The sequence below is a fragment of the Dreissena polymorpha genome, chromosome 6, assembly GCF_020536995.1.
Source record: "Dreissena polymorpha isolate Duluth1 chromosome 6, UMN_Dpol_1.0, whole genome shotgun sequence".
Lineage (NCBI taxonomy): Eukaryota > Metazoa > Mollusca > Bivalvia > Myida > Dreissenidae > Dreissena > Dreissena polymorpha.
The window spans coordinates 4,455,923-4,528,011 of NC_068360.1; the positions used below are offsets into that span (position 1 = coordinate 4,455,923).

Here is a 72,089-nt window from a genome sequence, read left to right on the forward strand (position 1 = left end):
TTTTCTTGTGAGCAGTTTTAACACTATTGGGTATGGTTTTCTTATTGAATTGTTCACTTTTGGTGGGAATTGTGAAGAGAAAGGTTGACATTTTCTTCATTACGTTTATCAGTTTTAATCAGGATTTCCACTGGCTGGTATGTTGTATTCGGTTGATATGAACTGTATTCAATCCAGTGTTATTATTGCATTTGTATTTAAAGAATAATTTGACATGTTTGTAATGTCAAATCTTGTATTTTCGCGATTGATGAAATGGTTGCACAATGGATTCGATTCTTTCTTTTAATACTTTAGTATCTGAAATCGTTTTAATTCTTTACTAATCAATGCACCTAATAATGTTTGTGCATGCTTAATTTACAGCAATCACGTGAGCTAGGAGGGTAGAATTTGGAAGTGAGAGGAATCATTCAATACCACCAATTGGTAATTAAACTGTGTACTATGTGATATGTAATGTTCTTGTCATGTGATTAACATGTTTGTTGTCATGTTATATATGTTTTTTGCTTTGTATGTTTGTTACTATTTTATTGCATAATAATGTTTAATGTTCAGGTGTTAATGGCCACTAGAACAAGACATTTCTTATTTATATTATAAATAAGTATGATATATATTAATAATGATATTACCAGTATTATAATGCATCGTACTTAATATGTAATTGTTTATTTTACAGGATGGAACGTTTTGTAGATTAACTACATCCTGAGCAACTATTTGTGACTCACGTTATATGTATTTCTAAGAATACATTGAACCTAGAAAAACTGAACAGTAATGAGTTATATTGTCCTGTGTGAGTTAATACCCCCAAGGAAACCCAGAGTTATAATGGCGTCCAACGTGGCGCCACATACCAACGCCTAATGGAAGAATGCCTGAAAGGACTCAACATGCGCATATGTGTAGTTTTCCTTGATGACTTGATAATTTTTAGCGACACATTTGAACAACACTTAGAGAGACTTAATACTGTTTTAAATAGATTGAAATCTTGCAATTTGAAATTGGCGCCTGAAAAATGTTTTTTCTTTCAACCCAAAGTCACTTTTCTTGGACATGCTGTTAGCAGTGAAGGGATTGAAACAGATCCAGCTAAAATTGAAAAAGTAAAAAATTGGCCAGTACCAGAAAATTCAGATGAATTGAGATCTTTCTTAGCCTTCGCAGGATATTATCGACGCTTTTTTAAAGATTTCAGTAAATTAACAAGGCCATTGAATGAACTTTTACCTCCTACAGTAAACAAAAATAAACATAAAAATTCTAAAGATTGGAAATGGACTGAAGTTGAACAAGCTACAGTTGATAAATTAAAAGAAATACTTTGCTAACCAAAGTTCTTGCCTATCCAGACTTTGAGAGTTCTTTTGAACTACACACAGATGCTTCTAATAAAGCATTAGGCGCTGTGTTGTATCAGCAGCAAGGCGATCAAAAGCGAGTCATAGCTTACGCCAGTCGTGCTCTTACTAAGTCTGAGCGTAACTATAGCGCATTCAAATTAGAATTTCTAGCGCTGAAGTGGGCTGTAATTGAGAAGTTCTCCGATTATTTAGCCATAAAAACATTTTCTGTTGTTACAGATAACAATCCTCTGACTTATATATTAACTTCAGCCAAGTTAGATGCAACAGGACAAAGATGGGTTGCAGCATTAGGGCAATACAACTTCAGTATAACATACAGAGCAGGAACCAATAATGCTGATGCAGATGGGATGAGTCGTTACCCATACGAGAAACTACATCAACAAAATGTCATTCAAATAGATGACCAAACAGTCAAAGCTATTTGTAATAGCGACTCAGATACTGTGAGGTCAATAATAGAAACTCTGCCAATGGCTAGTATCCACATTGTTGAGGCAACAGAAGAATTGGGTCAAGGATTGGCACAGAAGGAGTTGAGAGAAATCCGACAGAAACAAAGACATGATCCTTTAATTGATAGATGTAGAAAAGCCGTCATTGACCAGACAATACCAACAAAGTTTAATTCTAAACTAGACTCTATTATGAGGAAACAATTTAAACATTTTAAAATAAAGAGAGGCATTCTTTTTAGAAACATTAAAGAAGAAGATAGATTAATTGAACAGCTTGTCATACCTGACTGTTACAAAGAAGAAATATTAACAGGATTGCACAACAATGTAGGTCATCCTGGAAAGGAGAGAACAACCAAATTAACGAAAGAGAGATTTTATTGGCCAGGTGTAGCAGCAGATATAGAACAGTGGATTAATGGTTGCGAACGGTGTTTGAGAAGAAAGAACAATACTAATGAGAGAGCTCCACTAGTTAACATTAATACCACATATCCACTCGAGTTAGTGTGATTTGATTATTTGACACTTGAACCAGCTAAAGGAGACATTGACAATGTACTTGTCATAACAGACCATTACACCAAATATGCTTTAGCCATACCAACTAGAAATCAGACAGCCAAAACAACAGCAGAAGCATTCTACAATAATTGTATAATACATTATGGAATACCGACACGCCTACATTCAGATCAAGGGGCCAATTTCGAAAGTGAAATCATTAAAGAACTATGTAATTTGACCAATATAAAAAAGAGCCATACAACTCCATACCATCCCCAAGGGAATGCCGGACCAGAGAGATTTTATAGGACACTTTTAGATATGTTAGGAACACTTGAAAAAGAACAGAAAACAGATTGGAAACACTATATTAACTCATTAGTTTATGCATATAATTGCATTTCTAGTAAGAAAAGTGTCATTTGATGGGAAGCATAAAATTGCTGATAGATTTGAAGAACAAGAATATGTTGTGGTTGAGCAACCACAAACAAATATTCCAGTGTACCGAGTAAAAGAAATGGGTTCAGGTAGAGAAAAAGTTCTCCACAGAAACTTATTGATTCTGATTAAAAGTAAGAATGAAGTTTTTGATAGTGGGGGAACAGAGAATATTGGACTTGAGAAAAGTTCAAATGGGTCAGAAGTGAGTTCTGATAAAGAAGCCAAAGATGAGACAGTTGTATGTGACGTCACTTATGAAGAAGATGAAGATGGACTAGATTTTGTAGTTACTACAAAACAAATTGGGGACGCCCAAAATCCATGCATAGAAGTGAAGGAAGCAGATTTAGATATACACATTGAAGAGAGTCAAGAAGAAGAACATGAAGATAGTCTGAGAGACTTAGAAGAAATTGTTTCTGCTGAGCGGACAGAAGAAACCATAGACGAACCTGAAGAAAGAACTGATGAAGCAGGTGAAAAAGCTGCTGATATGACTGGTCAAGGAGCTGAGATACTCCAAGGCAACAGTATAGAAGCAGCTGAAGAACCCTTAGGACATGACACTGAAAAAGACATTCAGCATACAGACACAGATCAGGATGTTAGAATAGAAGAGAGGACACAGAGAAGCCATTCTGTTGCAACTGAAACAACTAGAGAACCTCCAGTCCCAGTACCGAGAAGATCTACCAGAGACAGACATCCACCAAATAGACTTAAAGATATTTATCTTAATTGCATGGTTGAAACTTCTCATGATTGTAAAATTGAAGCATTATCTGTATTGTTTAATGCTGGTATTTTAGATCAAATTGATACTAATATAGCTCACCAGATAATTGGAGCTGTTATGAAATGAATTGTATGTATTCTATATAATAAAATGTGAATTGTTTTAATAAGTGTTTTTATCATTCTCATTTACTATTGAGGAATATTTTGTAAGTTATACTTTTGAAATTGTGCGGTCACAACTGTTGTGGGGGAGTTGACAAAGAGTAGATTACTTTAATAATATAAAGTGTATAAGGAAAACTTTGTATGAACTGCAAAGTATACTACAAAGCTGAGTGATAAAGTTTGATTTCATGTTAAACTTTCAGAAGTGTTACAGATATAAATAGTACTATGTAGTGGTAAATAGAGAGTAGTGTATATAGTTAATAATATTTAATAGTGAATAGCAAGTAGTGTATATAGGAGATAAATTTGTGTGTAACATGACATGGACGTACACAGACGTATACTATATGACGAGGCGTCATTTAGGAAAGCGGGGGAGTATGTACCCGAGTGGTTTTTAACCTGTTTATTCGTGTAACCTGTTTTCTTGTGAGCAGTTTTAACACTATTGGGTATGGTTTTCTTCTTGTTCACTTTTGGTGGGAATTGTGAAGAGAAAGGTTGACATTTTCTTCATTACGTTTATCAGTTTTAATCAGGATTTCCACTGGCTGATATGTTGTATTCGGTTGATATGAACTGTATTCAATCCAGTGTTATTATTGCATTTGTATTTAAAGAATAATTTGACATGTTTGTAATGTCAAATCTTGTATTTTCGCGATTGTTGAAATGGTTGCACAATGGATTCGATTCTTTCTTTTAATACTTTAGTATCTGAAATCGTTTTAATTCTTTACTAATCAATGCACCTAATAATGTTTGTGCATGCTTAATTTACAGCAATCACGTGAGCTAGGAGGGTAGAATTTGGAAGTGAGAGGAATCATTCAATACCACCAATTGGTTATTAAACTGTGTACTATGTGATATGTAATGTTCTTGTCATGTGATTAACATGTTTGTTGTCATGTTATATATGTTTTTTGCTTTGTATGTTTGTTACTATTTTATTGCATAATAATGTTTAATGTTCAGGTGTTAATGGCCACTAGAACAAGACATTTCTTATTTATAGTATAAATAAGTATGATATATATTAATAATGATATTACCAGTATTATAATGCATCGTACTTAATATGTAATTGTTTATTTTACAGGATGGAACGTTTTGTAGATTAACTACATCTTGAGCAACTATTTGTGACTCACGTTATATGTATTTCTAAGAATACATTAAACCTAGAAAAACTGAACAGTATTGAGTTATATTGTCCTGAGTTAATAACCCCAAGGAAACCCAGAGATATACATACACTGGTGCATATGAATAATATAATGAATATGAAAGAAAGATTTTAATCTGCATGTAATTTTTTCACTATACAGGATTACCTACTGTTGCCTTTTTGACATGGTTGTTTTAATGGATTTTTCCAGCTGCATTCTGTCCCAAAACTTTAACATTTCATTAATGTTATGCAATAACTTTTGAACTATTGAACATAGCAACTTGATATTTGGCATGCATGTGTATCTCATGGAGCTGCATATTTTGAGTGGTGAAACGTCAAGGTCATCCTTCAAGGTCAAAGGTAAAAAAAAGCGGCGCATTAGGGGGCATTGTGTTTCTGACAAACACATCTCTTGTTTGTTTTTGATCTTCCCCCATAGACACAAACTTATGGTTCTATTCCCCGGAAACAGACTCGAGAGCGTTTCAAAGAAGCCTTAGGCTTTCGATGCAATCGAGCGTAAATAAATAAGTTTGAACAAAATGTGCCCTTTTTCATTGAAAGGTGAATCTCTTAGCACTCCTATCTATATATTAGGTTTGTATACTTCTGAGGGATGCTGCTCTGTAAAAAAAATGCTCATAATCCACATATTATGTATGTAGTTAAGCAAGGCAAGGTTGGAGGTTACACAAAACTGATAGAATTGTTGTAATCTGGTGCAATAAGTACCTGCATTTTAAAGGAATAATTCCTGAAAGAATTTTAAAAGTTTTCATTCTTCTAAAGGCTCTTTCTACATGAATTCTTACAGATGCTATTGACCGGGACCTCTTAACAGCTTTGCTGCTTAAGCACTTACCATGGGTAAAGGCAGGGATATGGAGGGTAGCTCGTTTAGGCAAAAGCAAATGTCTTATATTGAAACCTCTGTCTGCCATTATATCATCCCCTTCTTGTACATATTGTAAAAACTCACTATTCTGTACAATTTTTGCATCGGTAACTGAGCCTGTATATATTTTTGAATGGAAAATTATTGTACCAGATGGATAAATAGCTATAAGCTTTTTAAAAGTATTTGAATGTTTGTAGCTGGACCAAGTTACTTTCTGTGCAGCAGGTCTAATCGGTTTTTGTATAAAATACTCTGTACAATCAATAATGGCTCTTGTTCGTGGGTATCTAGAAAAGGGCAGAGGGAGGTTTACTTTAACAATATCACGGTGGGGCCACACAATTAAGGGTTTCAAACATTGGTGAAGCAGATTTGTCCAAGAAATAAAAATCCTGCTAATGTGACTTTTTGACAAACCAAAAAGATATGATAAATGATCATAACCAAACCCCGTTCTTATTTTAACAAGGCACACTAATAATTCAACAAACAACACATCTTTGTTTCTTTTCCTCCCTTGAGTTTTCATTTTTCTGGGTATGTTCTTATATTTTCCATCCTAAAGCTTTATGCGTTGTGCAACTGGAAAAATCCATTCAAAAAACTATGTCAAAAGGGCTACAGTAGGTAATCCTGTGTAGTGAAAACATTTAGAATCTTTCTTTAAAATGTTGTTAATGAAATCATTAGCTATAGTATTATCAGTTTGGCTTCACTGGTGGGTAACAGAAGTTGCCACTGTCTTGATAAGTGAATGGTCTTGATCAGAAGCAACCAGATCATGGAAAAATGGCAGATTTTCCAGTTGGTTCAGATCATTACTGTCAGTCAAAGGTGCTGATGGTGAGTGCTGAGCAAAATTTAATTTTGTATTCTTGGTGGTCCCGCGCTTGATTATTGGAGATGCTCTTTCAACTGGGCGTTTGCCCGAAGATGATGTTGAATTAGATGAATACATGGCTGGAACAGGGTCAGTAGCACCAGGGGGAAAATGCTGAAACATAAATTAAATGAGTGGTTATAACAAGATCTACCAAATTATATTTTCTTTTTATGCTTATAGCATGTGCCAATGTTAAGATAGGGCCAGGAAAACAACTAGCATTACTTGCCACTTAAGTACAGTTTAAGTTCAGTCTACAGTACAGTACAGGTTGCAGTTGATGTGTTCAACAATTGATAATTGTGACATAAAACGATAAAGGTTAAGATCAAGAACCATACATGTCAGTTAATGCCATGTTAGTAATTATTCATTTAAAATAAATGTAAATATATTTTAAAAATCCTTTTTACTTCTGGTATTCAAAATTGCGTTGTTGTTTTTTTCTACCCAAATCATAACTTTACTCTTCACAACAATAGGGTTTACAAATATCTAGGTTCGAAAGCGCTTGGTACAAATAAAACATACAGAAGGCTATAATATTTTATTTAAAATTCCGCTTAAATTCACATGACACAAATAAAATTAATTAAACTATCACCTTCGAACATACGAAGTGATGCGGACGAATCATGTCCACTGATAAATCTTCGTGTGGTCTGCCGCAGTTCTTGACCCACAGTTTGCATCGTTCGATGGACGTTTTTGGTTTGGGAAATGGATGGAAAAATACATCTTTCATATGTGGCCGGTCTTTGTACCTAGTGTCACTTGTGCATTTTCCCCAGCTACACCGTTTGGTTACCATATTAAAATTGATAAGTCAGCGATTTGAAAAAGTTAGGTGTATAAAACACTCAAATATTCGCGCCTCGCGTAGGTTTGTTTGTACCGGGATCACGTGAGCTATATATTGGAAAAATCCAAATGTGGATTTCCGGGACTGACGTATTGCGCCGCTTTATCGCTCTTATTGACAATTATCGGCAACACTTTCATGCTTCAGTGCACGTTAACCTCGATGTTTGCTGTTAACACAGATAAGCAGATTATGCTTCGTTATTACTCTGGTCGTTTTAATAAAATTTTAATAATTATGACGGTAATTCTTCCCCGAAAATTTGAAATCCACGAAATTAAGTATCAACGAATAAGTTGTTTTTTTATTTGAAATCCACGAAATTACGTGCCAACGAATTAGTTGTTTTTTCATTAAACCACAAAATTTCATACCGACGAATTTCTATACGTTTACAGTATGTTGTTTTAATCTTAAACAAGTTTATGAAGCTATGCTTTATGTATAGTAATCCCTTGTACTGTTTTCAAACTCGTAAACATGTATTTCATTTTTTGTTTACTTTTAAAAACAATGTTAGAATTAAAAAAATATATATAAAAAAAATTCGCAAAACTGTGTTTTATTGATGTTTTCCATATGCAGGGATGCCAATTATGTTTTAGGGCGAGATTTTTTATAAAACGATTTTATTTAACTTAAGCATAAAAAAGAAAGGGGCCGTACTTCATTATTTTGGTCCCATGTCTAAATCATCAACATCGTAAATGTATCTCCTGCATATGTAAATGAAAAACTTTTTGTACTTTTCCGAATCCTCTGGAATTAACAGTTGGTAACAAGAGTGCCAAACTGTCACAAGATACGCCCGTTCGGAGGTTTTGGACACCATGCTTAATGCTTGAAATGCACTAAGTGACCTCGAGACCTAGTTATTGACCCGGCATGACCCATATTTGAACTTGACCTAGATATCATTTAGATGTAACATCTGACTAAATTTGGTGAAGATCAAATGAAAACTACTTCAATTAGAGAGCGGGCACCATGCTAAATGCTTGAAATTCATTATGTGTCCGATCGTGACCTCGTTTTTGACCCGGCATGACCCATATTCGAATTTGATCTACATATCATCTAGACTCAACTTCTGACCAAATTAGGTGATGATCAGATGCAAACTACTTCAATTAGAGAGCGGACACCATGCTAAATGCTTGAAATGCACTAAGTAACCTTGTGACCTAGTTTTTGACCCGGCATGACCCATATTCGAACTTGACCTAGATATCAACTAGATGCAACTACTGACCAAGTTTGGTGAAGATCGGATGAATACAATTTGAATTAGAGTCCGGACAAAGTGGCGCCGTTGAAAATGCACTAATTGACCCTATGACCTAGTTTTTGACCCGGCATGACCCATATTCGAACTTGGCCTATATATCAACTAGATGCAACTGCTGACCAAGTTTGGTGAAGATCGGATGAATACAATTTGAAATAGAGTCCGGACAAAGTGGCCCCTTTGAAAATGCACTTATTGACCCTATGACCTAGTTTTTGACCCGGCATGACCCATATTCGAACTTGGCCTAGATATCAACTAGATGCAACTGCTGACCAAGTTTGGTGAAGATCGGATGAATACAATTTGAATTAGAGTCCGGACAAAGTGATGCCTTCCGCCCGCCGCCCGCCGCCCGCCGCCCGCCGCCAAGGGGTTTCACATAATACGTCCCGTATTTTATACGGGCGTATAAAAACCATCGCTTATGGCATACACAGATTGAACATTACTAGGTTGGTGCTTAGGAGAAAATACTAGAAGCAAAATTTAGATTTATGATGAAGACCCACATCATAAGCTTAACGCTTAATATATGAATGTACCTGTCACTTTATGTGTGAGACAAAAAATACACAACAACATACTTATTATCACGAATTTACTGTTACCAACATGAATTGTTTTACCAGTAAATAATTTACCAAACCATATTTAAATAAAAAATATAATCAAATATTGTTCACCTGGATTTAATTACATTATTTCGTTTATTTTAATTTCATTTAATTCATTTTCATGTTTTGAAAGTAAAGCATGTGAATGAGGCAGTTTCCACATGAATATGATTATAAAATAACAACCTGATTATTAAACTGCATGTACATCCCAATTGATTAAAGTCAAGTTTTTGTATGTTCAAGCTTATAAACAAAATAACACATTCAGTATGTTCATTTATACCCTTAACTTCTCGCCATTGTTTCTGTGAACTCAACAAATGTAGTATTAGACACACTGTTATGAGTTTGCATATATTCGGATAAGTTTCTACCACGCGTTTGTTAGTTAAAAAACACGCTCAGTCATGGCACTAAATGTCCATGAATTGACTTCATCAAAGGTGTAGAACCAAAAAAACATACTCCACTCATCCAGTACGCCTTCTATGAAGAAATAATAACAAGCAGTCATCAAATAAAATGAATACCGTATGATCATAACACTTTCGCTTCTTATATGGTCTTCAAAAAATTAATCAGAGACAGTTGACAAGACTAAACTTCTGCTTTTCGCTTATTTGCCATTTTTTTCAAAGTGTCAGCATAATGTGCAAAATAATAATGGTAATACACAACATGGTCTCAGGTGTGTCAAATGAATTTTTAGGCAAGGATTATTAATTATAGGTATAAGTTCAAGTGTACAACACACTCTTTTGTAATAAAAATATTGCAAAGTGTGCTACTGGCACTGCATTATGCACATTTATATTTAAGCAAAAATTAACATTCATTTATATAATAAACAAGAAATCTGATATTTAAAAACAACTTAGTAGATATTGTTTAATGTACAATGTATTACTCAAATTCATCATCACACAATGAGACAACACAATGGTCTCTAAACAGAGTGTGCTTTTTAATTGTGGCATACATTTTATGAATTAATACTAGTAATAGAAATACAGAAAAAAACGTCCAGAGCTGTCTGGGAACTATCATTTTAATATCAACAATTCATTTGACATGCCTGATTGCAAATTGTTAATTTCACTTTTCTTTGACATTGTTATCACACCTGATATTTGTTATGCTGTATATTCTTTTTGCTTACATACATACATAGTCTCTTCACAATAATTGCAGTTTCTTTACAGTCCACTAACGTTGAACATTACAGAGTCACAATTGCTAATGTTCCATTCCAGGTCAAGCTTTATAGGTCCAGAATTGCTTAGTTGTTGAGTACAAAGCACGCAGTCAGTTTTGCTCAGCAGAATGCTGCATGGAATGTGTGAAGTCCAGCATTTGACAGAGCAACTTCTAAAAGAAAATCAAAGAGAATCCATGAAATGTGCATATGAATTAGTCTATTTCCAATGTGTATGTATGCACAGTTTGATTTTTTACAGTTTGAAACAGTTTGGTACGAAAATTATCGAGTATGAGTCGGAGATGCAATATTGTTTACAATCACAATGTAACTTAATACATCACAAAAGAAAGGGTCTTTAGAATAATCACGTAGAATATACTCAAGAATAACTCCAAAACTTAATAAAATGATAACTTTTATGTTCCATTAGTTTGACTGAATAATAATGACCTTAACTTTAAAATCGGCGAAATTTTGTATGTGCCGAAAACAGTTCCCATGTTATCAAAGGTAATCTTTAGCAATATAATTATAGATTGATGTTTTATGTAACCAAACGAAATATTTTAATTGAATAATTACTTACCAATCGCATGCATTCCATTAATTTATTAAATTTCAAAAATGTAAACATCCACCAGAGTATGTCAGTTTCAATTTTCACTTCTTAATGACGTATTGATGAAAGCAGTGACGTCACACAGACATGTATAGTTGTCGACGAAAGAAACGCGGCCGTTCATGTTGTGAACAAATTAAACTTTTAAACAATTGTTTATTTATGTAAAGGGATAATATTAACTATAGAATATTGGGTTCATTAAAGAAGTTAATTCGAAACTAATCTTATTCGATATTGTAAACCGGAAGTACGCAAATAATGTAGACGAGTTATCTGTTTTAAGATTTTGTTAACAACATCTAGAACAATTTTCAATTTACAATGCATTATGGGAAACAGGAAGTGTCACACAGGGAGGCAAACAGACGTATTTTGATCGTAGAAAATCATATAATGCAAGGAGAAAGAGTACCATTACCTACAAAATAATTAATTTCTTGTCGTATTTTTTATTGAGGTATGCAAATACATGCGATATGGCGTTTGTCGAGGTGTCTGTGTTGCTACAAGTAAACTGCCTATGCATCGCGAAAACAGACGACGCGGGCAGGAAATATTTGACTTCAATACCCTATCAGATAAGTAAATTTGTATTTCAGAAAAGTGATACAATTAAACGGTCAACGCCCTTCGGGCTTTTGCCCGTATTACAAAGAAACTGATTCTAAACAATATCTTAATTTTACCTCGTCTCATAATAAACACACAAAGATAAATATTCCTTTCAATTTAGTTAAACGGATTTGTACCTTAGTTTCGAATGATACACTTAAACTAAAACTTTTAAACGAACTTAAGCATTCACTTATACAAAGAAAATATCCGAAATCTATTTTAAATACAGGTATTAAAAATGCACTTTCCATCCCTTAACATGGATTACTTTCAAAATCAACACAAAAAGACAATAGTAATATAATTCCATTTTTTCAACACAAAATTCAAAAAATAAAGAACTGTTGCGTATTAAAAATCAACATTGACATTTTAAAAACGGACACGGTTATGAATAAAATAATTTCAGATCAGAAAATAATAAAATGTAAGCGATAGCCACATAATTAAAAACGACTGTTAACCAAATCTTACTTTTCATCTCAAGAACCAAGAGTATCCAATTGTAATGACCATAATGCGCCCTTTGTGGTTATATTATTGAAGGGAATTCTTTTTGAAAAAAATTAATGGCAAAGTGTTCAAAATAAAAACCAATTTGTCATATGATATACACAATGTGATTTATGTATTAGTATGCAATGGATTCAAAAAATATTATGTAGACCAAACTGGCGATAAACTTAGAAATAGACGATCTGTCCATGAACAACAAATGCCAGACCCCACTACAAGATAGATGCATTTAAGTAAACATTTAGATGAATGTTCACATTATGAACCAAAATTTAAAATATTTCCATTTTATGAGCCATTTTCGAACAACATTTCAGCAATAGTATATATATAGTAATGGTGACGTTATTTTATTTACAAGTGTATGCATTAAAGACAATATACATAGGCATACGTCTTAATACACTTCTGTTCTGTTCTTTGTGACATTGATAATTTTATTTTCCAAAACAGCAGACATATAATCACTAATCTGGTGTTGAAACATTTGTAATATATTAGGTAAACACGACACTATTTAGACTTTCTTGTTAGCTCTCTTTAAATAAAATACATAGCATTTTTAACAATCACACGTACGACTTATTATGGTTTATGGTTGATTTTAATGTATCATTTTATAGTATAACCCATGTTAAATAAACAATTTTAAATATTTTATAATAATTTTACCATAATTTACCAAAAATCTCCTTGCTGTGGTTGGTACATTCGCTTCTCACCTAGGTGACCCGGGTTCAGTTCCCGTTCCTGACAGCATATGAGTTTGGTTGGTGGTCACCATACCCGACAGTTAGGGTTTACTCCGGGTTCTCCGGCTTTCCCAAACAACACAAGACCAAACCAAAATTGAAATATCTGTCAGTAAGAACGAAATAGCTAGACATTGCAGCTTGAATTCAAAATTCGTCCTAACTTTCGTTAGTCTAGGAAGCTCGGAAAAGACCTCTTAAACTTCGAAATACACACACACCAATAATCTCCTTCATAATGATGGGGTCAGTTCCCGTTGCAACAAATCTTTAATGGAGATAGCTGGAAGTAGTATTTTATTGTAAAATTTGGTTATGGTTCAAAATTTCCCGCGAAGATATACAAACATTTACGAGCTCTCGCGTAGTTCACACGAGCTTCCCGGAGCCAATCTGACGTTCGCTCGTAAATGTTCGGATATCGTGGCGGGAAATTCACATGGAATGAATTGTCATACAAAAAATAAAAAACGAGCATTTTGTATCTCGTTAAATCTATGTTACCAGACCACATCTAGCATTGAAATGTTGGCTATTGCTATTAAAGGGGCACGAATTTTTTATGGCTTATTTTTATTGTACGAAATAGTTTACGAAATATTCCTTGTGAGCATTTATTTGGCTTTAAAGGCATATTCCATAGATAAAATGTTACAGTAAATTATGAAATGGTGTTGAATTCGTCGTCAGACGTTTCACTGTCAAAGTAACTCAAATTTGTTTATTGAAATATGTATCCAATTTTTAGTTTATAATACAACATATATTTAACGATCGCAACATTACTACTTTTGATACCGTTACGCTGATAGACGTCATAATATTGTTATCTAAAATAGAATCATTGTAGCTCATAACTGTATTATCGTCTAAGTAAGTTGATCGTGTATTATTGCGTTGAAATTTAAATAATTTATAAACAAACGCAATTAGAATGGAAACTAGGTACTCACGGGTCGGGTAAGTGTTGGCAATAAACATAACGTTTATGCCATTAATTGTTATGATGTCAGTTTAATAGTTAGTGTGACAGACACCCCTGGATTACTGCACAAATTGGTTGATGAAGTCACTGCCGCGTGGCATCTTCAGATAAGGACCAAGCTTTACATAATCTTACCACAAAGTGGTCACGTGTTCATACTAGATTATGGTTGTATTATTATGTATTATATACATGATCTAACAGCAATACGTTAACATGGCATAACTCCGTCTATGATATGCTATCGAGAGAACGTATGTTTGTCTCCCCTGGGAAAATTGTATAAACAAAAAATATACTGATGATTGTAACATATACGTTATTTCCGTGCGGCATGCGTGCATATATTTCTAAAACATAAGCTGATATCTCTTCCCCGCGTTAGGGAATCGCGTTTTTTTCTGACATTTCCGTCTGCGATTCCCTAAATGCAGGCGTTGTTACAAGCATACACCCGATACATGTGTTTGTTTAAGATCGTATTATTAACATGTATAAATGTATATTATCAAACAATATAAATTGAAAACAATCAAGAAACAATGATATCTGTTTTCGTGGTATACAACAATTATTTGTCATACAATAGCCAGTGAGTCTCACTAAATAATAAATAACAAACCATTCATTTGGTGGTTTTGATGTCGGTCGGCATGGCGAATTACTAAACGAAGACTGACTGAATGAATGATTAAACGAGTAACTAAATCGGTGAAATTAGAATGACCGTAGTTAGAATGCCCAGATATCAAGTCACTTAACGCCCCCACACCCTCATGCCGACTTATGCGGACCCCCCCCCCCCCCCCCCCTCAATCCAGGACATGTTAGGACATGTTCATCTGGATCCGTCTCTATGTGCTATAAACCGGTAAACGTGTATTTCGGTTAATTCAGCTCATATTTTTGCTCTATTTGCCATCAGTTCGTATAATCGTTAATTATACTCGTTCACTGTACTTTGAAGCATTCACTTCTACAACGAACTATGTCTGTTGAGCACGTAGAGTGCTGATACGACAGTATAGCAATGGTCAAAGTGTGCATATACGTGTACATGTATATACAACTGTACGCATTCTGTCGTTAAAGTTTCCAGCATTTATTGCAATTGTTAAACCATATTTCTCTCCTGCGGTGTTTATCTGTTGCTACCATATTAACTAAGCTCTTGGTGTCGGATCCTCGTTATTTGCGCCGATTTGGTTAATTTAAGAAATAATGTAAGAATAACCGTTGTTTATCGGTCTGATGCATTGGGAAAAAACATTTTGGCTGAAACATAGCCACGCATCAGAACACCAGAGTTGTTCATCGACCGATACAAAACGGTAATGCAAAAATTATTACGATTCTTACATGATTTAATAAATAAGTGCAGATATTAAATGAAAAATTAATATCACTATGCTGTTTCTGGTCAGGAATATCTGTGAGCATTGTTGGTGAGTTTTTACAACGCTTATTGCTTTATTTGTCGATTTGAAAAATCAGAGAGCATTATGTCAGCAAAGTAGCCGCTTGTGTGTTACAGCAGCGATGTAATTGGTGTTTATTGTGTAATATGTCAATCAATTGCTCTCGCACGGTCCAACATTAGCGTCATAAGCGCTGTGATATTCTCTTTAGAGCTGTTTTATTGTTTTTAGCGCTGCGTTATTGTTGGTCATTAGCGCTTGGTTAATGTCCTCAGCGCTTTGATATTGTTATTAGCGCAAAGATAATGGATTGTACCTTTGATTATGTCATAAGCGCTGTGATATTGTCATTAGCGAAGTAATCATCCTAGGCGCGGTGTATTTGGCATTAGCGATGTGATTTTGTCATAAGCGCTGTGATATTGTCATTAGCGAAGTGATATTTTCATTAGCTCGGTGATATTGTCATAAGCACGATTTTATTGAAGTCAGTGTTTCAATATTGTCCTAAGCGCTTTGATATTGGCATGTCATGTAACAGCTTATAACATATCGTTTATTCTTATGAGTTTATTCTTATGATGGAAATTAATAAGGGGATATTTCCATAATATGTATATGCAGTGTTAGGACGAAGTTTGAGAATTTAATAATACATTTTTGTGAGATATTTGTCATTTACAAATAATTTAAGAGTACACATAAACCAAGCCCTGGTTTAAGATTTATTTCAAGTAAGAACACAAATACGTTTACACACAGGGTGGGGTATAATTGGGATCAATAAAATGAAAAGTCATATAGATAAAAGAATCGGAGGACATATACTTAACAATGAGTTCAGGGTCAGCATATAGACACGAGATTAAAAGTACCCACACATGGTCATCAAACAGCACAGATGAAAGGGTCAACTATTTGCATAGGATACACAAGTTATGGTACTGACGAATATAACGGGATTACTCTGTACCAATATAAATTGATTAGATTTTAGTATATTTGCCAAGCAAGTAAATACATGAAAAATTGTTCCTTCTAGAATATTCTGACGAATCAACCAATAAATAATACGCCCGGACCTTGGTGACAAATGGGAATTACAAGTAAATTTTATGTAAATTAACCTGGGGATAAAATGCAGTGTTTTTAGTTAGTAGAAGAGAATCTGCGGTTAGATTTGAAAAGAACTTGGAGAGTTGTAACGTCTTCTTGACGTGGCGGCCATATTGGCTGACGCGCTGTAAAATTGTATTTCGTGTACATTAGCAACCGTTGTGTTAAAAGAAATATTCAACATAAATTAATCGCGATGAAATCAGAAATGAACTTTGGTTGTTACTGTGTGTTCACAATGTGTTACTACGTGACAGGCATTAGCGATGTGATATTGTCCTAAGCGCTGTGATATTAGCGCTGTCATATTCTCATTACCACTGTATGATTGTATTCAGCGCTTTAATAATGTTATTATCGCTGTGTTATTGTCATGAGCGCTGTGATATTGTAATCAGCCATGTGTTATTGTCATAAGCGCTCTGCTATTGTCATAATCGCTTTGATATTGTAATAAGCTTTGATATTGTCATCTTTTTAAAAATTAGCGCTGTGTTATAGTCATTGGCGCTGTGATTTGTCATGAGCGCTCTGATTTGTCATCAGCGCTGTGTTATTGTCATTATCGCTGTGATATTGTCATAAGTACTATCATATTGTCATGAGCGCTACGATATTGTCATGAGCGTCGTGATATCGTCAACAGCGTTGTGTTATTGTCATTATTAGTGTGTTATTGTCATCAAATTACAATATCAAAGCGCTTATGACACTATCTTACTTACTGTCTTACTGAAACTTGGACAAATAAAGACTCTACCCTAGACCTAAAAGGCTATTCACTCATACAGACGATTGCAACACCGTAGAGCGAAGCGCTCGAGTGCTGGTATTGTGATTTACATTAAAGACTATATTCGTAAAGGTGTTACATTAGTAAAAAATGACATTGATTGCATTGTTTGGCTTAAATTAGATAAAATGTTTTTTAATATTGAATCAGATGTATATTTATGTGTTGTATATATTGCACCTGAAAATTCCCCTGTCCACTCTTTGTATACTTATGATATTTTTCAAACTATTGAATTAGATATTAATTTTTATCAAACCAAAGGAAAGGTATTTTTTACTAGAGACACAAACTCGCGAACGGGAAATAAAGCTGATTACATCAAAAATGATAGGTATATAAGCGATACCGATTTTGATACTGTCCCAGATATTGAAACCTTAATCCCACGCTCAACTTGTGACCTTACTTCGAATCGATTTGGAGACAACCTGTTAGATATTTGTAAAGCGACTAATATTCGTATCGTGAACGGACGTTTACATAACGATCAAAATATTGGTAAAATAACGTGCTATACACATAATGGTGAAAGCTTAGTTGATTATTTATTAACTGCGCACTCCAATTTTACGGACATTTTAGATTTTACCGTTAACGATTTCACGGAATTCTCGAACCATGCGCCGCTGACATTTGCTCTCCGCACGAATAACGCTGTTTCGACTAGTAATATTAATCCGATTGTTTATTTTAAATGGAAACCCGAGAACAAATGCGACTTTCTTCGTGATGTTTCGTGCGATGTACATAATCTGGAACACATGTTATTATCACAAATTGATTCAAACTCTGATCCGGATATCCTAGTGGGATAATTTTCGAATAACTTAAATTCTAAAGGAGAAAAGTATTTTAATCGCATTATAAATCTTGAAAGTAAAGGGTTTATAGATAATGATACAAATAAACAAAGGTGGTTTAACGAAGAATGTAAAACCAAACAATCTCAATGTACCAGAGCTACATACGAGTATAATCTTAACAAAAACGAGCGTACACGAGAACAAATGATTGCATCGAAAAAGGATTATAAGTATACTTGTAGAAAAACTAAATTAAAGTACAACACTGATCAAAGCAAGCATATGAACACTATGAGAAGGAAATCACCCCGTGAGTTTTGGAAATTATTTAAACGTAAAACTACATCACAAAACTCAAATACGATACCGTTAATCGAATTCCACGATTATTTCAGTAAATTAGCGGACGAAGGTGACCTAAATATAAATTCGTTTGAACCCGATACTTTTTTACATGAATTTGACAATAGGTTTAACACAGAACCCTCGTACCCCGAACTCGATAATCCTATATCGACAGAAGAAATTATTAGGGCAACCAAACGGTTGAAAAACAATAAAGCTCATGCGCATGACAATATTATATATGAATATTTTACTGAAACAATCGATGTAATCGTCAGACCGTTATAAATATTGTTTAACTACATACTTGATAAAAAGCGTTTTCCGCGCAGCTGGTCATCTGGTATTATAATACCAATTCATAAACGTGGGGACATATCAGATCCAAATAACTATCGGGGAATTACTTTAATAAGTTGATTTGCGAAATTGTTTACAAGCATATTAAATGAACGGCTTAAACAATGGGCAGAAACGAATGACATTCTAACGGACGCACAATTCGGCTTAAAACCAAACTGTAGCACGGTCGATGCAATATTTATTCTTAATGCACTTATAGAAAAACAGTTTCAGAATAAAGGTAAACTATACTGTTGTTATATTGACTACCGCAAAGCATATGACGTCATCAATCGCGGCCAATTATGGAGTAAGATGATTAATGTGGGCATCGACGGTAAACTATTAACACTTATTCGATCCATGTACGATGAAGTGAAATTACAGGTTAAACACATGGGTAAATTATCAGACGTATTTAATAGTAACGTCGGCTTTATTTTCTGAAACACCGGATGGTCTTCAAGAATCATTAAACAATTTAGAAACCTACTGCGATAAGTGGAATTTAACGGTAAACATTGAAAAAACAAAGGTCATGGTAATCCGAAAAGGTGGTACAATTAGTAAAACATTAAAATGGACATATAAAGGTCAAGAAATAAAAATTTGTAACAATTGTAATTACCTTGGAATTGTCATTTCAAGCGGTGGATCTTTTGCGTCCGCAACAAATACATTGTATGGCACAGCTTTAAAAGCGATGCATTCTTTGTTCACTCTCACAAAAGACATGAACGTGCCTATACATATCATGTTAAATTTATTTAACGCATATGCATAATCAATTTTAAACTATAACTGTGAGGTATGGGGATTTATGAAAGCGGAAAACATTGAGCGCGTCCATCGTAAATTTTGTAAAAGAATATTGAATGTTAAGATGTCAACAAACTCATTATCGCTATATGCCGAAGTTGGTCGATTCCGCTTGTATTTAGACAGATATGTCAGGATCGTGAAATACTTTTTGAAATTATATACTGTAAAAGAGGGTAATTGTATTCTTAAACACATAATTATCACAGAGATTAGAAATTGAACGCAAAAATAACACAAACAATTGGTCATCGAAAGTACGAGACATTCTTAACCAAACCGGTTTTAACGATGTATGGCTATTCCCCGAATCTGTGAACTCTAATCAATTAATACCGCTACTTAAAACCAGATTACGAGACCAGTATATCACTAAGTGGAATACAAGTGTCACATCATCAATGATTTTATATAAAGAATTGAAACCAATATTCGAAAGATCTGCGTATCTTCATATTGTTGAAAATAAAAAACATAGGAATATTATTGCTAAATTACGTGTGTCGTCTCACAAATTATTAATTGAAACGGGTAGACACCAGAACATTGTCAGAGATCAACGCAAATGTGTTTTATGCAACCTCACTGATATCGATGATGAATATCACTTTGTTATTAAATGTCCTTATTATGCCGATATTAGGAATACATTAATTCCAAAGTATTACAGATCACGACCTAGTATGTTCAAGTTTATCGAACTACTTAATTGTTCAAACAAAATAGTGTTCAGAAAACATGCCATTTTTTGTTTAAAATGCTTTAAGTTACGAGAAGACGTGCTATATGTGTAGTATAAATGATATATCTTCCACAAAGACAATAAGCTTAGAATAATGTTATATTAGTAACAATTATTAAATTTCGTGTTCACATTAAACGATCACTTTGTATTAACCCATCCACGTGACATTCTCACTAAAACATGTTGTATGTCATTCCTTTGTTAAATTGATCTTTCCTCAAAATGATGTATGTTTTGTATATAATTGTCACGCATGCTGTTATTGCATATGTATTTTTATGGCGATGAGCTGTATGCTTAAGCTAAAATAGAATATTCTGTTCTGTACTATCATGTCGCTTATGACAATATCACAGCGCTGATGTCAATAATAAAGCGCCGATGATAATAACACAACGCTAATGACACAATCATATCGTTAAAGACAGTACCACTGTCCTGATAATTACAATTTCACAGCTATAATGCGCTTATTACAATATCACAGCGCTGATGAAAATTACATAACGCTGATGACAATATCAGAACGCTGATGCCAATATCACTATGCAAATGGCAATATAAAAACGCTGATGAAAAGATCATAGCGCCGATGATAATATCACCCGAATATCACCCGAAATAGTAAAATGGTTTCCGGATGATAACTCAATAACGCTTATGCCTAGGATCATGAAACTTCATAGGTACATTGATCATGACTGGCAGATGACCCCTATTGATTTTCAGGTCAAATGTCAAGGTCACGGTGACCCAAAATAGTAAAATGGTTTCTGGATGATAACTCAAGAATGCTTATGCCTAGAATCATGAAACTTGATAGGTAGATTGATCATGACTCGCAGATGACCCCTATTGATTTTGAGGTCACTCGGTCAAAGGTCAAGGTCACGGTGACCCGAAATAGTAAAATGGTTTCCGGATGATAACTCAAGAACGCTTATGCCTAGGATCATGAAACTTGATAGGTGCATTGATCATGACTGGCAGATGACCCCTATTGATTTTCAGGTCACTAGATCAAAGGTCACGGTCACAGTGACCCAAATTAGTAAAATGGTTTCCCGATGATAACTCAAGAAAGCTTATGGCTAGGATCATGAAACTTCATAAGTACATTGATCATGACTTGCAGATGACCCCTTTTGATTTTCAGGTCACCAGGTCAAAGGTCAAGGTCACAGTGACAAAAAACATATTTACAAAATGGCTGTCACTACAACTGAGAGCCCATATGGGGGGCATGCATGTTTTACAAACAGCCCTTGTTTTTTTAGAAACCTTCAATTGGGAATTTGTTTGACAGCAATTAGGAAATAAAATTTGCAGTTTTTTTCTGATTGGGGAAGTGCCGCTTACTGGTACTTTATAAAGAATGAAAAAAATCGCTGCAACTAAAGCTGTAGATTCTTGCATAACCTGATTTAAATAGGTTATCAAAATAATGTAATGTGTCAAATAAATTTTTATTGTCAGGATTATCAATGTATAATGATGTAGAACTGAGGGACAGCATACTTGTTTTGCAAATGAAATAGTTCATACATAATGGCCAGATTAGATGTCTCTCGTTTTTTTTTTAAATTCTGTCGTCACAAAAAAACTAGCAATTTTTTAACAGCAATTCATAAATCACAGTCTTTACTGTATACACTTAGTTTGTAGCTGTATATTAAAGCTACTTGATCGTTACCGATTGCCAAAATCGCATTTGGCTTTCAACCCAATTTAACATCCACAGATGTGAGGCAACTGTGTAAGAGACTGACTGCCATGCCTGGAAACGATCATCTCTCTATCCAGGCCAACAAGAACGCCATCATCCTGATAAAGGTGCTAATCAGGTCAACGTTCTGCTCCAATTGTGTAATTTAGGAGTTCAGGCCGTCCAACGAGGCTTTTGATTGGCTGATTGGAAAGATCAAGGTTAAGTAACATGCCCAGGTAAAAAGGAGTTACTAGGCTGATATCTCTCTCATTGGGCCTATTTCTATCAAATTTGGTAGGTAGTGACATCTAATAGTTCTCTACTTAGTTTTTTTCAAATTATGCCCCTGGGAACAAATTTGACCTTGCCCCAGGGGTCACACAAATGAACATATGCTTAAATAAGGCCTATTTTGTGCAAACTTCAAAAATCTCCTTGTTCTTAATTATAGAGCCTAGGGCTACTAAATTTGGTATGTTGTGATATCTAATAGTTCTCTACCAAATTTGTTCAAATTATTCCCCAGGGCTCAAATTTGACCCTGTCCCGGGAGGTCACAAAACTGAGCATATGACGTTTATCAGGGGAGATTACTGCGGTCGTGTGGCTGTGACCAACAACAACAACAACATCTTGTAAACATGAGATGAAACCCTGTCATTTAGTGCCATTTTAGATCAGATGGTGACTGCTTACAAAGGAATTGAAGTAAGAACATGTGTTCTGAATGTTTTTCTTATAAACTGAAGAAAGTTGGGATTTATTTAAATATGTCGAAAGTGAACATATATCCGGATAAAAAAAATCGAATGACATGTTTATTTAATGTCTTTTTTGTAGTGTTTAAACCAGTTTAATAATATCTTATTGATTTTAAAACACAACTTCCATGAACATAATTATTTCCATAAAAGTCAATATATGATACTGCAATGTAAACTCCAACTTTGTATCCAAGAGAAGGTGTTGGAATTAATGAAGTGCAATGTTCTTAACTATGGTATATGCTGCTTTTTAATAACTAATGATTCATTGTTCCATTTGTGAATTGTGACTCATGAATTGTGGAGATATGATTGTCAATTGCTCAACGATCCATATAAATTTCTGATCATTTTATAATTTTCTTAATATAAGTTATGAATTGATCTTAGAAGTCATATGTACTACTTAATTAAATACATTTATAAATATAAGAAATAATCTTTAGATTATCATAATATTCTCAGGCCTGTTGGTCTAAGGGATGTGTGGGTTGTTAATTATGTATGCCCCTCTTCGAAGAAGAGGGTGTTTATTGTTTTGCACATGTCGGTCCGTCCGTAATCCGTATGTCCGTCCACCAGATGGTTTCTGGATGATAACTCAAGAACGCTTAGGCCTAAGATCATGACACTTCAAAGGTACATTGATCATTACTCGCAGATTACCCCTGCTGATTTTGAAGTCACTAGGTCAAAGGTCAAGGTCACGGTGACCCGAAATAGTAAAATGTTTTCCGGATGATAACTCAAGAACGCTTATGCCTAGGATCATGAAACTTCATAGGTACATTGATCATGACTCGCAGATGACCCTATTGATTTTCAGGTCAAAGGTCAAGGTCACGGTGACCGGAAATAGTAAAATGGTTTCCGGATGATAACTCAAGAACGTTTTATGCCTAGGATCATGAAACTTCATAGTTGCATTGATCATGATTCGCAGATGACCCTTATTGATTCTCAGGTGAAAGGTCATGGTCACTGTGACCCGAAATAGAAAAATGTTTTCTGGATGATAACTCAAGAACGCTTATTCCTAGGATCATGAAACATGGATCATGACTCGCAGTTTACCCCTATTGATTTTCAGGTAACTAGGTCAAAGGTCACGGTGACTCAACTTAAAAAATGGTTTCCGGATTATAACTCAAGAACGCTTATGCCTAGGATCATGAAACTTCATAGGTACATTTATCATGACTCGCAGATGACCCCTATTGACTTTCAGGTCACTAGGTCAAAGGTCAAGGTCACGGTGACTTCACACAGTAAAATAGTTTCCAGATGATAACTAAAGAAAGCGTACGCCTAGGATCATGAAACTTCATTGGTACATTAATCATGACTCACAGATGGACCCCTATTGATTTTCAGGTCACTAGGTCAAAGGTCAAGGTCACAGTGCCAATCAAACGTATTCACTCAATGGCTGCCACTACAACTGACAGCCCATATGGGGGGGGGCATGCATGTTTTACAAACAGCCCTTGTTTGAGATGATTCTTTACAAAGAAAGATGCTACTACTGTATTTGTTATAAATGTGTGAAAGGCTCTTAGAAGGAACCAGAGATTATTAACTCTTTACCAAACACCAACAGGATTTTACAAGTTTATAGCTGACGACATTATTTAATTAATTATGATAAAATGAGGAATTGCTCAAGATTTCCTGTTTATTTGTTTTATTTTGCAAATAAAGTTAATTATTATTAACATGATTAAAAAAACATTATCTCGGAACAATGTATTGGTAAAAATAAATTTGTCAGAACTCTTGCATATTGGTCATCATTTTGTATCAACATACAATATGAAAAGTTGATGTGAAACAGACAATAATTACATTTCCAGGTCTAGGCATGATAATGGGTGTAGCCGGCAGCTCTGCTCAGGGAATGTCCCCGCAGATGACCCCCTGGAACCAGGGAGCTACTTCCGGGTACGCAAACGCCTGGTCCCCAGGGGTGGGAAGCGGTATGACCCCAGTGACAGCTGGATTTTCCCCGTCTTTAAGCGAGAGCGGCTACAGTCCTGGCTACAGTCCTGCCTGGTCAACACAGCCTGGCTCACCCAGCTCGCCCTCCAGCCCATATATTCCAAGCCCGAGAGGTCCTATGTCTCCAAGCTACAGCTCCACCTCGCCTTCGTACATTCCCAGCTCGCTTGCAATGTCTGGAGGCACTCCACAGAGTCCTGGGTACTCTCCCACCAGCCCCAGTTACAGTCCAACGAGCCCTGGGTATTCACCGACGTCGCCTAACTACAGTCCGACATCACCATCGTATTCACCTACAAGTCCATCATACAGTCCTTCGAGTCCATCATACAGCCCGACCAGTCCGTCATATTCCCCAACCAGCCCAAGCTACAGTCCAACAAGTCCTAGCTACTCTCCAACGTCGCCCAGTTACAGCCCTACTTCACCGAGCTACAGTCCGACAAGCCCCAGCTATTCCCCAACCAGCCCCAGTTATTCTCCCACGTCACCGAGTTACAGTCAAACCTCACCCTCCTACTCTCCCACATCCCCTAGCTACTCCCCCACGTCGCCTAGCTACAGCCCCACCAGCCCCTCTTACTCCCCCAACTCCCCGAGCTATTCCCCTACGTCGCCCAGTAACTCCCCTACTAGCCCCAATTACATCCCCAGCTCGCCCAGCTACAGCTCCTCCAGCCCTAGCTACTCCCCTTCGTCACCTGCTTACTCCCTCTCCAGTCCGAACTACAGCCCCTCTTCACCCTCATACTTCCCCTCCTCACCAAAATACAGCCCACAATCCCCTTCTACTCGCCAACAAGCCCCTCATATTCACCCTCCAGCCCCAAATATTCACCCACATCCCCGAGCTACTCCCCTGGAAACTTCAGCTACTCGCCAAGCTCCCCTCAATATCCCCCCTTATCCCCGGCGTATTCACCCTCCTCCCCTGCATACAGCCCAGGCATGGCCAGTGACCGAGGCTCCCACAAGTACTCTCCCAGCTCCCCACAGTACAGTCCGACATCCCCGACATATTCTGCCTCAAGCCCACAGTACTCGCCTGCCAGTCCAAGCTATTCTCCATCAAGTCCGCAATATTCGCCCGCTAGTCTGTCATACAGCCCATCAAGTCCACAGTACAGTCCTTCGTCCCCTGCTTACACTCCAACAACTCCGAAGTATTCCCCTACTAGCCCGAAATACAGTGCTGCAGATGATAGTGATTCAGTTTAGGCTTAGATGTTATATTTTGTAAAGAAACAAGCCATGTTTGTTTGGCATATACATGGACGTGAATGCTACAATTCAGACATATGTCTTGAATTAACAATGGCAGAAATCATTCATGTACCTTGCATATGACTTTGCCCGTTTAAGTCAGTACTGGCAAAATGTGTGTTGATAATTGATATATATATATATATATATATATATATATATATATATATATATATATGTATGTATAAATATATATATATATATATATATATATATATATATAGATATATATTCTCAATTTGTGTACAAAAAGCCCAAACAAAGCTTAATGGTGTTGGCTGTGTAAGCTATATGTGTGTACATACATATTAAGTAGAAATTTTCCTTGTAAGTGGAAGAAGAGTGTATGCAATATTTGTTATGAATGTATGTTTTGCATTAAAATCTTGTATGACTTTTAAGCTGACAATGTGACAACGACTATAAAAAATATGTTGTATTAAAACTGTAATTACAATGCGGTGTTATATTTTAGTTGTATTGTGGATCACATTTGGGGGCTGAATTTTGCATTTTTTTAATGCCGGGTCTACCAAGTATTTGTTTTTGTGAACAATAAATTACTTATTGTAAGAATCAAATATTGAAAAAGAGAGAGAAAAAGTTCATAGATTATTTTGATTTTCTTGAACACTTAATTCATCAATCTGTATTGGTGACAGTTTGTATAACTTGATAATTGAAAACATGTGTTGACTTCAGATTCATTACATCATGTTTGTTTCTCTGTATATATGTGTATAGGATATGTAATATTTTGTTTCATTGGTAACATCTCTTGAGCATACAGACATAGAGGCTCAATGCAACCATGTCTAGTGCTATCTATATAAAGTTGTCCAAAGAAAGAATTAGCACTATTTGTGAATAAACCATCTATTTAGTGTTTAAAATATATGTATTAATTATGTGTGATTTTGTCGTATGTACATTTTTATCACAATCATTGTATATATGGATCTCAAACTTAATTGTTCATTGTTGTACAAACTTGGATAATTACATTCATTTTTGCTCACAGTACATACCAAGTTCCTGTCATATTCACTGTAAAAGTTTCCTCCAAAAAGCAGGACTGTTTAATTAAACAGTGTTGGATGTGTATTAAATAATTTTGATTTGTATATATATTTATGGGTAGTAAATGCAAACCATGAGGTATGAATAACAGCATCTATCTATAAAAATAATAGTGTGATAATTTTTAATCTATCAAGAATTGACAAATATTTTGAGATGGAAATGTAAACTTTATTTTACTGTATAGCGCTCATGTTCGGGGTTACTTTTTCATTATTAATATGCAGATTTTCAACACTAATGTTGTTCTTTGTCTATGGAAAAATCTGTGCAAATCAATACATTCATTAAAATAAACATTTGTCCCATTTTTAACCAGGTTTTCCGATGGAAAATCTGGTTATTAGATTGGCGAATGTGGACGGCGGGCTGGCGGGCGGAAAAGCTTGTCCGGGCCATTACTTTGTCGTTCATTATGAGATTTTAAAATCATTTGGCACATTTGTTCACCATCATTAGATGGTATGTCGCGCGAAAGAATTATGTCGATATCTCCAAGGTCAAGGTTACAATTTGAGTTCAAAGGTCAAAAATGGCTATAAATGAGCTTGTCCGGGCCATAACTTTGTCGTTCATTGTCAGATTTTAAAATCATTTGGCACATTTGTTCACCATCATTAGACAGTGTGTCGCGCGAAAGAATTACGTCGATATCTCCAAGGTCAAGGTCACACATTGAGTTCAAAAGTAAAAAATGGCCATAAATGAGCTTGTTCGGGCCAGATCTATGTCATTCATGGTGAGATTTTAAAATCATTGGGCACAATTGTTCACCATCATGGGACGATGTGTGGCACGAAAGAATTACGTCAATAATTCCAAGGTCAAGGTCACCACGACTAAAAATATATTTATTTTGATACAGATGTGGTTAATTATAAACAATTATCAGTTAAAGGGAGACAACTAAAACTGAACTGATTAAATCAGTTCAGTTTTAGTTGTCTCCCTTTATCTGACTTTTTTCTCATTGAAAACCTTGTTTTGTGACAATTTTGTCCCTTGTCTTTACTTAACTTGAATTACCTTTAAATATTATAACTATTATGCCCCCACGAAGTTGTAGGCAACAAGCATCGCGCTTGTCCTGCCATGTGCCTGCATATAAGAACATGGACTTAAATCCTGAAGCTTATGTTTTCAACTACTGCTCAAACTTCACAGTGGAATAACCTAAGGTGATCTCATTTAAAGGACGGTAACGATATTTGCATGATTATGGACTCTGTCACTGTTCCACTCTAGATTATATTAGCTTGAAGCTTGTTTAATAAAGCCCCTTTCATTTATGAGTGAATCTTGCTTTAACTCTTACAGCTGAATAACTTTTATGTGCGGATGATCATCAAGAAAGGAATTTAAGCTGCCACACTTTTTGGCAGAAGTATGATAATTTGTCTGTTTGTCTTTCCACTATATAAGATGATCAAACACTTAAAGGGACCTTTTCACAGATTTTGTCATGAATTGAGGTTTGTCGTTAAATACTTTATATTGATAAATGTAAACGTTGGATCTAAAAAGCTCCTGTAAAAACAAAAACAAGATTAAAGAAAAAAGTAACCCTCAACTGGGCTCGAACCACTGGCCCCTGGAGTAAAATTCTAATGCTTAGACCTTTCGCCAAAACGTGCTTATACAATGAATGATGTATTTTATACTTTGTATAAGCAATCTTTGTAGTGTCACAAAATATAAAGACAACAACAAAACTCTCCAAATTATTCAATCGTTTCGCGTTGCAACGCTTTATAATTTTCAGGTTTTTAAATCGTCAAAAGATGAATAAAATGGATATTTTAGAGCATGGTAAATGTTCCGTATTACTACATATCCTCAACAATATAATAACTAAAACGAAAATGTGCGAATCTGAAAAAAAAAATGTCAATATACCAAACGTGAAAAGGCCCCTTTACGTTTATTTTTTGATGATAACACATTGTAATGAATTTGTCCGTAGTTAAGCTAGAAGTTATTGAGATTTGAACTTGAAAATTGATTTAAAGAGTTATATAACATCAAAGTTCGATTATACCTGGTAAATACAAAATATGGGGTGACAACATGTCCAGGATATTACTCAAAAGGTCAGGGTTGAAAGTGGAACCATGCGAACGACAGTAGTTAAAAATTAGACGAATCCATTGAATTTCTTTGTTAACCAACATAGACTAGTGAGAAGGGACTATGGCGGTTGGGGTGCAAACAAGTGTACATTCTTATATCGTTTCAGTGTTTAAAGGAGCGGTAATGATGCACGGATATCATTACTCAGACCTGTGTTTATATCCCGTACCGAAGAAAAACGATTTATCACGATCGACAAACCAACTCCTTGTTGACTATGAACAATCATTATTTCGCTAAAATTATTTGTAGAATACCGATACATAACGAACGATAACACGTTCTGCTGACGCTATCTACCATCTAAACGAAAAGGTTCAGTCGGTAGTTATAAATCTCACGACTTTATGTCGGAGTTGGTCAACTAAGTATCATATTTCCCTAACAACGTAAACATAAGAGATAACAAAACAGATACCTGTATTGAATTTGCGATTCAACGTACAGCTATAGTGTTTTATTTTAATATCAGTTGGTGTTAATATGTACAATTTGTCATAATAATACAGCAAGAAAATATATTTTACTCTAACTTTAATTTTTAATGTAAAAGATATTGGAAGTACTTATCAAACTAAGAAGCAGTGATTTTCAAATCGAAAGTAGAAAACTGTTTAAAAACATTTTAAAATGGCGTCTAGACGACTTCAGGATTCCAACAGAAACAATGCAGGCGACTTTATTGGAGAAAGTGCTGTGACACAATCATGTGAGCCTTGTATGAAAACCAACGTATCAAAAACTGCTACGGTGTTCTGCATTGATTGTGATGAATATTTGTGTGATGCCTGCAAAAATCCACTTACAGTATATAAATCGGGTAAGCATGACATAATCAACTTTCAGGACAAGAAATTAATGATCGACATGAAAGGAATTGACAAGTGTCATGAGCATGGCAGAGAAATAGAGTTTTTCTGCCATGATCATAATTAGCTTTGTTGCAGTTCATGCGTTCACAGAAAATGTAACCAGGTTGATGAAATAGCCAAAGTATCCGGACGAAAAGGATCCGAACTGCAAGCATTGAAACAATCGTTGATTCAATTGCAATCCGAGGCTGAGGAAATTATAGCGGATTGTAAGCGTTCGGAAACTGGTTTAAATGAGTCGATTGCAAAGATTTCTTCAGAGGTGGATAAGATGAGGGATCGTATCATGCAACTGTTTGAGAAAGCAAAGCAGAAATTGATAACTGAGGCAAACGACTTTAAAACTTCAGAGATTAAACGAATTGGTAATAAACGTGACACCTCGCTGAAACTAAAGGAAGAGGTAAATAAAGTCTTGCAGATGTGTTGTATCGTTTTAGAACGTGGAACGCCCAAGCAGCAGTATATTTATTCGGAACAAATGAAGAATAACCGGAAAACAATGGAATTAAACATAAACGATCAAATAAATATCACATGTGTATCAACAGTTACAGTATCTTTTCCAACAGAGGTTACTTCAATCCTTGAGATGGGAAGAAATTTCATAAAACTGAATTATGATGGCAACAAGACAGGTATTTTCTTTAACAATTACTTTTCATTTGTCGAATTTAAATTATGCTATTTTTACGTAGCCCAGAGAAAAAGGAGCAGTATGAAAACGGAACCATGGAGGGAATGGTTCAAAAAATTTATTAAGATTTAACTAATTTGATATTGTAATTTCTATTTATTTATTCTTGTATTGCAATTTAAAACCAGCTCCATATTATGTATTCGTGCTTTGAAATACTTATAAGTTTATTGGTTTTTAGTCACATGTCCGTTAAAACATATATCGTCTGTTATAATAGCAAACCGCTTTATGCTAAATGCTAATCGCGTATCTGGTATCTCTACATTCAAAAATGCAAATTCAATACGGAAAATTAAAATAACTTTAAAACTAACTTTTAAATATAAGCTTTGATTAAACGTAAGTCAATGATAAGCAGGATGTTGTGTTTGCTAAATTAATTAATGGTTTATGTTTCCAGGTATAATGATGTGATTTTATTGGAAAGTATGTTATGATTCTATGAAATTATTTTGGCCGTACACCACTGAACGAAACAAGGCCGCCGTTTGAAATGGCGTGTTAGCGATAATTATGTTTTTATTAAGATATTTACTTGTATACCAATACGCAACCAATAGTGTACGCATTAACATAATATAGGGGAGACCGGGGCAAAGTGGTACAATTTAAAAACTTTTTTCGATTAATACTATATGAACTCGTATGCAGTGCTAGCAACGTGTTTATCATGAACTATCATATCAAATTTAACAAGTAGTGTATGTACCAACACGATAAAATGTCGCTTTTATTGCCAATATTGTTTAATAAATCATAAGTAAATGTAACACTTTGCCCCGGACTTCGGGGCAAAGTGTTACACATCCCCGGGGTAATGTGTTACAGCGTGATGAACATGTTCTATGTAGGTCCAGTCTCATGGAATTCGTGTTTGAAATGAGTCAAAAACATTTAATACTAATACAAAAGCATTAAAATTTAATATATAAACATAAGAGGCATCAACTTTGTTCTTTACAATTATGTTTGAATCATCACCTGAACAATAGATCTATAATTTTCTTTAAGCAGTAAACTAAACCAATTAATCGAGGCGATATTCACGATTTAAAAATTCAACTGATCAATATGAAAGGAAGTACACATATTTGTATCAAACGTACAGTAATATGATATAAATAACAATGTATACTTCACAAAAGGCATTATGAAGACAGTCTTATAACCGGTATAAGATAAATACAGGAAATAAAATTCGAACTGTTCAAACCCAAAACGTTGAAATACAAAAGTTGTGTTTGAAACGGTTTAATGTCATGATTAAACCACGCAGATTTTCACAACAAACACTTAAACTAATCGTCGTCAGAATTGTCATCTGATTCACAGTTTTGACAAACAAAAACGTGTCTCTGTGATACAGCTGTGCACTCTTCGTGTGCCCAATATTTACAGGCTACACACTGGATCCATTTCTCTCTCGATCTACTGTTTGAGTATGGCTCTACACATATAAGACAATAGCAGTCTTCTTCATCAGATGAATCAATGTCATCATATTTCCTTTTAGTTGGTTTCTTTTTCTTCTGTTTAGCCTTCGTTACGGATTTTGTTTTATCGGGTCTTTTTGATGTGGGTTTGTTCTTTCTCTGTTCTCGTTTACGAAGGGCATCCTCGATTGCATTTTTCTCTGGCGTATCAGTTAGTATGACGGTTTTCGCTTTCTTGGTCCGATTTTACCCTTTCTAGGAGGAGCTTTCGGGAGTGGTCTTACATGTTCCGGTAAGGATAAAAGACTTAAGTAAAAAAATTGCTTTGTAAATAACACCAAGGCACAATGTCTTGTTTTTTAGAGCGTCAGTAACTTAATATGTTACTAGCAACATAAATAACCATAAATGGTCCTGGTCTAGTCCTGTCGTGAGCTAGTCCATGGTAACACCCTGTTGTCAGCACTCATGGGTATCTAGCAGTTTCGATCTCACGTTCAAGCTTAAGTTACTCGTCCGACGCTTGCAATGAAGACATTCAACCGAGGTGTTTATTACAAGGTGATTCACATCGGAAACTTAACTTTATTTAGGGTCGTCTCGATTCTAGAAATCTGGCGCTACCCCCACAACCCAACTAAAAAGTCTGCTGGAGCGATAAAAATATACCACACACGGCATATGCATATATTTAATGCATATATGTTTTGTCGTTCCCAAAACTTAGTTACTCCAGGAAAGGAGATAACTAACTTAGTAAGTAATGGTAAAGTCGGAAGTAGAAAGTGGGACAGTGCTTATGTTGTATTGTTTTATTTAGATATCAGTTGGTGTGCATACATTTGAAGTAGCATAATAAGAAAGAAAGAACATAACTTGGTCGACGATTTCATTTTTAAAAGTGAAAATTATTGGATGTATTTGGGCCGTGTCGCGGCAAAACCTGTATTCGTGACATCAGTTATGTCGTTGGTAAATTCTCTGTAAAGTGACGTCCACATTTTATTTAATTTGCGCGATTTCGTCATCACTGCAACATGTGGTTCTGTGTAGCTGTTTTGGACAGTTTTATATTTGTGTTAAATATGAAATGATGTGATATGGATAATGAAATAGAAGTAAGTAGTATATTTTATTATAATTGGCTATTTTGCAAAATTGGTTTGATCTAAATATTTAATAGAATATAGCGAACTAGACGTGTTTACAAATTAACCACCAGTTTAAACGTTGTTAAGATATTCAGTGAACGAAAATTTATTTACGGTATAACTTATCAAACTAAAAATTGTTATTTTTATTTGTACATGAATCGTTGTAAGAGTTTATCCCAACCTTTTATTGGAACCATGGGGTTACTACAATTTTTTTTTCCAATATTGAACCCGATCGATTCTAATTTGTTGTGCCGATCCTGAAGGCTAAACAGTTTTTATAATTCAAAGCAAAATAGTATTTGATATTTGTTAGTTTTTTTTTTCGATTTTTATTATAAACTCGACCATAGTCTCTAAATTATTATGTATCCAACTTCTTAATAGATTTAAATAGATTAATATGCAGGAAAGAATATTGCATAGAAGTTAGAAAGATTTTTGTCACTTATTATCCTTGTTTCGGTAGGAAATAGCTTGCATATCGCACATATAGATCTACATTGTCTACTTTTATTTAAGGAGTGCAAAAACAAATTTCTGTAATTTCGCGTATAGAAACACGTATCGATAATTTAATGTTTGAATAATTGGCATAGACTATATACGTTTCCAGGAACTGGACAATTTATTGTCCGACCACTTTGGGCGAACTCCATCGGCATCTCAGGTGAGCTCAAATTCCGATGATGGGACTTATATAAATTCCCCAAATGATCATTCATTTAGTGAGGACGAAAACAGTTAAGCAGCAAATAGTGTTGATTGTAGAGCCAGAAATTTCATTCACCAACATGACATTGCATGTAACAACAGTGATGAGTATGAAAGTGATGTGGACGATACATACATTGTCAGTGGTGCATGCGCCAGTGGTGACATGGACGCTGACTATGCAACTGTCAGGCAGTTTCTCGAGATCGGATGTGGTTGCAAGAGTAAGTGTACTGTTAATTTTGAAATTGGCCAGGTATACCATCATATATTGAACATGAGAGAATTGACAAAGGAAGAGAAGGATATTATTGTCATGAGTAATCTTAAGTGTGGAAATGGCCTGACTACAAAACGAGGGAAGCCAAGGAAACGTTCGATGGTTTCATACAATGCATTCCAAAAGCCAGTTTCCAAGAAAACGTTTATGCTGGTTAATGACATTGGTAGATCAGCTTTAGAAAATCTTGTAGACCATTATAAGCAGAATGGTCCATTGCCAAGAAAGCATGGAAACGTAGGAAAGAAACCACCACAAGCCGTCATTTATGATGATGTAAAACGCGTGGTTGAATTTTTGCAAAATTATGCGGACACGTATGGTATCCCCCAACCAGCAGCTCCCAGAGGAAGCGACAATACTCCTCCAATTTATCTTGACAGTGGCAAAACAAAACTAACCATTCATAAAGAGTATATAGAAAGTTGTCGCGAGGCTGGGGTTAGATCTTTGCAGCGAACTGCTTTCTGTGAAATTTGGAAAAGCTGTCTGTGTCACATTAGAATAGCTTCGCCTAGGGATGATGTATGCGCAACATGTGAAGGCCATAGAAAGAACATTATGAAGGCAATAGAAGAGAGTGAAAAGTTAGAGGCTGCCGAAAACTTCAAACAACATGTGATAAATGCCCAAAAAGAAAGAGAACTTTATAATGACTGTGTAAAGCGTGCCAAGGAAACATGCATATTAAGTTCTGATAAAAGAACAAACCACTATACTTTTGATTTTAGTCAAAATGTATCCATTCCTCACTTCTCGCGGCAAATGGGGCCAATTTATTTCATGTCCCTTCGCAAAGTACAGATTTTTGGTGTACGGATAGATGGACTGCCTAAACAGCTCAATTGTTTGATTGATGAAAGTGAAACTATGGGCATAGATGGTACCCAAACACACGGACCCAATGCTGTCATCTCGATGCTGGATATGGTGCTAGACACCCACGGGCGTGGTGAATCGACATGCTCCATCCATGCGGATAATTGTCCAGGTATTATTTTGTAAAATTATCCAGTGGTAATCAATCATATGATTCATTTAGTTATATTTGAATACATATTTCAAACATATGAGTAAATATTGAGTTCATAACAATTAAACATTATTTATATCTATGACTATATATTATATGGTAATAATTGTTTGATTTTTCTTTTAATGTAGGCGTAACAAAATGTGTAACGTTACCTTAATAACCAAGAAAAAAATATAGAAACGTTTTAGTATGTTTTTTTAGAATGTAAATATATGGTCTGCAATATTTTACAGGTCAGAACAAGAACCGCTACCTCATTGGCTATTTCACATGGCGTGTGATGACCGGTAGACATGTCGTGATAGAATACCACATGCAAATACCAGGACATGCCAGGTGTCTGGTTGACAGTGGATTTGGGCATTTAAAGAAACTTTACAGGTACCTAAACGCCGCCTTTGTTGTATGTGTAAGAATTTTAAAAAAAAGGTAAATTTTCCTTGCATGGAGTGTTTTATTTATTTAGCATGTAGAATAAGATCGAGTTTACATTTCTTCTCCTGACAATACTAGCAATCTGATCATTGAAATTCAGGAGGTCGAACATTGAGACAATGGACTCATTGACCCAGATGGTGAATATGTCCTCAGCATCCAATGAAGCAGTGAGGTATCCGGCATGGAACTGGCGGGATTGGAAAGGGTTTTTGTCCCGACTGTTTTGTCCTGTACCAGCGATAAGGTATTTACTAACGTAGGCCTATGATAATTGGTTGAAAATGTTCACACCACTGAGTAGAATTGTTAATATTTTTTTTCTGTATAACGGTTTTATACTGATGTTTAACGAAAAGTGTAAAATTCCTAAAGTGCAATACAAAGCGAAAAGAAAAACAAAACTCGGATATAACCATGCACATTGTCTTCAATTATAGTTACCAATGCAAATGAATATTATTCGCAAATGCATCATAATTTTGTGTCATATACAAACGTATTAAAATGTTTGCCAAAATAGTATTTATTTTTATTTTCAGACAATATCAGTACTTCCGCATGACGACGGAAGAGCCAGGTGTGGTCACAATGCGCACGAGAGTCGGATGTCCAGAGGTCAAGGTTACAGTGACTATGGATGGCGTCCATATTCCATACCAACAACCGCAGATTGTAGAGGCCAAAGGACTCAGCCGAAACAGACAGGAGTACTTGTACAAAGTTGTCAGGCCATATCTCAGCGATGCTTACAAGGATGCTACTTGCCCATGCCCAGAAACATCACTATAGTTATGTCGTCGCATCTATCGCATCTACGGCGAAATATTACACACATTATAATGTCAATATTTACAGGCGAATGACAAATAACTTGAAACTTATTCTTCAGTACTTTTTGAATATCCTTCAATGTCTGTTTGAATACATTGGTTTATTTATAACACATTTAAATAACACTTTTTCATATCAAATGAAATATTTGTATTCACTTCTGCTCGTTTCTATAGAATTCATGGCAAACGAAGAATTATGCATACAATATAAGCTGTACGATAAATAAATTGTGAACATGCTAAGAATAATTATAAAAATTATTAAAGATTACTCGACTCTTAATTTTTAGAAACAGCACTTTTGGGAAATAAAAATCTAACATTTCAACACAATGAAATTATTTTATTATTTTTATTATTGGATATTGTTGGTTTATGTATTAATGGTGTAATTGATAATGTTTGTTTTGATGCGTGCATTCCTATGAAAAACTAAATGATATGTTGTGAAAATATGTGAGATTAGTTTAGAAAAAAATGATTTAAACTGTATGGTTTGCTGGTCGATGTAGATATAAGTGGACTTTGTTGCTAAGCAACGTATGTTAGTTTACAGTTTAATGTTAATCACAACTATTTTTAGACCAAATAGATACCTGATAATATATTTTTAACAAAATAAATGTGTTCTTAAATGTTAAATCATGTCTTGTTTATAAGTGTGGATTTTGATGTAACATACATCTGAATGCGGTTTACTTGAAAACGTTGTTAACGTTGTTAACGTCAAAACACCTCTGCAGTGCTGTTACTAAAATAAAAATTTCTCTGTAAGTAATGGGGCTATATCTATAAATTTGGTATCATAATAACAAGCACAGAACAGTCTTTATTAATCCATAGAAAACAAAAAATGTCAAATTTTGTCACGAATACAGGTTTTGCCGCGACACGGCCCATTTATTAAACGTGCAAACCGTGGTTTTTTAAATCGAAGGTATAACACGGTTTTAACACAATTTCACAATAACTTCTAGAATATTTCGGGATTCAAACAAAGACAATGCAGGCGACTTTATTGGAGAAAGTACTGCGACACAAACATGTGAGCCTTGTATGAAAACCAACGTATCAAAAACTGGTACGGTTTTCTGCAAGGATTGTGATGAATTCTTGTGTGATACTTGCAAAAATCCACATACTGTGTATAAACCAGGTCAGCATAACATTTTCAATGGGCAGGACACTAAATCTGCGCCCGTTATAATCGACATTAAAGGAATGGACAAGTGTCACGAGCATGGACGAGACATAGAGTTTTTCTGCCAGGATCATTATAAACAGTGTTGCAGTTCATGCGTTCTCATTCACAGGAAATGTGACCAAGTGGATGAAATAGCCAAAGTATCAAGACAAACACGAACTGAGCTTCAAGCATTAGAACAATCGTTAATAAAATTGCAATCTGATGCTGAGTCTATTCAAGCGGATTGTGAGCAGTCGGAAACTGGTTTAAATGAGTCTATTGCAAAGATATCTTCAGAAGTGGATAAAATGAGAGATCGTACCATACAACTATTTGAAGACGCAAAGCTGAAATTTATTACAGAGGCAAAAAAAATTAAAACTGCGGAAACTAAGCGAATTATGAATGCACGTGATGCCTCGTCCAAAGTTAAAGACGGAATAAGTGAAATCTTGTCGATGTATTGTATCGTTTTAGAACGCGGAACATCCAGTCAACAATATATTTATTCGGAACGCATTAAGGAGAGACGTAAAACAAAGGAATCAAACGCACATAACCAAAGAAAGGTTAAAGTTGCATCCACAGTTACAGTGTCTTTTTCAAAAGAGCTGACTTCATTCCTTGAGGTGGGGAGCAATTTCATACACCTGAATTATGATGGCAATCAGACAGGTTATTTAATAAAGAATTTATTTACATTCGGTCGAATATAAATCGCTAATTTGGGTCATTATTAATTAACTATATAATATTAGACGAGAATGTGTTCGATTTGTTCGCCCCATACAAGTTGAGCATCGCCAATACACATTTAAAAACACTATTTGTTTTCTAAAATTAATGTGAGTTATTATTTCCTTGATAATTTGATTTTCTTACGTCTGCGTGTTCTTCTATTTACATACCGTAGGCGAGAAAACGCGGGCAATATGGGCAACGTTGAAAATGCAGACAATATTAACAAAGAAGGAAAATGCATAATGGATACCGATGTCATAAAATGGATTTAAATCATTAGTAAAAAAAATGATTCGATTTCCTGCACGTGTAAATCTTATATTGTATTCACAATATTAGTATATAACATGGATTTTACCGATAGTTTTGAAAATAAAATATAAAAAAACGGTAAAAGTCCGCGTGTAATATTAAACGCGTGTAATGCTTCGTTTTTCGTGTGGAAATGGCGTATAAAATTTAAAAATAGAAAACATAAATATATTTTTTAGTTTTTATTCAAAATGGAACATTTTTCAAATCTTAAATACCGGTTAATCTTCTATAACCACATAATCATTTTTTGCATATGGTCCTTATTTAATTAGCGAGCATTCATTGATGGATCACTGTTAATTTGCAATTAAAGTAAATTACTATGATTAAATAGTATTTGTGTTGTTTTCGCAAATAAAACACGTTAAACAAACAAATATTTGCCAACATTAAGTTGACTTATTATTTTCTGTCTAATTTCACGTCAAGGTCACACATCAAAGGTCTCACATACGTAGAAATATTTATTATTTAGCAATTATTTTACTATGCAGCAGTGGATTATGTAATAACCTCCCATAATTCTTCTCCTTCTTCTTCCTTGCTGTGTGTCATATGTAAGATTCATGTCTAGGGTTAAGTTCAAGGTTCATGTCTAGGGTTAAGATCAACGTCACACAATAATTATACTTCATTTAAGGTCATGCGATTCACATCAAAGGTCAAGGTTACACAAATGCTTCATGTAATGTCGTACGCTAAACCCCTAAACTGACCATCATTTTTTCCAGAATGATGATAACATCTTTGTACTTAGAAAGTACAGGTTAGAGAGTTTGCGCTCCAACAATGGAGAGCATATAGTCACCTACTTTTCTGTCCTACCTTCTCTCATAATTTTATTTGGAGGGGGATATTGTTCTGGCGTTGTCCAATCGTCCTGTTATCTGGATGAGATTGTTCTGTCTTTGTCCATCCGTCCAGAAAACTTTTGTGTCCAGACATGAATCTTACATATGACACACAGCAAGGAAGAAGAAGGAGAAGAATTATGGGAGGTTATTACATAATCCACTGCTGCATAGTAAAATAATTGCTAAATAATAAATTTTTGTACTTCAAACGAAGAATTCGAAACTTATTAAACAAACTGATGTAATTTTAACTCTGACAGCCTTACGATAAAATATATAAAAACACATATTATTTTATTTAACATTTTATCCACGGAACATATTAATGCCTCTTTAGAGGTCCCTGCTCTAATTGAGAAACCATAGCTTCCACATCGTCAAGTTAGTTCTCGATTCGTTTTATCATGGGATGCAACCTCTACATATTTCTTTATTGGGAATGTGTAAAACTTTCGAAAAAATCATATCCTTTCATCTGATCTTTAGGCAAACGTTTTTACCTTTTTAGCATATCTGACTTTACGAAAGTAAGCGACAATTAATGTGTTGTTTGCGTCCTTATATTGATGTTGACATTGGTCCATTTACAGTTTGTTTTCGGCGAAGCTGTTTTAACCCAGCTTTTCGCTAAAAATGACCTTTACATAACGCTAAGTGACTCAAATGAATACATTATAATATTTTCATTGGCTGGTTTGAGCATAATCCCCCAAAACATTGGCCACATCACCGCGTCTTTGTAGTATTGGATGAAACACTGCTCAGTGAATGGAAATGCGGAATGCTCTATGCGTATTCATACGAAACATAGACACACATGTTTGTCATAGTAACACTTACCCGTCAACAGTAAAATCCCCTAGACTCAACGTGTATTTGTCTTCTATTGTGATACAAAACAACCGAAATAGAAAAGTGTCCATGATAGAATGGAAATCGTTTAATTATCTAGCCACACACGCGTTCAGTATGTCTAAAAATCTTTCCTGATGTCAGAAAAGGCTACAAACATTTGTCAGTTCTCTATAAATAACACGGTGTGACTTAAATTTACCATCGGAAAGTATCGTAGTTTGATGTTCCATTTTTAAGACGTAATGAGATATTTAAAGACCGTCGTCATGTGAAAATGGGTCTTATGCACAGTATTGTCAGAATACGCATACTGAGGAGGATGCTCAGGAGATAATACTAAACTTTTCATGACTTTTATAGCGGAAAGCGTAGCCCCTGACCAGACTTCGTAAGTGCGTAAGGTCGGCTTAAGCTTCGATGACCGCATATGCCATAAGACCAGTATTCGCATAACGCGATTCATCAATGTTATGTAAATGTGCGGAAAGAAAACTGCATCTTGATTAATTATCAACACACCATATGTTTCGCTGACGAAGAAATGAACTTATAAAAAGACATGTGAGAACACATGATTTGATCTCACGTAGTAAAAATTGTATCTATGAACACTATAATGTAATTTGATATACGTCCGCTTCAGAACAAACATTTCATGCGGTGGATAAACGACTAAAAAGTTACCATAAAATACAACAATATGTAAACCTTTGTTTTTAATGTATTAACTAAGAAACTTAAATGTTCTACCTTTTTTTCAGGATACACGCCGAATATCTTGTTTTAAAGATATTTCTTGTTTGTATTTCGAAGTTAATTAGGTCCTACGCGCATGAATCTGCATTTTTTACGGTGACATAATATCTACAAGCACATTGTCTCCTTGGTACAACCGCTGATATAATCCACCTTACACAACCCTGCTGGTTCAGAATGGAAGACAATCCACAACGGTGAAAAAGTCCCACCTTGACTGGTTAAGTCCTCGATAATAAGGCTTTGATTATTAGGTGTAAAAGTTTGTCCGAGTTTATGGAAACGCACGCGTTTTAATTTTGCGTTCAAATAGTTGTCCTAGTTAACAAATTATTGCGGAGTTTAAAACTATAAGTAAATAGCAAAATTATAAATGTGATTGGACGCATTTTTGCTCTTGCTGACTTAAATGTTGCAGTTTAAAGAGTATTAACAAAAAGACATGATTATACCATATTTTACTGCAATATTCGTATAATAACAATTATAATTGGCCTTATTTAAGATGACCATAACTCCAGTTTACAATACAATACGTACCGGTGTATGGCGGCACCTGAAAGATGGGAGATGGCACCTTAAAGTTTGTTCTGAACAGGAACCAACCCAAAAATTACAAAGGGGATTATTGGAAATTGGGAATTCGTTTTAAGTATGGGACTATTGATCGCGTAACACACGTTTAAAGTAACTTTAAATAACAAAACTTCTTATAAAAATGGTTTAAATAGTTTATTTTATTTTACATGATTTATAATACAAAATGATATAATAAAATCGATTATAGACCATATAAAGTCGTACGTGTGATTGTTAAAAATGCTATGCAATTTATTTAAAGGAAGCTAACAAGCAAGTCTGAATGGTACTGTATTAAACTGATATATTACAAATGTTTCCACACCAGATAAGTTATTGTATGTATGATATTTGGGGAAAAAAATCACAAATAACAGAATAGAACAGAGAGTTTATTAAAGGTATCTTTTCACAGATTTTGGTTTGTATTGAAGTTTGCCATTACATGGTTAAAATTGATAAATTAAAACATTGGAACTAAATAGCTAAAGTAAAAAATGAATAAAATTAAAGAAAGAAAAAAATTAATCCAGGCTCAAATTCACTCGAACCAATGACCCTTGGAGTAAAGTCTAACATTTAAACCACCCTCCATCCGTTCTCACATAGTCTGTGGTGTATTTTGTATTTTATATCAGGAGTCCTTGTAATGTCACGGAAATCGATAACAACAGTACTTTCATAATTATTAAATAATTTCGCGTTTGTAACGCTTTATACTTTATGTTTTTAAATCGTCAGAAGATGCATATTATGGATATTTTAGAGCTTGGCATATGTTCAGTATCAGTGTTTTTTTCGCAAATATCATAACTACTACGAAAATTTGCAAATCTACAACCATTTTTTAATAGTGTTAATTAATCAAAATGTAAAATGGCACCTTTAAGACTTATACATATGTTAACTGTCTTTAATGCGTATAATTTTAAATAAAGTAACATTCCCTGTCAATATATTTTTTTTACCAAATTGTAATATAATATATGTACATGTATAGTGTTGTTAATTCAATTAAATTTTGAAGCAAAATAAGAAAACAACCACGATTGGATGAGGAGAAACATAATCTCTTTAAAGGCAGTCAGGATATATCATACAATTTTGATGAACAAACATTCTAAATCCAATATGTCAAAAAAGCCGGGAAAGAATAACATTTCCAGTGTGTCTCTTCTGTCTGCCAATAACCTTATGTACTTTTTTCGTTCGACTGTAAATTACACTATGAAAACTATTAATTTCAGCTGTTTTTTTTCTCCAAATTATTAAGCAAAGTGATGATCTTTAATTAATAATTATTTCTTGTTTGAATTGTAAATTCAATAATGATAGTATTTGAATTAAGTTTTGCTGTGTTACAATGACAATAAAAAATTAACTATTATTGAATTTGTCATTCATTGTAGTTATTACTTTATATAATTTCTCACTGATGAAAACTAAAGGAAAGAAATTGGCTAATTTTAATCGTGAATTAAAATGTTTAATTTATGACGCAAGTTTATTTTGTTTACAAGTTGTCACTATACCTTTCTAAAAATAGATCACTGGGCGATGTTAACTGTCTACTTTTTTATGATTGGTCGAATTGCTAACTCGAGCGCACTGGTTTTCGAAAAATAGTTCATGCTTGTTTTTTGTAAGCGTTGAACACACAGCGTTAAACATTTTGAATTTCCCAGTCCCACCCTCCCAAATAAAAGTAGTTTTGTGTAAATCATTTTATATAATATGTCATTGTGAGATAAGAGAATTGATAATTTGTTATTGCTTGTTAACTTGCTTTGTGTCTATGTTTGTATAGTGCTTTGCAATTTTAACATGAATTGTTTATTTACTTACTTACTATTTACTTACTTAAAATATTTCAGCTTGAATTGATATAAACATATTGCATAATGCTTGTATTATGCTTTGAATGCTTTTGCATGAATATTCTATGAATTATTACATGTGACTTATAATTGTCTTAAATGATTTTGTATGTATGATCAAATTATCTATTTGATTAGTATTATTTCTTGTTTTAATTGTAAATTCAATAATGATAGTATTTGAATTAATTTTCGCTGTGTTACAAGCACAATAAAAATTTAACTATTATTGAATTTGTCATTCATTGTAGTTATTACTTTATATAATTTCTAACTGATAAAAACTTGAGGAAAGAAACTTGGTCAAAGTTCAACTTCGATTTACATTGATCTGTGTAAAACGACATTAAACATTTTAACGTAGATGAAAAAGGTATATGTTTTCACGGTGTCTCTTAATTTTTGGACATGTATTTTGGGGAATATTTGTGTGTTTCGAACACGATTTTGTATGTGTCCAAAACGTATAGTAACTACGGTATGTAGAAATTTCTTCAGTATTAAATACATCGCTTGCATATCATGAATTACATGTTGTGCTCTTTACCCAATACATAAAGTACGTCTGACATAAAAAAAAAATCACGTAAGCTTAGCTGTTATAAATAATTCATTCAACCACCGTGAAAGACAACTCAGTAAAAGCCGATTTTTGTCCCAGATTCCCTCCCTTAGATAGAAATATTCCATTGTATTAAACATGACCTTAGCCTTTTATGAAATTATGAGTTAGACTGTTCAGGTTATTGACCTAAGGCTTAGGTCAATAACCTGCACAGTCCAACTCATAAATATTCTACATCATTGAATAATGTTGAATGGACATTATACGGATGTCAGCATTTTATTTATCAGTGATACGTAATTTATACATCTGTAATTAAATCGGAATGTAGTGAAATGTGTTCTTGACTAGACGTTGAACTACCTTATTAATGTCTGATGAACTTTAACGTGTAATTTGGATCTATATCTGAAGGTAGAGAAAATCTGAATATTTTTTTTTTTTAGTTTCAATACTTACAATAAAAATATGTTGTTTTACATTGGATGCACTCGTACAAATTGAAACCGTGGGAAATCCGTTCATAATTAATAACATACCAATATGATGTGTTTTCTTGGACCTATTTAAAAGTAACTTTTACATGTAAGATGTAGTGGATTAGAACAATAAAAAAAGTAGGTGGTTTAATGTATAGTGTAAAGGAACTTAAAATTACATAATGTTTGTTGGTTATACTTATCTGGGTGCAGAGGTATATTATGTTACTCGATGTTTATATGTAAACAAACTCACGTTTTTTGTCTGAGCCATTTTATCAACTCATAAGAAAGCAGACATAGACTATAAAAATCAAAATATACTATTGTAGAATAGTAAATTACATTTGTATGCCCTCAGCATCTACTGATACGGGTAGAGCATAAAGCAATGTGCCTGTCGTTCGTTCATTCGTTCTTCCGTTCGTTAGAGGTTAACCCAAAATGACACAGTATAGTGATTGTAAAGTATAATAAATGCTGCCCACAAAACCGCAACACTTGCATGAATGTTGTCTTTTAACAATTTCAACACATGCAAATCGTGTACATTGACAACAACTTACTTTTATATGTAGACTAATTAAGACGGTCCAAATTCTTGGTTTACCCAAATGTATATGATTCGTTCAACATTGGTAATGCTTCTGACAAAGCTTAGATACTTTCATGGACTATGTCTTTCAACACTTAAAATTCACTTATATCACCCTATTTTATCGTGCCCTTGACATTGCTCTACTATTGCACTTACACTCATTCAGGTCAAAAATGTTGGTTGAGCCACAATGACACGTTTCATTAAACATCCTTTTCGCTTGCATAACCCATTTATGCCTAGCGTCTAGAAAAAAGGCCTTGGCAAACAGTGTAGACCTAGATGAGATGCCGCATGATGCCAGTGTTTTTTATGGCAATTTCGGGGCCGATTAAATAAACCTGAATACAGTATATGATTATCTTAATAGTCTAAATTACTATTATAATTTCTCTTTGCTGTAACGTTTTCAGGTGCAGTTAAGCAGACGGTATTTAAATAAATACCGTCTACGAATAATCATGAAATGAAACACCTTAGGAAAACTTGTTAACAGCGTCAAAGCTGTAAGTTATTCAACAGAACGATAGCACTTAAATAGTTACAGCATTATCATGTAAAACAATGATAAACACACGGTATTTTTCACACCTTTATTCGCATCAAGCAATACGTTATCGCACTTGTTTTGTCAAATGTCTCAGAATGGATTAACCATTAATCTAGTATAATAGAGTAATAATTCAAACAATGCGAGGGTCTTCGCATAACTTGAATTTTATGAAAACATTTAAAAAAGAAATTGACACTTGGGGGGAAAAGGGACCAAAGACCCACCCGGGTTATATTAGATTCTGCGTTATAATGGAGCACGTTATATTGAATGTACAGTGTGCTTACAAAGAAATGGGAGATGCTGCGACAGAACGGAAGCCCTTGTTATCGAAGTCGTCTGTAGGAGCAACCGGGCCACCACATGATAGATATACTAGTGAGCTTGCAAGTGTATACCATCAAGTGAAAGAGAAACTAATAACGAACAGAAATAGACACAACTCAATATCAAGTAATATCTCATCAAACGAATCAAGTCCGCTGTTGTGCGGTGCCGACAAAGACAGTGACGTTGGTTACAAACATTACATTACATACGGCGGTATATGTTCAGGCGTATCCGGAGTTTGGGGTTGCGATTCCCAAGTTGCCGTTTCCAGTTTGGAACCATCGATTAATGCGATAGAAGAAAGACCCGATGATGACGAAATCGTGGAGAATACAGACGTTTTGACGTGTTCACCAAATACACAGCTTTACAGATATGGTCTACTTGTGTTCTTGTGTATTGCAGGTTTATGTAAGTATGAAACCAATACTCGTTTGTGTGTTTTGTACATTGCCATAATCAATTGAGAAATGTTTTCTCCGTGAAGTTAGTGTATTACAAGATTTACGTTTAATGTGTATTTTATTTGTGAAATACTACACTCTGTATATAACGATTCAAGTTATATATAATTGTGTATTGTAGTAAGCTAACCTGGGAGTGAAGTGCTCGTTAGCCATTGGTTTAGGGTATAAACTTTCAGGCGTCGCCCGTGGTGCGTACTCGTCTTCACTTTAGGGCCGTTATCGCAATAGAGACTTTCCTTTTCTATATTAAATTTTATCCAAACCTATACAATTGATTATAACCATCAAATCTTGATTGGGATTATTTTCGGACCATGAAGCCAGTGTTACTAGAGCTACTGCACTTTTTACATGCGCATTTTTAATATGAGATTATATTTTAAGTTTTTTCCCCGTTTATTTATAAGAAAAAGGAACGAATATCATTATTGACAATAGCAATCTTTTATGTAGTATTCACCAGCCCTACGCAAGCAAGATTTGAACTAGAACCGCCAGAGTTATTGTTAAAACGTAGAAAAGGACATTATACAAGATGGAGAATGTTTTCATCAAATCTTCACCACCCTTGCACAGTTTGTCCAGGACAATATAAAGTTTATGATTTACCCAGGTCCTGCTAATATAAATCCCATACTAGGACAATAATTTGAAGGCTAACCCAGGTCCTGCTAATATAAATCCCATAATATGACAATGAGTTGAAGGCTTACCCAGGTCCTGCTAATATAAATCCCATACTATGACAATAAGTTGAAGGCTAACCCAGGTCCTACTAATATAAATCCCATACTATGACAATAAGTTGAAGGCTTACCCAGGTTCTGCTAATATAAATCCCATACTATGACAATAAGTTGAAGGCTTACCCAGGTCCTGCTAATATAAATCCCATACTATGACAATAAGTTGAAGGCTAACCCAGGTCCTGCTAATATAAATCCCATACTATGACAATAAGTTGAAGGCTTACCCAGGTTCTGCTAATATAAATCCCATACTATGACAATAAGTTGAAGGCTTACCCAGGTCCTGCTAATATAAATCCCATACTATGACAATAAGTTGAAGGCTTACCCAGGTCCTGCTTATATAAATCCCATACTATGACAATGAGTTGGAGGCTAACCCAGGTCCTGCTAATATAAATCCCATACTATGACAAAAGGTTGGATGCTTACCCAGGTCCTGCTAATATAAATCCCATACTATGACAATAAGTTGGAGGCTTACCCAGGTCCTGCTAATATAAATCCCATACTATGACAATAAGTTGAAGGCTAACCCAGGTCCTGCTAATATAAATCCCATACTATGACAATAAGTTGAAGGCTTACCCAGGCCCTACCAATATAAATCCCATACTATGACAATAAGTTGGAGGCTTACCCAGGTCCTGCTAATATAAATCCTATACTATGACAATGAGTTGAAGGCTAACCCAGGTCCTGCTAATATAAATCCCATACTATGACAATAAGTTGAAGGCTTACCCAGGTCCTGCTAATATAAATCCCATACTATGACAATAGGTTGAAGGCTTACCCAGGTCCTGCTAATATAAATCCCATACTATGACAATAAGTTGAAGGCTTACCCAGGTCCTGCTAATATAAATCCCATACTATGACAATAAGTTGGAGGCTAACCCAGGCCCTACCAAAATAAATCCCATACTATGACAAAAATTTGAAGGCTAACCCAGGTCCTGCTAATATAAATCCCATACTATGACAATAAGTTGAAGACTTACTCAGGTCCTGCTAATATAAATCCCATACTATGACAATAAGTTGAAGGCTAACCCAGGTCCTGCTAATATAAATCCCATACTATGACAATAAGTTGAAGGCTTACCCAGGTCCTGCTTATATAAATCCCATACTATGACAATAAGTTGAAGGCTTACCCAAGTCCTGCTAATATAAATCCCATACTATGACAATAAGTTGAAGGCTAACCCAGGTCCTGCTAATATAAATCCAATACTATGACAATAAGTTGAAGGCTTACCCAGGTCCTACCAATATAAATCCCATAATATGACAATACGTTGAAGGCTTACCCAGGTCCTGCTAATATAAATCCCATACTATGACAATAAGTTGAAGGCTTACCCAGGCCCTACCAATATAAATCCCATACTATGACAATAAGTTGGAGGCTTACCCAGGTCCTGCTAATATAAATCCCATACTATGACAATAAGTTGAAGGCTTACCCAGGCCCTACCAATATAAATCCCATACTATGACAATAAGTTGGAGGCTTACCCAGGTCCTGCTAATATAAATCCTATACTATGACAATGAGTTGAAGGCTAACCCAGGTCCTGCTAATATAAATCCCATACTATGACAATAAGTTGAAGGCTTACCCAGGTCCTGCTAATATAAATCCCATACTATGACAATAGGTTGAAGGCTTACCCAGGTCCTGCTAATATAAATCCCATACTATGACAATAAGTTGAAGGCTTACCCAGGTCCTGCTAATATAAATCCCATACTATGACAATAAGTTGGAGGCTAACCCAGGCCCTACCAATATAAATCCCATACTAGGACAATAATTTGAAGGCTAACCCAGGTCCTGCTAATATAAATCCCATACTATGACAATAGGTTGGAGGCTTACCCAGGTCCTGCTAATATAAATCCTATACTATGACAATAAGTTGAAGGCTAACCCAGGTCCTACTAATATAAATCCCATACTATGACAATAAGTTGAAGGCTTACCCAGGTTCTGCTAATATAAATCCCATACTATGACAATAAGTTGAAGGCTTACCCAGGTCCTGCTAATATAAATCCCATACTATGACAATAAGTTGAAGGCTAACCCAGGTCCTGCTAATATAAATCCCATACTATGACAATAAGTTGAAGGCTTACCCAGGTTCTGCTAATATAAATCCCATACTATGACAATAAGTTGAAGGCTTACCCAGGTCCTGCTAATATAAATCCCATACTATGACAATAAGTTGAAGGCTTACCCAGGTCCTGCTTATATAAATCCCATACTATGACAATGAGTTGGAGGCTAACCCAGGTCCTGCTAATATAAATCCCATACTATGACAAAAGGTTGGATGCTTACCCAGGTCCTGCTAATATAAATCCCATACTATGACAATAAGTTGGAGGCTTACCCAGGTCCTGCTAATATAAATCCCATACTATGACAATAAGTTGAAGGCTAACCCAGGTCCTGCTAATATAAATCCCATACTATGACAATAAGTTGAAGGCTTACCCAGGCCCTACCAATATAAATCCCATACTATGACAATAAGTTGGAGGCTTACCCAGGTCCTGCTAATATAAATCCTATACTATGACAATGAGTTGAAGGCTAACCCAGGTCCTGCTAATATAAATCCCATACTATGACAATAAGTTGAAGGCTTACCCAGGTCCTGCTAATATAAATCCCATACTATGACAATAGGTTGAAGGCTTACCCAGGTCCTGCTAATATAAATCCCATACTATGACAATAAGTTGAAGGCTTACCCAGGTCCTGCTTATATAAATCCCATACTATGACAATAAGTTGGAGGCTAACCCAGGCCCTACCAATATAAATCCCATACTATGACAAAAATTTGAAGGCTAACCCAGGTCCTGCTAATATAAATCCCATACTATGACAATAAGTTGAAGGCTTACCCAAGTCCTGCTAATATAAATCCCATACTATGACAATAAGTTGAAGGCTAACCCAGGTCCTGCTAATATAAATCCCATACTATGACAATAAGTTGAAGGCTTACCCAGGTCCTACCAATATAAATCCCATAATATGACAATAAGTTGAAGGCTTACCCAGGTCCTGCTAATATAAATCCCATACTATGACAATAAGTTGAAGGCTTACCCAGGCCCTACCAATATAAATCCCATACTATGACAATAAGTTGGAGGCTTACCCAGGTCCTGCTAATATAAATCCCATACTATGACAATAAGTTGAAGGCTTACCCAGGCCCTACCAATATAAATCCCATACTATGACAATAAGTTGGAGGCTTACCCAGGTCCTGCTAATATAAATCCTATACTATGACAATGAGTTGAAGGCTAACCCAGGTCCTGCTAATATAAATCCCATACTATGACAATAAGTTGAAGGCTTACCCAGGTCCTGCTAATATAAATCCCATACTATGACAATAGGTTGAAGGCTTACCCAGGTCCTGCTAATATAAATCCCATACTATGACAATAAGTTGAAGGCTTACCCAGGTCCTGCTAATATAAATCCCATACTATGACAATAAGTTGGAGGCTAACCCAGGCCCTACCAATATAAATCCCATACTATGACAAAAATTTGAAGGCTAACTCAGGTCCTGCTAATATAAATCCCATACTATGACAATAAGTTGAAGGCTTACCCAAGTCCTGCTAATATAAATCCCATACTATGACAAAAATTTGAAGGCTTACCCAGGTCCTGCTAATATACATCCCATACTATGACAATAAGTTGAAGGCTAACCCAGGTCCTGCTAATATAAATCCCATACTATGACAATAAGTTGAAGGCTTACCCAGGTCCTGCTAATATAAATCCCATACTATGACAATAAGTTGAAGGCTTACCCAAGTCCTGCTAATATACATCCCATACTATGACAATAAGTTGAAGGCTTACCCAGGTCCTGCTAATATAAATCCCATACTATGACAATAAGTTGGAGGCTAACCCAGGCCCTACCAATATAAATCCCATACTATGACAATAGGTTGAAGGCTAACCCAGGTCCTGCTAATATAAATCCCATACTATGACAATAAGTTGAAGGCTTACCCAGGTCCTGCTAATATAAATCCCATACTATGACAATGAGTTGAAGGCTTACCCAAGTCCTGCTAATATACATCCCATACTATGACAATAAGTTGAAGGCTAACCCAGGTCCTACCAATATAAATCCCATACTATGACAATAAGTTGAAGGCTTACCCAGGTCCTACCAATATAAATCCCATACTATGACAATAAGTTGAAGGCTAACCCAGGTCCTGCTAATATAAATCCCATACTATGACAATAGGTTGGATGCTTACCAAGGTCCTGCTAATATAAATCCCATACTATGACAATAAGTTGGAGGCTAACCCAGGCCCTACCAATATAAATCCCATACTAGGACAATAAGTTGAAGGCTAACTCAGGTCCTGCTAATATAAATCCCATACTATGACAATAAGTTGGAGGCTAACCCAGGTCCTGCTAATATAAATCCCATACTATGACAATATGTTGGATGCTTACCCAGGTCCTGCTAATATAAATCCCATACTATGACAATAAGTTGGAGGCTAACCCAGGCCCTACCAATATAAATCCCATACTAGGACAATAAGTTGAAGGCTAACTCAGGTCCTGCTAATATAAATCCCATACTATGACAATAAGTTGAAGGCTAACCCAGGTCCTGCTAATATAAATCCCATACTATGACAATAAGTTGGAGGCTTACCCAGGTCCTGCTAATATAAATCCCATACTATGACAATAAGTTGGAGGCTAACCCAGGCCCTACCAATATAAATCCCATACTATGACAATAAGTTGGAGGCTAACCCAGGCCCTACCAATATAAATCCCATACTAGGACAATAAGTTGAAGGCTAACTCAGGTCCTGCTAATATAAATCCCATACTATGACAATAAGTTGGAGGCTAACCCAGGTCCTGCTAATATAAATCCCATACTATGACAATAAGTTGGAGGCTAACCCAGGCCCTACCAATATAAATCCCATACTAGGACAATAAGTTGAAGGCTAACTCAGGTCCTGCTAATATAAATCCCATACTATGACAATAAGTTGAAGGCTTACCCAGGTCCTGCTAATATAAATCCCATACTATGACAATAAGTTGAAGGCTTACCCAGGTCCTGCTAATTTAAATCCCATACTAGGACAATAAGTTGTAGGCTAACCCAGGTCCTGCTAATATAAATCCCATACTATGACAATAAGTTGAAGGCTTACCCAGGTCCTACCAATATAAATCCCATACTATGACAATAAGTTGAAGGCTTACCCAGGTCCTGCTAATATAAATCCCATACTATGACAATGAGTTGAAGGCTTACCCAGGTCCTGCTAATATAAATCCCATACTATGACAATGAGTTGAAGGCTTACCCAGGTCCTGCTAATATAAATCCCATACTATGACAATAAGTTGAAGGCTTACCCAGGTCCTGCTAATTTAAATCCCATACTAGGACAATAAGTTGAAGGCTTACTCAGGTCCTGCTAATATAAATCCCATACTATGACAATGAGTTGAAGGCTTACCAAGGTCCTGCTTATATAAATCCCATACTATGACAATAAGTTGAAGGCTTACCCAGGTCCTGCTAATATAAATCCCATACTATGACAATGAGTTGGAGGCTTACTCAGGTCCTGTCAATATAAATCCCATACTATGACAATAAGTTGAAGGCTAACCCAGGTCCTGCTAATATAAATCCCTTACTATGACAATAGGTTGAAGGCTTACCCAGGTCCTGCTAATATAAATCCCATACTATGACAATGTGTTGAAGGCTTACCCAGGTCCTGCTAATATAAATCCCTTACTATGACAATAGGTTGAAGGCTTACCCAGGTCCTGCTAATATAAATCCCTTACTATGACAATAGGTTGAAGACTTACCCAAGTCCTGCTAATATAAATCCCATACTATGACAATAAGTTGAAGGCTTACCCAGGTCCTGCTTATATAAATCCCATATTATGACAATAAGTTGAAGGCTTACCCAGGTCCTGCTAATATAAATCCCATACTATGACAATGAGTTGAAGGCTTACCCAGGTCCTGCTTATATAAATTCCATACTATGACAATGAGTTGAAGGCTTACCCAGGTCCTGCTAATATAAATCCCATACTATGACAATGAGTTGAAGGCTTACCCAGGCCCTGCTTATATAAATTCCATACTATGACAATACGTTGAAGGCTAACCCAGGTCCTGCTAATATAAATCCCTTACTATGACAATAAGTTGAAGGCTTACCCAGGTCCTGCTAATATAAATCCCATACTATGACAATGAGTTGAAGGCTTACCCAGGTCCTGCTAATATAAATCCCATACTATGACAATGAGTTGAAGGCTTACCCAGGTCCTGCTAATATAAATCCAATACTATGACAATAAGTTGAAGGCTTACCCAGGTCCTGCTTATATAAATTCCATACTATGACAATAAGTTGAAGGCTTACCCAGGTCCTGCTAATATAAATCCCATACTATGACAAAAGGTTGGATGCTTAACCAGGTCCTGCCAATATAAATCCCATACTATGACAATAAGTTGAAGGCTAACTCACGTCCTGCTAATATAAATCCCATACTATGACAATAAGTCGAAGGCTTACCCAGGCCCTACCAATATAAATCCCATACTATGACAATAAATTGAAGGCTAACCCAGGCCCTACCAATATAAATCCCATACTATGACAATAAGTTGAAGGCTAACCCAGGCCCTACCAATATAAATCCCATACTATGACAATAAGTTGAAGGCTAACCCAGGCCCTACCAATATAAATCCCATACTATGACAATAAGTTGAAGGCTAACTCAGGTCCTGCTTATATAAATCCCATACTATGACAATGAGTTGGAGGCTAACCCAGGCCCTACCAATATAAATCCCATACTATGGCAATAAGTTGAAGGCTAACTCAGGTCCTGCTAATATAAATCCCATACTATGACAATAAGTTGAAGGCTAACTTAGGTCCTGCTAATATAAATCCCATACTATGACAATAAGTTGAAGGCTTACCCAGGTCCTGCTAATATAAATCCCATACTATGACAATGAGTTGGAGGCTAACCCAGGTCCTGCTAATATAAATCCCATACTATGACAATAAGTTGAAGGCTAACCCTGGTCCTACCAATATAAATCCCATACTATGACAATAAGTTGAAGGCTTACCCAGGTCCTGCTAATATAAATCCCATACTTTGACAATGAGTTGTAGGCTTACCCAGGTCCTACCAATATAAATTCCATACTATGACAATAAGTTGAAGACTTACCCAGGTCCTGCTAATATAAATCCCATACTATGACAATGAGTTGTAGGCTTACTCAGGTCCTGTCCATATAAATCCCATACTATGACAATGAGTTGTAGGCTTACCCTGGTCCTACCAATATAAATCCCATACTATGACAATAAGTTGAAGGCTTACCCAGGTCCTGCCAATATAAATCCCATACTATGACAATGAGTTGAAGGCTTACCCAGGTCCTGCTAATATAAATCCCATACTATGACAATAGGTTGAAGGCTTACCCAGGTCCTGTCAATATAAATCCCATACTATGACAATAAGTTGAAGGCTTACCCAGGTCCTGCTAATATAAATCCGTTACTATGACAATAAGTTAAAGGCTTACCCAGGTCCTGCTAATATAAATACCATACTATGACAATAGGTTGAAGGCTTACCCAGGTCCTGTCAATATAAATCCCATACTATGACAATAAGTTGAAGGCTTACCCAGGTCCTGCTAATATAAATCCCATACTATGACAATGAGTTGAAGGCTTACCCAGGTCCTGCTAATATAAATCCCATACTATGACAATAAGTTGGAGGCTTACCCAGGTCCTGCTAATATAAATCCCATACTATGACAATAAGTTGAAGGCTTACTCAGGTCCTGCTAATATAAATCCCATACTATGACAATGAGTTGAAGGCTAACCTAGGTCCTGCTAATATAAAGCCCATACTATGACAATAGGTTGAAGGCTTACCCAAGTCCTGCTAATATACATCCCAAACAACCCATAGTTTGAGTCGTGTTTTGAGAAAACTGGACATAATGCATGTGCGTAAAGTGTCGTCCCAGATAAGCCTGTGCAGTCCGCACAGGCTAATCAGGGACGACATTTTCCGCCTAAATTGGATTTATGCTAAGAAGCAACTTCATTTAAACGAAAAATGTCATAAAAGCGGAAAGTGTCATCCCTGATTAGCCTGTGCGGACTGCACAGGCTAATCTGGGACGACACTTTACGCACATGCATTAAGACCAGTTTTCTCAGAACGCGACTCATTTTAACAGAACAACTTCCAACCCCTATGCATATTGAGAAGTGTGCTAAAGATACGTTCAGGTATTGTAATGATCGGACTAGCACAGCGGTTTAATTTCATTTTCGATAGTACTCGCTTATAGTGCTTTTTGGGTCGGTTTAGCCCTCAAGATATAATTACATTCGAACGTATCTTATTTGTTCCATTATTGCCGTAGACCATACACTTGTTTTAAAATGATCTATGCCCAAAGATGAACATGTGTTAGCGTAAATGAAAAATAACAGAATCCCGAACATTCGTTCCCACGGCTAATCGTTTATTATCTTATTCAGAAGGCGGAAATTCGTTCGTTCCTACGTTATTTTGACACCCCGGGTAATCGATGTTACGTTATCTTGACAGCCCAGACACGCTCTCCTTCAGTATTTCTTCAAATAAGCGTAGGAACAATCGTCCGTCCGAACGAATGTCCGGATACCACACACAAAACACGGCACACTTAACCCATTTATGCCTAGCGTCTAGAAAACAGGCCTTGGCAAACAGCGTAGACCCAGATGAGACGCCGCATGATGCGGCGTCTCATCAGGGTCTGCGCTGTTTGCTTTAAGGAATTTCTGTAAGAAATATTCTTAATATAGAAATAAATATACTAGACATCCCTATAAAATTGATCCAATTTAGAATGATGGAAGAGCCCACTAGGCATAAATGGGTTAAAAAACATTTACTGCACCAATCAATAAAAGTCCCCAACAATTTCAGGTGAATACATCACCAGTGAAAGTCCGTCGGCACTTCAGAAGCACGTGGTAAAAGACATTGACATCTCCGAGACGCAGTACATGGGCTTTTACTCCACCGTCCAGTGGGCGGAAATCATCTCAAGTCTCGCGGGAGGCTTTATAGTGGACCGGATTGGCAACGCCATCAGTCTGGTTACCTCCGCCGGATTGATCACAATCGCGCAAGTGGGTTGTTGATTATTATAGAAACATAAAAGTGAAATAAAAATAATGATGATGATGATGATGATGATGATGTCGATGATGATGATGATGATGATGATGATGATGATGAAAATGATGATAATAATGATGATGATAATGATGATGATGATGATAATGATGATGATGATCATAATTCAATTATTTTTGAAGTACTACTAATAATAATGATTATTATAATGATATTAAATTAAAGTAATTATAATGATAATAATAATAATATCTCTTTCCCAATCGTGTTCAATATTTGAAAGTTATGCATTTACTTTTTTCATGTCTTTGGTACATCAATATTAAGGCATTCGATTACGACTAAACCTAGGTATGAGATGTACATGTTATTGCATGAATCATTTGCATATTATTCATTAGAATACCTTGTAGAATATTAATAGCAATGTCATCTGTTGTATCCGCATCGCACTTCTGCGCAATACAGTTTGTGTCTTGTCTTAAAATAGACTTTGTATACACATCAACGTCTTCCTGCTTGTTAATCGTTAAATGACAATTATAAGCTATTTTTTATTTTGCACATCATAAAAAATGCGTTAATGCATACGTACATGGATTTGTATCTAATGAAAGGTCGCAAATTCAGTTGCGGCTTGTTGTAGGATTTGAGACGTGCTCTGTAAAAAGGGGTTTAATGGATGTGCGTAAAGTTTCGTCCCATATTCGTCTGTGCAGTCCGCAAATGCTAATCAGTGACGACACTTTCCGCTTTTATGATATTTTCCGTTTAAAGAAAGTATCTTCTTAGAAACAACCCAGTTTAGGCGGAAAGTGTCCCTGATTTGCATGTGCGGCTGCACAGGCTAATCTGGGTCGACACTTTACGCACATGCATTAAACCCCTTTTTCACAGAGCAAGTCCCATTTTATTAAACACAGGCAATCCTAACTTTCCTATCGCCATTCGCCTTCTCGACTCGTTTCATTAGCTTACACAAAACTAGATATTGGGGATGTTGAAGGAGTTATTTCAAACTTGAAAAATAACACAAACACATGCCTTTAAATTTCAGACGATATTTGCCGTAGGGGCTCTTCTCCGAAACTATGGAACGATGTTGGGCGCTCGCATATTCCTCGGGTTAGTACCAAAGTTGTAGAAATTGAATCGTGTGGAGCAAGGACTAATAATAATACGAACGTTTGCTAAACCCTTACTTATCGTCATGATGGAAATTATAATATTATGAGACATGAAACGCATTTTCAATGTGTTAACTATTTAATCGCTAAAAGTAATGTTGCACATTCTTCTTATTTAAAAAATAATAGCAATACATAATTCGTGATTGTGTTTGTTTAAGTCGTTGCTTTATTAAGATTGGTTTTAAAATTCATAACGAGGTTTTAGATTATAACTATTATAGCTAATCTTGAAGTGTTTTGCAATTCACATTGCATACATTTGACGCATGCGATTCCGTAGCAATCGCCTTCATGCAGTTGATAATTTAACAAACGTATGTCCTTAATTCGTGTTAATAATCATTATGAATTTGAAAACAAATAACAGTTAGCATAACGTGATTTGGCTCAGCATAATTACATTTTAAACTTTGATCGTTAAAGTGGCCTAAAACACTGGTGGACTATCGGCCTAATATATACTATATACCCAATATACAATATATTTGGTGGACCGAGCAATAATGTACTCGGTTTAATGTCAATGGCTTTAAGCCGAAGGCTGCGTGAAACACTTAGGATTCTACTTATTTGTAACACCAATAAGTCCTACTCATTCGTTAAAGGGGCCGTCCAATAGATTTTGGCATGTTTTGAAGCTTGTCATTAAATGCTTTATATTGATAAATTTAAACATTTGAACTAAAAATCTCAATTAACAAAACAAGAATACAATTTTAAAAAAGGAAAAAAATAACCCTCAACTGGGCTCGAACCACTGACCCCTGGAGTCCTGGAGTAAAACGTCTCTCGCCTAGACCACTCGACCATCCATGCTCATGCTTAGAGCGGATGTATTTTTTACCAATATAATATAAAGAAGTAAAACTCCAGCTGCTGGAGCAGTATTGAATTTTCATTAAAAACAATTAGTTGGTCCTTTATTTAAGGCAAGTGACCGATTGCCCAAACAGTACAAAACAGCACAATACAGCACAATACAAACCAACATAAACACAAAATATGAATAAAGCTGGGGTCACCGCCTTGGAACGGTCAATGCAAAGCATTGGGGGTTTAAACCTGGTTATAGAGCGCTCAACCTCACACTTGGCCCAGCAATATTCATAATACATTCAAGTGTAAATAAAATTTAACGTCATAGCATTGTAACTCAAATTAAACAATAATAAAAGGGAATTAAAACGCATTCAATTTAATTACTATTTAATTACTCAATTGCATTGAAGATACAAGAGTAACAGAATTACAACTTTTTGACGAACGATCAAATAAAACTATTAACAATTGTCAACTACATTCCTTCTTTATAGAAAAGATTTGAGAATGTAGAATCATAGAGTTAATATCTCAGATAATCATCGCGCAAATACAGGAAGAAGCAGCAATAATGGGTGTAAAAATTCCATATTACATAGCTTGGTTGTTTATGTGACTGCTAAACAAATTAAAAATAATTAAATCAAACAAGAAACGCCTATCAGAGAGAAAATATAAATAAAATGGAACGTTATAAACCCAATGACCTATGCATGTAGATTACAACTGGGAAAGTCGGTCGTATGACGTCACAAAAATCCATAATGACATAATGACGTGAACAAATTCCAAGGGCAGTACTAAATAAAAATATAAATCGGGCTGTGCTACTAATAAAACAAGTTTACGTGATTTAATATTAAGAAGCAAATGAATACAAATGGTAATTCCATTAAAGCGACATTATTGGAATCAAACAGTATATAGGTGTTTTGACAACTGAAGACAGAAATGATTTGATGTACGATTTGAGTCCAAATGTAGTTTACATGCAGATTTGTTCATACGACACAATGACACAATTTTATTAAACAGTGACAAATGCGTATAATGTAGTATTCATGCAGATTTGTTCATACGACACAATGACACAATTTTATTCAACAGTGAAAAATGCCTATAATATCACTAATGATTCCAAATTTTAAGGGAAGAAAGATATAGTGAATCGAAAACCATCAAACATGTGTTTTTAAGTACATAAGCATCGTATCCTTTTGATAAAAACAAGTTAATTAAATTGAAAAGTTTAATATGAACATTTGGTTTAACATATTTTAATTTGCAGACACGCTTCAAAACATCTCCGTAAAATGATGGATGGGAGATTCCATTATTTAAATGCCATTTTAAAGAAACATTATATTTTGAAATTAAATCACCATACTTAGAGTAAAATCTAGCAAATTTATTTCTTAAGTTATGATACAAAAAGCCTTGTTTTAGCAATTTTTTAGTTAATATTAGATTACGATCATTAAAATCTTTAATACACGAACATGCTCTGGCATAACGTACCAACTGCGAAATGTAAATACCATAGGAAGGTCCTTTAGGGATGTTGCCATCTAGAAACGGAAAATTCACAATTTCAAAGTTAAAATCGTCCCGTTTGTCGTATAAACTAGTTTTGATCAAATTATTATTAATAGTTAAATGTAAGTCTAAATACGCAGCGTCTGTATTGGATATACACGATCTATTTAAGACTAGTTCTTTTGGGTAGATTTTGTGAATATATTGTTCAAATAATGGATTATCTAAATTAAGTATGTCATCAATGTACCTACTAGTAAGGTTAAAACAATTAATCAAATCTACTTGCTTAGTTTTAGATAATTCTAACATAAAATCGCTTTCATAACAATATAAAAAAAGGTCAGCTATAAGTGGCGCACAATTAGTACCCATAGGAACGCCAATAATTTGTTTAAATATTTTACCATTAAATTCAACAAACAAGTTATCCAAAAGAAAAGTAAGTGCTGCACAAAAGTCAAGACCAGTCCAAATGATGTAATTATCTAATATCTGATTAGTAAAAAAAGCTGTTTTAGTGTTTAAAGCTAGATACAAACATTTCTCTCTAGCAAAAGTTTTTTCAATCAAAGAAACAAGTTTGGATTTTATTAAAGCGTGAGGAAGCGTTGTTTATAGTGTCGAAAAATCATAAGTACTTACCTGCGACACCTTATATTTTTTATTTTCAATTTTATCAATAACTTCTAAGGTGTTTTTTATTGACCAAAATAGGTTAATATTACTATTTTCATAAACTTTATTACAAAATTTAGCTATATGATATCTAATAGCACTCAATGCAGATGTAAGATACACTGATAATTGTTTGGTGGTACAAGACACTGAATTAGCGATAAAACGACTTTTATATGGCGTCTTATGTAATTTAGGTATCCAGTAAAGTGATGGCAATTTCTTGTCAGTAATATTGACTATTACATTTAACTTTATGCATTGGGCAATATGGTCGGTAATAATTTCATTAGGTAGCTTATTGTACTCACAATATGATGTAGTTTGTGAAAGTTCTTGTGAAATAGTTTGAACATAAAACACTCGTCATATTATGATAACATTATTAGCAGCCTTATCAGCAGGAACTAAGACGAATTTAGATTTTAAGTCTTCAAGCAATTTACAGAGATTTTGTTTATTAAATTTAGGTGAATGTGGTAGGGCCAAAGGATGTGTATCATAAAAACATATTTTATTTATGGCCATACTAAATATTTTTGTTTTCCAATCATTGAGTGCAGTAATTTCAGCATTTTCCTTCCTGCACCATTTAGTGCAATAATCATGTAAGGAAGTTGCGATATTCTTAATGCAGTCATCAAAATCAACAGGAATAGGCAGTCTGTACTTAGGGCCTCTGCGTAGCAAATTTCTAAGGTTTTTATTTTGAATGAAATTAAGGTCCCCAGTAATAACATGTCCAACTGGACCATATATAATCCTCGTAGTATCCCAAAATAAAACGACAACAACAGAACTTTCCAAATTATTCAATCGTTTCGCGTCGCACAATACTTTTCAGGTTTTCAAATCATCAAAAGATGCATATACATGTATTAGATATTTAAGAGCATGGTAAATGGTCAGTATTACTATTTCCTAAAAAATATCATAACTAAAACGAAAATTTGCGAATCTGAAACAACTTTTTTTAAAATAAATTTGTCAATTTACCAAAACGTGAAATCTGTAGGATGGCCCCTTTAAACCGTTAGTAGATCTAACGTACTTTATCGTAACACCCGTAGCCGACTCGTTTTAATAGGGGCGTTTACTTTTTTTTCAAAAATATTTATGGTCGCTGAGTATTTTGCAAAATCATGTATATCTATGCTCATTTTAACTTTTGTTAGCCCCCAGTACCACATTGCTAATGTACTTTATTTCCAGGCTCGTATCAAGTACTTTGGTGATCGCTTGTGACAACTTGGTCGTGAAATGGTTCCACATGAAGGAATTGAACATGGTGCTGGGTTTGAAAATCAGCTTTGCCCGAGCGGTAAGATTTGACATTGCCGATATTTTCTATGCTGAATATAGATATTGATAATACACTGTTATTGTTGAAAAATGATACGTTTACTGAGCTTGGCGTTGAAAACTTGAACAACGAGCCCTGGCGACGGGCTTAATATTTTCGTGGCAAGCAAATAAACTTATCTGTATACATAGAACATACACACGGTATTCTATTTATCACATCGTTTTCTTTAAAAAAAGAAATGTCGCACTTCTGAAAATCAAGATCAAGAAAATGATATAGTTTGCCATAAAAACTTAAATATAAGATAAAACAAAATCTAATGACGTCATTAAAATAATAACATGACGGCATTCATTTGTGCATGACAGCTTATATCCCAACTATTCTGAAGTAAAGCAAAATTGTGACAGTACGCTTCTAATGATGAGATTTGCTCAATCATTAATGCTGACGTACTCCTATACATAAACCAATATCAAAAGAATGCACAGTCATTTTAAAATGTCATCCATTTTATTTGCATTATCAGCTGATGCGTTCTAAAAACATGTACATGTATGTGTATGCCCCAACGTTATAATGAAAGTTTATGTTTGCATGTATTGCGGTTACATGTGCATGCCTTTAATTTATAAAACATTACTTTGTTTAAAAAAATCATTTGATATTTATTTTGAACATTTTCAAATTATTTTTGTAATCATGCTTCGTCGTTCTTAAATTACTTTAATGGAATGAGTCAACTCGCAAAATACTTCATTGCGCTGATGTTTATTTCAGAGTAGCGTTATGACACTTAATATGATGGACCCCATATATCAACAACTGTTGACTCGCAATGTGCCATGGAAAGCTCTAGGATTTACCTTGTTAGCAGGTGGGTGCGTTCTTCTGCTGGTTAACGATGTTTATTTTCAGTAATACTAACAGAAAATTAGGTGAAAAAATGGAAATGTATATGTGAGAACAATTGAAACAGTAAGCCATTTAAGGTAAGAAAGGTTTTTGTTTGCATGTGCCCGGTCGGCTCATTTTTTATGCCGACTTTTTTTAGTTATCTTATGTTGATTTTTCGCTAATTTCGATCATATTCACAAAGTGAACTGTTAATATTTAAATATTTTGCTACATCCGATGATATTCTTTAATTAATCTTAGATTAATCGGATTAATTCTGCATGTGATTGCTGATAGTTATTGAAGTGGGGGATCTTAAAAACGTAATCGAAATCCTAGTCCAGACGACCTTCCTTTTCTGATTTGTTGGGTCATGTAAGTGGAAACAAACGACATTTTCTTGTTTGCCCTATATACGACCTTGCATGTTATGGCTGAAATAAAATGTCCCAGTAGCGGCATACATGTTGGTTTGATATTACGGAATACCTTGAGTCGTGTTCTAAGAAAACTGGGCATAATGCATGTGCGTAAAGTGTCGTCCCAGATTAGCCTGTGCAGTCCGCACAGGCTAATCAGAGACGACACTTTCTGCTTTCGTGACATTTTTTGTTAAAATAAAGTCTCTTTAAAATCCAATTAAGGCGGAAAGTGTCGTCCCTGATTAGCCTGTGCGGACTGCACAGGCTAATCTGGGCCGACACTTTACGCACATGCATTCGGCCAAGTTTTCTCAGAACACGACTCCCTTTTTCCTAAAATATGCAGTGCTTGAGCCGTGAAGTCTTGTATTGTATGGATGACAGTTTATAAATTTAAGCATATGGCATATAAAGTTGCTGAAACCATACAAAGACATAATTCGTCAACATTTCGCTACTATTTTATTTAAGGAAGAGGTCTTAATTTTATGGAAAGAACATATACAAGCTTTTATGATTGTTTTAAAATCAATGTCTATAAATTAAAGATTTGTTTTCGCTAAATGCGGAAAATATGGAAATGAAATAAATAAAAGTAAACAGGCTTCACTCTTAGAACAAACATGCGCTTAAATATAATCATTTAAACGATGCCTTGTGCTAGAATAAATGTTATATTGTATTAGAAAGGGGACACATTTGATCTCATCCCAGCAACCTGCAAGACCTCCACTCAATTACAAAATTAAGGTCGCCGTGGCGTAGTCGATATGGTGTCCGCTTGGCGACAGGGTGGTCACGGGTTCGATCCCTACTGTGGGAGCGTTCTTTAGATTTTCCCTATAGACACCACGTACTGGTTCTAGGCACAGGAAACGGACTCGAGAGCGTTTCAAATAAGCCTTATTCTTTCCTTGCAATCGAGCTAAATAAATAGGCTTAAACGCATTACAAAATCTGTTTTATATACAGACCAGCACATTGTTGCCATGACATTTAATAAACCGGCATTGACAATTAATAGTAACAGTAGGTGATTTCCTTTAAAGTACAATATTTATTTCCATGATTTCGTTGTTACCTATTAAATTAAGGGTTAAACCATCATCGCCGGCAAGACATCATCACGGAGACAATGAATATTGATTTGCTAATTGTATATATGTGACTTATGTTTCAACAATAATAGTCCCGCACTCAATATGAATGTTTAACATTAAGAACGTATTTATGTTGTTTCCTCGCATCTCATGACTGACGTCGTGTTGAATCTGCAACGCTTTGAAATTATAGTGTGTATTAAGATTAAATGTGCAAATGGTGAGTCTTCCAAAATCACCTAAATATAAATATTGAATTCTCCAGAACAACAACCCTCCTCTTTCCTAGTTTTTATTTATTGCCTTTTTCGTGCTTTTTGTATGTTGTAACTTTTATGGGCTTTTACTCAGAAAGTACATAAGATTTCTATATAAGAATTCTGTCCACCTTTAGAGTTATTGTTTCATGAAAAAGATACTATCTGCATTATAATGCATGCTGAAAACCATCAAGGGTAGTTAAAACATAATTAAGAAATTGCACAACCATTTTTAGTTCTGCACCTATCCATAAACAAATTAATTTAGCGGGGAAAATCAATTTAACGAATTATCTTGCTTATATACCAATTTGTGCATTACTGTATTTTCAGGCAGTTGTATAGCAGTGTTGTCGACGTTATGTTCTGTGTTAGTTGCGATCATGGACAAACGAGCAGACAAACTAGGGTTCAACAAGAATAACAGCATCGATGAAAATGACAACAAGAAAGGTATATTAAAATGTCACTGTTAAGTTTGTATGTATTTCCAAAATAGGTTTATAAAAGACATGGTATTGAATTGTATATATACTATATTAATTGTAAATATATATCAAGTTTATAAATAAAAAACGAATCGGCGATTTTTCAAATTTTAAATTCCGACGATGTATTTTTGTTGTTTCCATCTTTCTGTTGGTTGAATTTGCAACTTTAACGCTATATTATGAATCAACGTGTAAAGCGATTTTCATTTTTTTCCAAATCCTCAATATCTCGATAACAAAATACGCTATTGAAATGCGACCAAATTTATATTAATACCTAATAAACAGTCCTTGCGATTGTTTCATATAGTATGCATGAAGTCAATGTAATTATCACTATTACTTAAAATATAAAAAGCATTACGCCAAGGCACACATAAAGTGAGATATTATCATGCAACTACATGCATAGATGTTTCCCATCAAAACGTTGATTGAGATTTTAGATGGGGATCAAGGTCGCTGAAATACAAGATATCAATGAATGTTTTATGCTAAATGACGCAATAACAAATTGAGATGTTGCATTGAAACAACGCACATACATGCATTATATCCGTATATAGGATGGGTTTGCATATTGGGTGTGGAGGGTCAAGGTCAGTTATATTTTATTGTTTTGTGAAATGCAGTCAACATGAAAACTGCAACATTCATTTGATGATATGAATAATGATTTGAGTCGTGTTATGAGAAAACTGGGCATAATGCATGTGCGTAAAGTGTCGTCCCAGATTTACCTGTACAGTCTGCACAGGCTAATCAGGGACGACACTTTCCGCTCTTATGACATTTTTCGTTTAAATGAAGTCTCTTCTTAGCAAAAATCCAATTTAGGCGGAAAGTGTCGTCCCAGATTAGCCTGTGCGTACAGCACAGGCTAATCTGGGACGACACTTTACGCACATTCATTATGCCCAGTTTTCTCAAAACATGATTCATTTATTGATTTCTTTTTTCAGAGACAGAGGAGAACCAATCTATGACCACGTGTTCAGACGTGCGACGCTTCCCAGCCTCGTTCTGGCTCATTGGTATCAGTGCATCTCTCTACTACATGCAGTTGTTTCCTTTCGTTGCCCAGGGAGAGTAAGGAAGTTAGATCATTTTGTCAGCATATAGTCGTCCCGATATTACCTGGGTTATTAAACATTAAGAAATAATTAAGCGACCTTTGTCAGTAATTGTTATTTAGGAAGTAATATTTGTATATCATAGTCTATTGTCGAATAACCGCCGGTAATTAGTATGCGTAGTAATTATATCATTAGTGCGGAGAATTTACAGGGATGTCTTAAGAACTATGTATACTGACAACAGGCTACGGCTTTCATTATTGCACAGTAACAGTCACTTTTTGCTTCATGGAATTGTTCGTTTAAAATAAGTCTCTTTTAAACAAATATCCAGTCTCAGCGGAAAGTGTCGTCCCTTTAATAAGAAACAAGTGAACAAGAATTTGTACCCGAACATTTTTTATGGAGCGCCAAACATTCCACATTCATAACGACGTGTGATTGATTTCGTCGATGAAATGTTTTCAGGCTGTACTTTGTAAAAAAATACGACCGATCCCTGGATGAAGCGAACGCAATCAATAGGTACGACGCTTTATAATACTATATATCTCTCCCGACAAAAACAATCCACTTTTATTCTGTACATTGCTTGTATTTTTAGTCACTTTATGAGACACAAAAGGCATACTTTCTTGTGTGGATAATTTTGAAACCATGTAGAAAATATTTTTTATCAAGTAAAAGCAAAAGGATATGACCCCGGAACACGAACACGAAAGGTATAACATGTTTACGTGTCATATCGTGATTTGCAACTTTTTGGTTAAATAGCAGCTTTGTTTCTTTTATTCGGAACTCCTATTATTTATTGGTACGTTTTACTACTATATGCCGTTTTGTGTAATGAATATTCGAATTTTTACAAACATATTTCATGTTCCTTTTATTTGAATTACAATACATTACTTCATGTATTAAGGTCATGTTGATATGTAAATCAAGTGAATTAGCGGCCAAACCTGGTTTTCAGAGGTTCCATATAACAATTCTTACTACGTACGTTCGAATGTTTGCACGCATAAAATGCACTGCTTGGTGTAACAAAATATACAAAGCCTTCTAAAAAAAAGCAAAGGTAATGGTCACTGTCTGAATTTTAAACTTATGGATGTATAATTTAATTTAAAAAATACAGTGAGTTATTTGAGTAAAAAAATCATGTATACATGTATAGTGATTTTTTTCTTTAACTTTTAATTTCCGATCGTTAATGTTCATGTTCTCATGATGTTCTCATGTGGAAGAGACATAATTCAACATATTTTCTGGGTAATTGGCTATGTACTTTAAATCCTTATTTTGTAATATGCAGGGGTCTAGTGTAGGAGGTCAAATGAAGGGGGTTTAGTGGGTCTAGTGCAGGGAGGTCTAGTGCAGTTGGTGTAGTACGTGGGGTGTAGTGTAGGGGTATAGTGAAAAGGGGTCGGTGTAGGGGGTTCGTCAAGGATCCGCATAACTTTCCAGAGTAATTCTATTTAGTTAAATCGCGGGTAGATCAGATATTTGGTATTGTACATGTTATTTTCATATACATGTGTTTTGTTGATTGTTTACACTGTTGTGCTGTTAACTATGACATGTCACAAACCACTATATCGTCCAATAATTAATGCCTATAATAGTATAATACATGTTGTATAATTGTTTATAAACCAAGCCGGCATATCAGTCCGATTAGCATGTACTTTATAAACACGGACAATTGAGCGTCTGTGCTTTTTTGTTACATGTTTTCAGCATTGTTTTCCTCGTCGGGGCAGTGACGATACCGCTTTTTGGAACCGCAATTGACAAAGTGGGCCGAAATCTTATCTGGATGTTGACCGGACTGTTCCTCTCTTTGGCCAGTCACCTTTTACTCACATTCACATTTGTAGAACCGTACGCATGCACTGTAAGTGGACTATAGGAATAATAAAACTTGGAAAACAGTATCAGGTGATGAATGCAATCAGCAAGTTTTATACGATAGTTAACATTGCATGAACCACACAATTTCGATGATAAATTAAATCTTGTTTTAAGTTACTGGTTGTAAACATATATTTTAAACACATTCGTATTTAACAATTATAAATAACAAGGAATATAACAATGTCACGGAACAACGTTTTCAATTTTTGAGTAATGAATTTAATGTGAATAATTGTTCAATCCCAAAATAGGTGATATTTAAACGGTATACCTCCATCCGAGTTGAAGTTATTGGGCGGATATAATTGTTCCTTTTTGAGTTACATTGACCTTTAGGTAAATTCAACTGGTCACACAGCAAGCCAAAGCTAGGTCTGCTCGTAAGTTACAAACACCAAACATATTAGAACAATTCCTCCTAAAATGAATGTGCACAAATTGTTTAAGGGATACATAATTGCTACCCATTTACTGAATGACGGGAAAATACCTATCTACCAACTCGACTTTTAAAGCAGAAAACGTGTCCGGCATCCGTCGATGTGCGGTTTCCGGTGGGCGTTGTATGTGTTGCGTCGTTAACTATAAGCTTGTTACCACTCTAGAAGTCATATTTTCTAGAGGTCACATTAACATCTATAGACACTATCTATGCCAAGTTAGAATCAGGGACCCGTGCGTCCCAAATCTAGGTCACCAGGTTTAATATATTATCTTAGAAAAAACCGTGTTACCAATACACAGGCCGGATTTTCAACTGGGTCGAATACTAGGTCACGAGGTCAAATATGAGACAAAAACACTCCATAGGCCACATTCATGGCCCATTTTACGTGGTCAGAATGTTTACCTTCGCAGTTTATATGCGAGTTTGAATCTATCTGGGCCATATGGATCACAAAAGGTCTCTAGGTGAAATATGAGAAAAACCATGTTAACAATCTATTTGCAATTATTATAGCTTAAAATTTGGCCGGCATCTTTATCTTGAAATATTAGAACGAGTATAAATCCGGGCCACGTTCGTTTATGTAAACAGGTCAAATCTTTAAAAAAAAACTTGTTACATCTCCAGTCATAAAATAAGCTCATGTAACATTTGAATGTGAGACAACTCTTGAATATTTACATCGAAAAGATTGACTTAGTTACTTCCCTTGACTGCAATGTTATTGATGATAGTTCACTTAACCAGTGTGTGACGTTTGTGTGCTATTGTTATTGCAAGCTCGACTTACGGAGCGGTATATGAGCGAATCATTCTGATATGTGTAGCTCTTTCTTTGCAGTATTTTGATTGATTTTGAAATAAATTGACATACATGCAACCCATCTCACGACGACAAGCTGCTTGTAAAACTCGCCTCCCTTCATTAGAGAACGTGGTCACTTTTAGTAGTTGAAAATCAAATTTGGCATAGAAAGAGCTAGATTTGACTCAACCTTGTAGTTATGTTTTAATATAACTTACCGCAAATAAAACCACGAAGAGACCGCATTTCGTGAGTAACAACAGTACCGTTTTTCAACGGTAAAGGTTATGCTCAGAGGTAAAAAGTCAAATTTAACCATGCAATATCTTGAACATTTCTTTCTCAACCGAAATATTGCCATTTATTTATGGATTTTAAAATGACTTCAAACAAAAGATGTTCATCAATGCACGACGTTGATCATGTTTAACGTGTCTCCTTATCTCAAATTTTAACATAATTGATCACTAATGGCAACCATTTGGGATTTCCTGTGTAGAACCGGTCTCCCTACCTAAGCGTTCAGGGTCACACTTAGAGTTTAAAGGTCATATTTTGCTATAAAACAACTTATCCATGCTATGGCTATTTAATTCATCATACAATCTAAATAAACCTATCTTAAATGACCATTATGAGGAGACTGAGTGTCGAGTGTACCACCTGTCTATCACCTCAAAGGTCAAGACCACGCCTATAGTTTACAAGTCAAATATGTCCATAAACAGCTTGTGTTTGACATGAGCAGAGTTTAAAGACACAAGTTACATGTAGGGGCGTCCGTGCTCTACGGGCACATAACTTGTTCATTAACCCATTTAAGTCTAGTGCACTCTCCCATCCTTCAAAATTGGATCAATTTATTTCCAAAATTAGGGATGTCTAGTATCATGCGGCGTCTCATCTGGGTTACGCTGTTTGCCAAGGCATTTTTTTCTAGACGCTCGGAATAAATGGGTTAATGTCTATCCTATTGTTCTCTGACATATTTTGTGCCTTCTATACGATCAAGTATTGTCCGTATTGTTCGATCCCCACCGTGGGAGCGTTCTTTAGATCACCCTCAAAGACACCAAGTACTGGTTCTAGGCCCAGGAAACGGACTCGAGAGCGTTTATATAAGCCTAGGGCTTTCGATGCAATCGAGCTAAAATAAATAGGTTTAAACTAAGTATTGTCCGTGAACTCAGGTGAGCGCTCAATGGCCAGTATTTTCCCTCTTGTTATTAAGAGTTACCGAGACCTTGACCCGACATATCCCACATACAGTCCTAAGCATGGTCTCCATGCAAGCTTTTTATATTCATATTATCATCAACGTTTGCTGGAGAAACAAACGTTAGGGATAGAAAATCATCGGATTGAGGCCGGCCGATTTCAAGCCCGCATTCCCTCCAGCCATACCACAAATTAATAACCAAGACTTTAAGCTACATTGAAAATCGTGTCAATGAAACACGAACACATTTCAGAATAACAAACACATCTGTGTATTTTCGTATACACATTACACCACTTATTAACGAAAAAACAAACACACACTCTTATAAAATCATAAAGAAATACAGATGAAAGGTTCTATAATTTAAAACGGAAATCAAATTATATGTATAGCCAACGGCTCACTTATCGTATTTGGTATCAGGACTTGCCTGGAATACCATATTTACGAGAATCCTCTCTTGTTGCAGGTTTTATTGGGACTCGGTTATTCACTGGTTGTGACCACTTGGCAGCCGCTTGTGACGTATGTTATAGCGCCCAGTCATCTGGGAACCGCGTTTGGCATGTAAGTACGCAAAGGCCGCAGATATAAATAATCCATTTATGCCTAGCGTCTAGGAAAAAGGCTTTGGCAAACAACGTAGACCCAAATGAGACACCGCATGATGCGGCGTCTTACAGGGTCTGCGCTCTTTGCTCAAAGGAATTTTTGTAAGAATTATTCTGAATATAGAAATACATATACTAGACATCCCTAATTGTGGAAATAAATTGAT

The 72,089-nt window shown here is 35.3% G+C and overlaps 2 protein-coding genes across 4 annotated transcripts; both read left to right on the forward strand.

The window, feature by feature from the left end:
* Positions 1-1,852: 1,852 nt before the first annotated feature.
* LOC127834147 (mediator of DNA damage checkpoint protein 1-like) lies at positions 1,853-31,418 on the forward strand. The gene is made up of 5 exons (XM_052359781.1): positions 1,853-1,964; positions 2,752-3,552; positions 24,823-25,941; positions 30,573-30,715; positions 31,413-31,418. The coding sequence occupies exons 1-5, from the start codon at positions 1,853-1,855 to the stop codon at positions 31,416-31,418; spliced, it is 2,181 nt and encodes a 726-aa protein (XP_052215741.1).
* A 2,075-nt stretch (positions 31,419-33,493) lies between these two features.
* On the forward strand, positions 33,494-37,542 carry LOC127833772 (uncharacterized). Of its 3 annotated transcripts, none has more exons than XM_052359200.1 (5): positions 33,494-33,563; positions 35,097-35,584; positions 35,863-36,010; positions 36,165-36,311; positions 36,607-37,542. In XM_052359200.1, the coding sequence occupies exons 2-5, from the start codon at positions 35,155-35,157 to the stop codon at positions 36,854-36,856; spliced, it is 975 nt and encodes a 324-aa protein (XP_052215160.1). In that variant the 5' UTR covers positions 33,494-33,563; positions 35,097-35,154; the 3' UTR covers positions 36,857-37,542. The 3 variants fall into 3 exon arrangements, with proteins under 3 accessions (XP_052215160.1, XP_052215159.1, XP_052215157.1); XM_052359199.1 differs by having other exon boundaries at positions 33,495-33,563; positions 35,079-35,584; XM_052359197.1 differs by lacking the exon at positions 33,494-33,563 and having other exon boundaries at positions 34,829-35,584.
* Positions 37,543-72,089: the final 34,547 nt, after the last annotated feature.

Excerpts from the sequence above, each read along its gene's own strand:
- LOC127834147 (XM_052359781.1), top strand. The coding sequence starts at position 1,853 with ATGGCTAGTATCCACATTGTTGAGGCAACAGAAGAATTGGGTCAAGGA. Across the intron at positions 1,965-2,751 it reads TGATCCTTTAATTGATAGAT|TAAGAAAAGTGTCATTTGAT; the intron begins GTAGAAAAGCCG and ends TTGCATTTCTAG. Across the intron at positions 3,553-24,822 it reads GGTTGAAACTTCTCATGATT|GTCTAGGCATGATAATGGGT; the intron begins GTAAAATTGAAG and ends TTACATTTCCAG.
- LOC127833772 (XM_052359200.1), top strand. The coding sequence starts at position 35,155 with ATGAAGGCAATAGAAGAGAGTGAAAAGTTAGAGGCTGCCGAAAACTTC. Across the intron at positions 35,585-35,862 it reads CCATGCGGATAATTGTCCAG|GTCAGAACAAGAACCGCTAC; the intron begins GTATTATTTTGT and ends AATATTTTACAG. Across the intron at positions 36,011-36,164 it reads CATTTAAAGAAACTTTACAG|GAGGTCGAACATTGAGACAA; the intron begins GTACCTAAACGC and ends ATTGAAATTCAG.